This window comes from Lutjanus erythropterus, chromosome 5, assembly GCF_056507025.1.
Source record: "Lutjanus erythropterus isolate fLutEry1 chromosome 5, fLutEry1.hap2, whole genome shotgun sequence".
Taxonomy (NCBI): Eukaryota; Metazoa; Chordata; class Actinopteri; order Lutjaniformes; family Lutjanidae; genus Lutjanus; species Lutjanus erythropterus.
This window is the reverse complement of record NC_139321.1, coordinates 33834287-33906375: the sequence shown is the minus strand read 5'-3', so window position 1 is coordinate 33906375 and position 72089 is coordinate 33834287. Positions and strand designations below refer to the sequence as shown.

Here is a 72089-nt window from a genome sequence, read left to right as displayed (position 1 = left end):
CCGTCTAATAATAGAGAAAAGGCAGAAAACAGGCAACTTAACAGAGGCTTACTACTGAAGTTTGGCTGTGAATCTGTTGCTGAAAATGGCTACACCCCATTGAAGCTTGTGCTTGAATAAACATGATCAATACTGATGGAAATATGAGGAACATAAAGACAAAACATGATTCTGTCATAGAAATTATTAGTGTTTGCATGCCTGCGTGGTTATTTTATATTCCAAGAGGATTTTTAGGATGTGTGTTTCTTTAATTTGCTCTGTAATTTCAGAAATGTATCAACATAAATTAAAAAATCATCCTTGTTTCATTATTTTTCCATTCAAACTGAACTGAAAAAAAAAAACTGGGAACATTTTTGGTACATGCCTTTTCTGTCTGTTAATAGAGACAAGCTGGAAAACAGGCAATTTAACCGAGCTTTTCGACCATCCACACCCATAATCCTTCCCTACAGTAGCAGGGTTGTGACGTAGCCTAAGTGCTTTCACCACAGCCTGATAATACCTATTATTCTCAGGAACACCAACTAAACAACGTGACCCTGCTCGGTCTAATGAAGTCACTAATTTAATATGCCACTGTGCTTTGGTGGCAATAGATTCAAAATCTAATCTGGGCCAAAACTGATTAGGCCTATTAAGTGGTAATGGAGCGGGGGGCACTTAGCATGCTTGGAGGTTAAGCACCTTTATCTAAGGCGTGGCTGCTCTTTTGTTGTCCTGTTGTTAAGCTGATTGCATAGCTGCGACCATCTGTCTACTTGTGTGGTCTTCGTTTTCGGTCAGAATCTTCAAAGGTGTTCATTTGTGATGTTGATACTCACATGGTGGGTGAAGGCTTGTAAAATATCTATTAGTAGTTTATTCTACCTCTTTCTGTCTGTGGTTTTACTATTGCAGATATAACTGTTAGTATGCATATAAATGTGCATGTGTAAATAAGTGCGTATATCAGCATGGGGTTTGTATGCATAATGTATATTTATGTATATATAAAGAGGAGTGTCTAAGGTTTGACATGGCTGGTGGTTGCTTTTTAATGTCTGTTCTGTTTTAATTAGGGCTGGGGGTTGGATGGGAGGCGATGTAAATGTATGCATGTATGTGAAAGCACGTGTGTACTTTATGTTCTTCATATGGAAGAGCAGCTATTACATTGTAACAGCTAATTTGGATCCAATTAAACACGAAACATCCTTAAATCTTGCGATCAGTTTGATCTGAAATGTGAAAAAAATGGATTAGAGAAAAGCTGCATTTTTAATTTTCTGCAAAAGTTTGACAAAAACATGAAATCATGGACATTTTGTGGGTTTTGACAGTTTATTTGTTTTTGTGAGGTTCTGGTGCACAGAAAACAAAAACTGTTTCATTAATATATATATTTGCATTAATGATATTATATAATAAGTTTGTTACCTTTGTCAGTTAAGTTTTCAGAAAAACATCAAGAGCGTTTCTTTGTTTGGTATTATTTGTAATTTATGTTTACGTGTTAGTTTGGTTTCTGGTCTGTTTGCCTAAATAACAGTGTCTTGTAAGCCTGTTTGTGCTGGACACATTATTTGTGCATGTCACAATAATAAAAATCAATCAGATCAATGTAGAAGGACAAAAAATTAACATATAAACCAAAATCATATTAAAGTCTATCAAAAGTGCATAGGAAGGCTGAACATACATTTGAAACAGGTCATTTTGACAGATTTATTGGAAACACATTAAAAAGGGAATAATTTCAATGAAACAATCTGTTTAAATAGTGCAAACTCCATCTTAATCGAGTGCTCAAGCGAGCTGCATGTGCTAAAATCTCCCAAATGGCAATGCCTTTTGCTTAAATAGTAGAATAATCTTTCAGCGTCTTTTGATGTGTGACTGATCTGCCGACCAACGCAACCTGAAGGCATTCTTCTTTACCCGGAGAGCTGGCTGTGGATCCTTGCTCTCCAGCAGCTGAACAACGCTCACTGCCACGGCACGTTTTCCTCTCACTCCCAGAAGGCCTTGACACTTTTCTGGCATGTATGAAGGATGGATCACGGGGCATAAAAAAGACAATGTCCTGCATTGTTGGAAATTTATGGCCGGACAGCGAGCGCAGACCCATATGTTTAGGAGGGGGTGAGACGTCTGGGGCCTTTCTTAAAGCTCCAATCAAATACATCTCAATTAGAGCTTTTTTTTCTCTCTTCCAGTAATACCTGCTTTAATTTGATGGGCTCAAGACTGACACGGCAGACTGCAGCATGAGAGGCATTTAAAGCCTTTGACATGGTTTTTATGTTAGCTGTGAGTGGAGTTATTTCTCCTGTGAAGAACTGAAAATACTTAAAATTATACAAAATGTGGAAAATGACTGAGCACATTGCAAGCTAATGAGGAGCATTTAAAGAAAATAAAAGGTCTATTTAAGCAATTAAAAAGCCTTTTAATTAATGAATTTATGCATGAAACAAAACCAACAATCAGGATGAACATGTGAACCCAAACTACACTAATATGTGAAGCATTTTGTGAAACGGCAAACGCCTTCATTTTTTATTTTTTATTGTCATGATTACATTTTATTTTTCAGTGGATATGAGAGGCTTATGTCATCTTACCTAGACAATAGTGTTTTATATATTTGTCTTTTAGAGGAATTTGTTTGTTATTAAGAATCCAGCAGTAGATTTGCAGGGAAATCACAGGATGATGGTGGGACAGTTCACACATCTAAAGCAGGTATCAGACGCCATCTACTGGCAGCTCAAGCTGCTTCAACAAGCTGCTGCTGTCCACATTCTCATAGAGAGATGAATTTAAAATATATTGTGAGTTTCACAGGGTTTTAATATATATTTAAGGCCTAAATATTTTCATATAATTACTTTCATTTATTAAGTATGAAGTAAAAACAGGCGTATTGGAGGATAAAAATACAAACACAAGGAAATAATTAGTTTTTCCTAGATTATTAAGGTAAATGGAGAGAAAGGAAGACATGTAATGGATGAAACAATTATACGATGCGTTAGATTTAAAAATCTTCCAAAGAAAAAAGTGAGTAACAAATAATTTATATACCAGTGTTATTTGCAATGAAAATAAAAATGATGTCGTAGTTATGTGGACAAATATGTAAACACATTGATCCCAACAGTCAACACTTTACCCTAAATCATCAGAAAATGTTTATGCTGAAAGATAAATCCAAAATTACCTCAACATGAAAAAGTAAATTTGTTCAAACGAGCCAAAATCAAACAAAAACTTATACAGTTTGAATAATTCTGCTCAGGACTCAATCAGCTCCCATCCCCAGCCGCCTCTGTGGATAGTCTCATAAGATTTTGAGGCTGAAAGCACAGACACGGAGCAGCTGAGCACCATCCTGCCTGTGACTCCACCATGTGACCCTGCGGCCTGTCTATCCAGATGGCCACTTTTCTGTCTCTCTGTCTGTCTGTCTGTCTTTTCTGCCTGCATGTCTGTCTCTCTGCCTTGTCTGTCTCTCGCCGTCTCCGCCCAGCTGAGCCGGTCACCAGGCGGCACGGGAACTGTTCCTGTGACAGCCCCGGCTGCTAACCAGCACCAAAATATCCAGACCAGTTCAGTGTGTGAGGGGTTAAATCATGCGCGTGCGTGTTTATGGATGTGAGTTTGAACCTATTATAGACAGCTGACACCAATTCCAGTGTAATTTTGCACTAAAAATGCTGACGACTTTTTTTTAGTCTGCTGAAACTGTTTAAAATTTACATTTGTGGTGCCAGGAAAAATATCAAAGATTGATTATTTGTTCCTCTTTGAAACAGAGTGACTCACTGTTTAATGGTAGGAGAAACTGTGAGATATAATACTCCCTTTTGATAAAAAAGTAGACTCACTGACAGGCCGATAACTGATGCTTCACCGAGACAAATGTCAGCTGAATATCCTGCTCTACTTTAAATATATTGCTTGTATAATTCATGTTTAATGAATAAAAATGAAGCGTTTAAGGTGTTTTAATGTCGATATTAAGCTTGAACACAGGTACACAGAACCATTTGTAGGTTATTTTTACTGATGCCATTTTGCTTGACCCTGTCCTGTAAGATGATTCTCACTAGGAGGAGAGATGGCAGTCCTCAGGTGGGTGTCTTCCTCAGACCACGCCCCCCCGACATGGAGGCTCTCCGTCGAGATGCGTTTTTTTATCGTTTCTGGACTTAAGTGTAGGCCACTTAACTATCTAAGCTTTTGTAGTGATCATCCCATTTATCTGGGATTATTGCACTGAATTTACTGTTTGGTCTTCTTCCAGGCCTAAAATGTCAAGTCCAAAGTCATGTATGCAGTAGCTTTATTCGGTAAGACCTCCGCAGATCCGTCCAAAGCTGGTAGCAGTTGATCTTTGGATAGAGCATGAAATAAATAAATCCTCTTTAGCAGATCAATATTCATCCTATTTAATGCTGGATGTGAAACTGCTGGATTTGAGGTGGTAATGCTGATGTACAGCTAATCGTTGGAAAATAAGCAGCGGGGCTTTGCGATCCTCCAGCAGATAGTTTAAACAGGAAGCCGGATGAGTAAATGCCGATTGTCTAGGCAGTGAAAAACCTGGTAGTGATTACTTGTAATTTATACCTTCCAATTAATACCAAAGAACGTCTGTGTCTGTGGAGTGGGAGGGGATGGAGTGTGAAGGAGTCGTGTTGATGTTATTGAAGCAGGAAAATGAGCCGGTGACACATTTCCTGCTGCAGTTTCACAGTAATGACATTGTACACTAATGATATTAGTTGACACACGCTTGTATAAATAGAGAGAGGGGAAGTGAATTGATATAACAGAGGGATGTGAGCTTTCATTATTATTCTTATTCCTTGTGCAGTTCATTGCACAAAGGGTCACACGTTATTTTACAGCGCACTAATAAGATGTAACCAGCTGTGCTTTGTATCAAATTAGACAAAAACTAGAAATGTGTCCTGTGTATATCTGTATAATATGTTGTTTATTACACCCTTATTAGACTTTATTAGAGGATAATTAGGGACACATTACAACAGAGCATGACTGTAAACTAAAGTGTATTATTTACCACAATTAAACTGTTAGGTATATGCAACTTTGCTTTAGTTTGCAGTACCCTTCTTTTGTAATTTGTCCCAAATTACCCTCAACTCTAATAAGGGTCTAAGAATGGGAAATAATACACTTTAGTTTACAGTACAGCTCTGTTGTTATGCATCCTTGTCCTCTGAACTAAATTGTATTGTTTCCCACTGTTAAACCCTTATTAAATATTCTTTGAGGGTAATTAGAGACACATTACAACAGAACTGTACTGTAAACTAAAGTATTATTTCCCCTGTTTAGACCCTTATTAGACCTGATGGTAATTTGGGACACATTGCAACAGAAAGCTACAGTAAACTAAAGTGATATTGTGTCAAACTAACGGTCTAACAACAGGAAATAATACACTGTCATTTACAGTACGGTTCTGTTGTAATGTGTCTCTAATTACCCTCCAGTAAAGTCTAATAATGGTCTATAGGTAGGAAATATTACACTTGACTTTACTGTACAGCTTTGTTTTAATGTGTCCCTATTTACCCACTAATAAAATGTAATAACAGTAGGAAATAAAACACTTTACTGTACAGTTTTAATGTAATGCGTCACCACTCTAAGTCTAATACGTTTCTGACAGTATGAAATAATTCACTTTACTTTATAGTACAGCTCTGTTGTAATGTGTCCCTAATTACCCTGTAACAGTGGGAATTAGTACACTTTAGTTTACAGTGCAGTGGTGCTGCAGTGTGTCCCCAATTACCTTCTAATAAGGGTCTAGTAAAGTGTTCAATACTGTCTAATAAAGAACACATCATTTCTAGTTTTTGTCAAATTTAATACACTATAAGTAAGTAAAAGTACAGCTTGTTACATCTTATTAGTGTAGTGCAAAATAAAATGCGACCGTGCAAAGAGCCAGTGAGAGGACACGACCTCTGGCTGGATTGGATTCTGGCATGAAGGAGGAACAGACTCTTCCTCCATGTGTAAATTCACTCTGTGGTAACAGCACTAAAGCACCTGTGACAGAGTGTGACAGTCGAGAGCCCCGTGGACTCTCCACGACTTGTGACTGATAAGTTTGCAGTGCGCAGCATAAGGCCGGTTCCCATAGCATAAAATACATTAAAGCATCAAGAAGTTGACCAGTGTAATTTATGGCTGAACTCTCTGTTCCCTGTTGTGAGGTGCCCCGCCCACACAGGCCCTCAGCCTTCTGGCCGGTGATTTACTCCACTTGTAGCTACTATATGCATCGAAGGCTGGAGTCTGCATGCATACCGGCTCTGTACAGTCCTCTGTCTAACGTTAGCAGGACTGCAGCTTTTGCTTTGATGGATCGTCCCAAGATGTGTCCTAATTCCAGCAACAAATGAATGAGGAAATACTTTGGAAAAAATGGACATCCATGGCCAATGCTTCTTTTCATTTTTGATTTTTATTATGAAAAATTAAAACCTCTGCTGCTCGTGTGTCCTGACTTCACAGCCTTTACAGGGATAAGCAGGATTTAAACTTTCCCCTTTTAATAACAAATAGACAAAATGACTCAAGGACTTCTGAAACGTGTTTGATCTTTTTTATCGTGCCAAGAATATGTTTTCCCATAAAGCACCAAAATCTGTCGTAATATACACTGTAAAAAAGCATACAAGAATTTAGTGGAATCAACCAATGTTTTCTCATTAAAGCTGCTACAGGGAGTTTTTAACTCGCTATGAAACAGTCTCAATTTGATACAGATGTTACTATATGACATACATGAGTTAATAACCATCAGCAAGAAGACTGGCTATTTCAGAATAGCTATTCTGCTGCCACTGGGTCATGAAATTCGATGAAACCAGGCCGTGTTTACATTTTGCGCAGATTTGCACAGAGCAGATATGTTAGCTAGTTAAAAAAGAAGCAGTGGGAGATTTTTAGTTTGCTAATTTTATTTTTGATGTCCTACTTTGTGACATTACCATGGAAACACTATCACTTTAGTCCAGAGGGGCAACCAATGAAAGTTCTTGTAGTAGCTTTAATGTCACACCTTTTAAAGAAAAAAAGCTAAAGTGACTAAACAGTTTTTATTTTTTTTTATTATGCCAACAATATGTTTTCCAATAAATCACCAAATGATACACCTTTAAAATCACTGATCAATTATCAGTTTACTGGAATCAACTATCAACCATAAATATGAGTTCTTCTAATTTGAAGTAGTTCAGCCAACTCATTAAATTACAATTACATCATTAGCATATAAGCAGACTTCCCAGCATGCACTGTACAAGAGCTAAAACTATACGATGAAGGATAGTGTTAAAGTTCTTTGTCTGAAATGAAGAACTGACTCTTTTTTTATTATTGTTTATTAAGTTTATCACTGTGTGGCCAAAGAATTGTTGGTTCAACTTAATAACTTCAGGTTATTGAACATGGTTTCTCAAGTACAACTGAATTTATATCAAGTCTATTTGACCAGAAAAGTTTCTTTGTTTTCAATTTGTTTTCAGCGTTACCTCAAATTGTCTTCAAATTCAGAAAACTTAAACTTTTTAAAGTCAAAACAAATATTATTTTAATATTATTTTTATAGTGCAATACTACATCAGGTTAATAAAAGAGGTTATGGATATATTCTACTTTTTGCCTCTTTTCTACACTTGCTACACAAGTATTTTTTTTTTTTAAAGACTCAGACTTTTTCATGCTTCTTGTGTAAACCATAAAAGTTAGTCCTTCAGATAACCATAAATCATGACACTGTTATGAGCACGACTGTGACATGATGACAAAGAGACCTTAAAATATAAATATTAGGCCATTAAGCTTGTCTTTCCCAATCTGGGATTACACTGATGACCTAGCAGATACAAAATCTATTTTTCTACAGGCCCACATGTGACCCATATGGCTACAACTGACATGAATACACAAGCAGTAAATTTTGAAACTTAGACCCAAAACACCTGTGTTCCTGTGGCTGCAACCTCGCTGGATAAAAAAAAAAAGATGGCTGAGTTATTGTTGAACATGAGAACGGAAAGATCACCACTTGCAGGACTTTAAAGAGCTCTACAGTAAAATGAGCAACACTATGATGTTAATTTCTTGAATGTTCATGATCTTTAATATCTAGAAAGAAAAGGGGATGGTTTGGAAAAATGAATTCATGAGGGAAAAGAGGCAGGTCACTGAAACTGTGCTGGAAACAAGAGATCTCAGTGCAAAGGGGGGGACGCTGAGAGGGAGACCGGCTCAGTAAAGCTGCCGAGCCGGGATGTTTACCAAGGATTTTTGGCTCACGAAGCTGAAGGGCTACGAGAGAAAAGAAGAAAGGAAAAGACGAAAGAGGAAGAAGACGAGAAAAAAGATATTTGGCATTTCTGACTTTTCCTCAACAAACACCCCAGGGTCTAAGAGTCTCATTTAAATAAACAAAATCAAGGGGGTTGGATCAATTTGTGGACAATAAGCTTTGCCTCAGGGCCCCGTGCTCTGACAAGCTTCGAAAGTGGCGCCGGACTGTGTCTCGCTGAGTCAGAGATAGAAATCCCATCCTTCAACAAGTTGTTGTGAAGCAGCGTTCACAGGCTCCACTGGTGGCCTCGCCAACGACTGCAGAACTTTTGAAGTCAGTCAGAGCAGTCTCAGGCTGCAAACAGGCAAATCTCCATGTACAAAATGGCCGCTTGCCACAAAGGGTGTAGGAGCGGCAGAAAAAGCAGCGCTTGGCTGTGGGGAGCGAAGCTTGGACTGAAACCACCGCCTGGACCAGATGTAGGATTTAGGAAACTGACTGGAGCACCTGCGGGCTCCACTAGCCAGGTCTCCGTCCAATAGACCACTAAAAAGGTCACGACCCCTCTTCAGAGGCAAATGAGGGGGTTTCATCAGGTTTCCATGTGTTGTATCTTTGACAGCATTAACACAGTGAAGCCAGTGTTCTTCAGTCTTTGTAGTTACCACGTGTGACCAGCAGAGGGAGACCACAGCCCTAAGAAGCCCCACACAGGCTCAGTGTCAGGAGTTTTAAAATATTCACAAAGATTGCAAGAAATCATTATTTCTGCTCTCACTCGGCACTTATAGATTGTTAAGATGTGTCTAATATGCATTAGAATAACTGTGTCTGTTTCATAAGACAGAAATTAAATTCTGAAACGCACTTAATTCTCACTAAAGCATGTGAGCCTAAAAACAAACAAAACAACAAACAAACAAGCAAATACCTTTCTTGTTTTATACTTGGTATTAACAGAGATTGCTGAGCTAAGAGGTATGCATTTGCAAGATTAAGTCATATTTATAAGAAGGAAGAAATTCAGAGTAAATATTTATTTATGTTCAGTATAATTATCTGTAATTGTGATGACATCTGTCAGTGGAACTATATTGGTTCACAGATGTCCTGCAGTGTAATGCAAACTAAGACTGACAATTATTTTCAGGTCATAAGAAATAAGGTGACTGTGGTCAGCTGTGATGTGTCTGCTAGACCACTAGAGACTGAACTGCATCCATAAAAGAAAAGACACATTTTTCTTCTTCTTCTTCTTCTTTTACTAAAAAGAAAACATCCCAAACCAAGGTTTTAATGATTAGGCTGCTGCATTGTATTTAACACTGAAAATGTAACACCAGCGTTTAACACTAGCTAGTTTCTTTCCCTTCCACTGTAATACCAGGAATATATGGAGTACAGTGTTAGACTGCAAAAGGTAATAAAATATATCAAGAGACTATAATCAATTCCATTTGTTTATTGTAAAAATATAGTTGTCAAAACTTTTAGAAACTTGTTGATAGTTTTAGACTGAGGTCTGAGAGCTTAATTTTGTGCTTATGATCAATATCTTTAAATTCTAGCACTATAAAGTAGAAAGTAGTTCAGCGTAGGGCTGCGTGCTAAGTTGTTTTTTTGATTGATTGATTGATATATTTTTAAATATATATATAAAAAATGAAAAAAAAAAATTGTTATTTTCATTGTCAATTAATGTGTTGATTGTTTTAATGATTAATTGAGCTGTCTGGTCCAGAAAATGCCACAAAATAGTAAAAAATGTAGATCAGATTTGCCAAAGCTGAAGGTGATGTCAACAAATGATTTTTTTGTTCACAGCCTAGAGATATTCAGTTTATTGTCATAGAGGACTGAAGAACCTCCCCCCCCAAAAACTTCACATTTAAGAAGCTGGAATCAGAGAATTTTGACTTAATTTTCTTAAAACGGACAAACAAGATCAAACCAATTAATCAGTTGTCATAATAGTTGGAGATTGATTTAATTATTATTTGGCATGATGCCATAGAAGAACTTATTTTTTGGTCCACAAAAAATAAGAAGAGCAAACTTGAAAAAAAAACTTGAGGCATTCTTTGTGGACATTAACATTATTATAGGTAGTTTGAAGGCCAATACATTAACATAGTTGTTGGCAATTTATTGACATTCCTTTTTAAAGGTAAGGGTCAACTTTATTGTGACATATAGAATTATACAGTAAGGTATTAGTCGTACTGACAAAGATCATAGATCCCTAAAACCTTGGAATAACTTGTAGATCCAAACTGAGAATCAAGACTCACTGAAGGCGTTCGGAGCTACAGACACATCATTATAAATAAATTGTGATACATTCTGTGCAAAATATTAAAGCTTTAAAGCAACCAAGTTTCTGCAGAATTCCAAGTTACAAGAACTTCTAAAATACTAAATAAGGCATTTTTTCAATTAATGATGGCTCTTTGTAGAACCAGAGATCCATTTGAAGAACTATTTAAGAACCAGTGAGTACAGGGAGTAACTTCAGCAGTGGATAATATGAGTGGTTAGTATCTTACATTTTAAAAATAGCCAGTATCAATGTGAAAAAATGGTCTCATTTTGAAGTATCAATAAAATGCATATTTGCACGTACATAATCAAACCCACACACATTGACTGTGGATTCAGTCCTTTGTTCTAATAATAAATTCCTCACTTTTTTTTTCTTTCAGTAGTGATGAACTTCAGCGCTGGCCCCCTCTGCATCTTATCTCCCCTTCATTGTTCAGCCCGGGGTCACGTGGGGTCACTGACACTCTGTTTGACACACAACTCCACAACCCAGCAGCCTCCGGTCCTTATCAAGACATGGCCGACATGTCCACAATGTATGACTGTCCATAAATGGTTAGAGACCCATATCAAACGGGCCCGATGCGATGAAAAATATGACATCACTGCTGAGGCGGGAAAGAAAAGTGCGATACCACCACCGGAGCTGTCCATCTGCTGTCAGGTACGCACTAAAAACGCCGCTCCCAGCTTATCAAGGAAATGAATTAATGACAGTCTCGGCCAGCTTTGGCTTCAGTTGGAGTTGGCTGCAGGAATACATTAACAGAAATAACAGATTCAGCAGGAATGATAAACAGAAATTTTCCCAGGCTAGACAGTGTAACTCTCCACAGAGAGAACATATTATATGGAACACAGCTGACAAGATTTGTAGCATTCATGATTTTAAAGGCTTGTCCCACAAAAAATAACAAGATGTGACAATTTATTACTATTGTAAAAGAGTGGAGGAAATACATATTTAAAAGCATTATGCAAGTTTTTTGCATTAAGTTAAGTTTTAGTCTGTATTCTGCGGCCTCACTATGTTCCCAAGGAAAGATCTGAGAACCCCTGGTAGTAAAATCACAATTTACAGCTGTGGGTCAGGGAAAGTACACTTCATGCTGCACTACATTGCATTTTGAATGAAAACCACTCGAGACAACAAAACACTTTTAAAGTGGATTAATAATTCCCTTTATTTGTCCATGTTTCATCTAAATTAGGAAATTAAATTAAAGGAGAAATATGCAAACCCATAGTGTTCAAAAATGAGTGCTGCCGTCCCAATAGTGAGTTGGAGCCATAAATGGTGTATTTCATACATAGCCTATGGTGGAAGTGAGTTGTTTTCCCCTGCCTTCTCCTACCCAGGCTTGAAGTGAAGCTGTTTGTAACTGTAACTTTCAACTGTCTGTCGATGTAAAGCTAAACCAGTTGTCCTGATAACAAAATCTGCTCAGAAAATACACAGTCTGGAGTTTGAGTTCAGTGACTGCCTGCCAGACTCTACTAAGAAAATGCTCAGTTTAGCCGTTATAAACATCAGTTTCTTCTAAAGGATTAATAATGTTTTCTTACAGCTTATAAACAAACACTAGCTCAGCAAATAGTGTGCATTATTTTAACTTTAATAAACAGGGAAACAAAAAGAGATGACCAAAATGGAAATTTCAAAGGAGAACATGCTGGCTGTAGTGTTGTTGCCAGAGAAGCCTCCATTAAATGGGTATTAAAATTGTCTACATACAGTCCTTAAAGGAGCAGTGTGTAGAAACTACATTTGCACAAATGATTACTTCAGTCCAAATAGCAAGTTGGAGCCTACTTAATGTACAGTCTATGGTTGAAGCGAGTCACATCCCCCTGCCCCCTCCTCCCCAGAATCGAGGAGGCTCAGGCAGGCTGCAGGAGCACTGCAGGACCGCAAGACAAGCGCAACATCGGAAACTGACAATAACAAGTGACGACATTTCATACACTGTAAAGGCGGAAATATACTTGCTTTTAACTACGCGTTCGCATACGCACCCCTACGCTTCATGGCTGCCTCGCGTATCCTGCGTCCATTTGAAGCGATGGTTGTGCGCGTCCTCAGAAATTAATGCTATGCATACGCGAATGCAAACACATGGTTAAAAAGCAAGTATATCTCCGGCCTAGGTTGATTAGCTTTTTCTAACTGTCAGTTGTCTGCGTCTGAGTTTGAGTTTAGTGACTGCCTGCCCTCTGCCTTTCGGAAACCATTAGCATATTGCTCAATTTAACCATTCTAAAATGTAATGCTCCTGATACTGATGATTTCTTGCAACTCATAAACACACACTTCCTCATTCTGCAAACATTCGACTTTAAAATTAACTCTAATAAACATGAAATGAGCAAACAAAAACAATTATTCTAACCCAGAATGGAAATTCAAAAGGAGGACATACTGGCTGGTAGCATTGCTGTCAGCGTACTTGCCAACAGTCCTAATTTTCCCAAGACAGTTACATTTTTCATTGCCTGCTCACTATTTCCTTCCACGATCACAGCTCTCCTGTATTTCTCACAATTTACAGGGGGCAAAAAATACAATTCATGCAAGTCAAGCCAGAGAGGTGAAGTATTCTGTCATCTTTCTTGAGAATTAAATGTGAAATTAAAAGTATTTAACATAAAAATTGCTGTTGAGGTGTACATATGCACTTATTTTAATATTTTAAATCACCAAAATGGAGGAAACAAAGTCTCAACCTCAGATTTTTTGGTTTTGAAGTCCACCCTGTATTTGAGATCACAAAGTTGGCAAGTGGTTGCCGGAGAAGTGAGTATTTCAACGTAGCATATTTCCTTAATTTCTGATGACATGTAACGGTCATTTTATAATTTAGTACAGTGAATATATTACGTATTTCTCCTTTAAAAATGTATTAAATCCTGACATTTCTGCAGGGGAGGTATGACATGTTCTTCAGATTGTGTAAATGAAGGAATTGAGACTCTTAATTTCTTTGATCCGATGGCTTCCTGAAATGGCCGGCTTAAATATTGTTCTGCTGTTCTCCCTCTTCCCACAGGAGACTTTCCATCCCATCCCAGACACTGAACGAGCTAGTGTAAGCCTCACTAAGTCACTCTTAGCTCCACCGCCTCAGCTTGTGTAAGCCAATTCATGCTGAATAAGACCATGTTAATCTGGGGTTTACAACGCGACTAAGTAACTTGATTTCTCTCCTCTGTTAACCTGAAAACGCTGCGATGGCCAACTGGACTCATGGCTCGAGGGTTTTTTGTTGTTACTGTTCCCAAGACAATGTGTTCATGTTTTCATCTCAACTTCTCCTGTTGTGTCGTGTTGCTCAAAAGGAAGGATAAGGCTCTTATACGCACACACACACACACACATATACGCACACACAGAGACTGTGTCCAAAAAAGGGGGCTTCAATTCCCACAGCTCCAATTCATTTTCCTCCTCTCACTGAAAATGACAAATAAATTAACTCAGATAGGATTTTCCCTACTTTAATATCATGGACCCCACAGTAGCAGTTAATGCTGTGAAATTAACATGAAAATAAGTACCAATACCACACTATAAAAATATTCTGTTACAGGTAACAAAAATTCAAATGTCCGGAAAAGTATTATTTAAAAAAAAATGCTAATATTTAATCTATTATTTATTCATTTATTTTTCAACCTGGACCCTGTTTTCCCATGTTTTTGTATCTAAGAGGACAATTCATTTTTGGAATTACTGACCAGATTTTAGCAGAAATCACTGTTTTTGTCAATGGAGTCTGGTCGCTTTAAACAGAATGATTTAGGTTAATAATAATATTTTCAGACATTTAGAATATCAATCTGAGCCTGTGAGTAACAAAGACAAGCGTTTTCAGTGTTCACGCCATTGAGCCTCAAACACTTTAAATAAAACTCTGCGAGAAGTTTAGATGGAAAATCAACTCATAGACATGTGATATGTCACAAAATATGAAAAGGGTACTAGATACTTTTTTGTAAGAGGTTATAAACCAAAAAGGTTGGGACCACTGGTTTAAAGGACCAGTGTGTAAGATTTAGTGACATCTAGTGCTGAGCTTGTAGATTGCACAGATCTTACATCTGTCCCCCCAAGTATCAAGGCATATATACCAAAATAAAATAATTTTATTTGTGTGTTTTTTTAATGTAAATCATCATATAAAAAGTAATTGCTAAAGTTGGCAGATAAATGTAGTATAGAAGAAACAGAAGTATAAAGTAGCATGAAAATAAAATACTTACATAAAGTACAAGTACCTCTAAATGGCAGTTAATTACAGTGCTTGAGTAAAGAAGGTGAGACTGAAGTCTACATGAGAAATCACACTAATGACTGTAGTTTCTCCCTGAGGAGACAACAGGGGAGAACCAGAATGGCCTCTTTTGTGCAGCAAAGACTATTAAAAAACCTTTAAGCAGAGAAGACAAAAGAATGTTGTTGTTGACTATACAGAGCTATGCAGACACGTCAATAAAATTAATAGATATAACAGTTTAAGTCTTTAATGGGACTATTCTGTGTCAAAAAACAAGACTTGGAACTAATTTTTGAAAAAATGTCTTATAGTTTGGTCACAGTTTACGGATCGTGAATCCAAAACTGTCAACATTTGACTTAAATCTGCAGTAATAATCTGTATTTATTAGGCTCTATTTAAAGTTTCTTAAGCTTTGCAACCATGAATAATAAAAACAAATTATTAAAAGATTCACAGAAGCCACAGCCTTGGAAACAGCTCTATAAAACTATAAAGTAGGTTTTAAAATCAAGTTTAAAGCACTGTTTTGGTTGTATCCCTCCAACTTCACCATGGGATTTTTTCTTGCAAACAAACCTGGTGTGTGTTATACTTTGGCAGCCTTGACAAGGAGTTTGAGGTTGATGAAAACCTGTCATCAGGAATCCTCAGATTCAGGCTGGTTACTGCGGGAGACCGAACTTATCAGCAACTGTCTGCACGCTGTGATGTATGGCAGGACTCGTCCTGAGGAGGTAAACACACAAAAAAATGGAAACATCAAAGGATGCCGTGTTTTTGGTGAATAAAATTAAATGCTTGTCTAGTGCCATATAATGCACGCTGTGTTTTTTCATTTACTGATCCAATCATAAAGTATCTGGTTAATTTTTATTTGGGAAATCTTTCTTTGCTACTGTCATGCAACCTGTTAACCATCTATCTACAACCCCCAGGTTAGCTTTTATCTGCTAATGAGAATAACTACAAACCCCACTTTCAAAAATTAAAAACAGAATGCAATAATTTACAAAAACATTTCATCCTTTTTTCAATACAGTACAAAGACAATATATTTAACGTTCAAACTCATAAACTTTATTGTTTTTATTTTTTTTTCCAGAAATATACACTGATTCTGAATTTTATGCCTACAACACTTTTCAAAACAATGTTGTGATAAGGGCAACAACAGACATGAAAATTTGTGTAATGTTCAAAAAACACCTGTTTGGAACATCAGGATCATGACTGGGTATTAAAGGCGCATCCTCAAAAGGCTCAGTTGTTCACAAGCATGGATGGGGTGAGGTTCATAACTCTCTGCAAAACTGTGAGGGGAAATAGTCCAGAAGTTTCACAACACAGATTTGGAAGGAATATAGGAATTTAACCATCTCCAATCCATAATATCATTAAAAGACTGAGAGAATCCAGAGAGATCTCTGCTCGTTTGGGGCAAGACTGAAAATCAATATTGAATGCTCACGTCCTTTGACCTCATCGTCCAGAAATGTTGCCAACTTCTTTTAGCCTGAGCTCATCTGAGAAGTGGAAAAGTGTGCTGTGGTCTGATGAGTACACATTTCAGATTGTTTTTGTAAATCATGGACGTTGTGTCCTCCAGGCTAAAGAGGAAAAGGACCATCCAGATTGTCACCACCGGTAAAATCAAAAGCCAGCATCTGTGATGGTATGGGGGTGTATTAGTGCCCATGGCAACATGATTAAATGGCACACCTGCTTAAAGTTACATACAGATTTTGGAGCAGCATATGCTGCCATCCAGACAACATCTTTTTCAGGGACGTCCATGCTTATTCCAGCAAGACAATGCCAAGACACATTTTGTATGTGTTACAACAGCATGGGTTCCCAGTAAAAGAGTTTAGTGCCTTGTGTGGTGCTTTATGAAGCACAAAATATGACAACAGAGGCCTGGATTTTTGAGCACCTGAAGTCATATTTCAAGCAAGAATGAGAAAGAATTTTGCTTTCTGAGAGAGAGAAAAAGTGATGTAACACAGTGGTGAACATGGCCCTGTCACAACTTTTTTGGAATGTGTCGCAGGCATCAAATTCAGAATGAGTGAATATTTCCAAAAAATAATAAAGTTTATCATTGAACATTAGATATCTTGTCTATTGTACTGTACCCAACTGAATATAGTTAAACAAAAAAAATGCAAATGATTGTATTCTGTTTTTCTTTACATTTTATACAATGTGTGTATGACTAACCCCAACACTATTACATGACAATTTTTCAAAAAACTGAACTCAGGACCTTAAACAGAAGACTTTCTCTCACTGAATACATCTCCCCATTTTGACAGAGTTTCAAAACACGTCTCCTTGCTTATCAGGATTTCCAGACAAAACACAGAGGATCATCTCAGATGTCATTTTACAGCTCTTTACATATTCACACAAAAACTAAGCCACACAAAGTGTCCAACATTACTCACAGGTACCTCCAAAAATGCAGTTATCAGAGGCCCAGTGTGGAGTACAGTCAGAGAACACCCTGCCTGCTGCTCCTTATCTCTGCACTCTTCAGCGTGGGTGAGTGTTTGGTGGAGGGAGATGGGGAGAGAGATGAGTGGAGCTGCAGAGGGGGTCTCTGTTGGGTTGTGTATGGGCACTGGAGCCTCTCGTGACTGGACATTGTCAAGTGGGGTCACTCGCAGGGGCCGGCCTGCGGGCTCACCAGGAATGCAGTCGTCTTATCAGTTGTAAAGGAGCTCTAGACCCTCTGAAAGAAAAGCAAACGTCTCTATAGGAAGACAAAGACAGGTCCTACGGGACATTTTTCTTGCCCTGCTTTGCTCTGGTTGGCAGATTTAAAGCTGCGGTGCAGATACCAAATAACTCCGTCTGTCATGGAGACTGTGATTTAAGACATGCTTCCCTTTATTATCCCTTTACCTCCCTTTCTACTAATATTTTGATAGACACATAAAACATACTGATAAAGATGATTGTCCATCAAGGGAGACAGTAGCTACAGAAGCTTAAAGTCAAATTCTGCCTTTCTTCTGACCACATAAAACTGAGCTACACTCACATCTGTAATTAAAGAATTTGACTTAATATTTTTATTTATTAACTGATCATCATTTTTTTATTTCTGTGTTTACATACATTAGCAATGTAAACAAGCCTGTAAGAAAACAACTTTAGTTGTTGTTGTCTTGTGTTATTCTATGTATGAAAAGAATCAGCGATCAATGTGAATGACTGCAGGTTCCAGTCTATTTTCAGTTGAAGGGCAATGCTTTTGTTTATATTTGAATTATAGACTGAGCCTTCAAATATGTGCTGGAATCAAATAATTTTGTAAACCTGACAAATTGCTTGAATATGAGAAGATTTGCTTGCCTATTTTAATCTCAAAATGTGACCCACGCTGATTGGTTTCCACCAGTGGTTTTTGGTTTTTCCTAGGAACTTTGGTCGAGTACTTACAGCATTTCATTCAAGGCACCATTTTTACAAATCTGTAGCTGCAAACCACTTTGTGTTTCGTTGTGCTTCAAGACATCAACACGGAATTACAGAAGAAAGCATATAACAAATGGACCAATGGCATTGTTGTTGTACACAAAAATTACGTGAAAAACAGTCTTCAGTTTTTCATATGTCAATCTTCATTAGTCCTCAGAGTGTGGTGAAAACACAAACAGCAAAAGGCTGAAGGAAACTATAAGCTTCTTGAAAAGTAGTTCCTGGAACTAAAAGTTTGGTTATTTTGGGTGGAAACAGCTCTAAAGTGTCTTTTCAGGCAGCTTGAAACATTTCTACAGGAAGAATTAGAAATAAACAGAGGGTCCTCTTCCCTGCAGTCCCCGTGTTGCACCACTGTGTTTCTACAGTAGCCTGAAACTGACAGACCAAACACTGGTCCAAAATACAGCCCTTTTCCAAAACGCTTGGAAAGAGATATTGAGGCAAGGACAATCTGCAAGCTCACCAATAGATTCCACTAAATCCTGCACACTAGTCCTTTAAATCTTTAACAATTGAACCTCAATAATACAGATTTGTTCACCACTAGAAACCATTTAAATTCACATCATCATAGTGATGAGTAGAGCTGAAAATAAACATGATAAATTTAGCTTTTGTTTAGCCTGGAATTTTATCATTTTAGAGGCAAGGGCACTTTTTTGAGGGCAGGAAGGCCAAATGCCCACTCAGCAATACCATCAAGTAAATGATTTCAATTCCATAAAAATAATGAAGTTAAGTTTGAGGTCAGGATAATTTTATTTGAAACGGATGAATGAAATTGATTTGATTTGAACTAAGTCTAAACAAATAAAATAAAATAAACAAAATATGTTTGTTAAAATTAATGTTACAAACAAAAGGTTATAATACGCTTTAGGCTTGTAGACTACATTGACTCAGCTAAGTCAGTGTAGTCGTATACAAGCAATGTGTAACATTATATGCTGAGTTTCTTGCCTCATTTGTTCACTAATTTATTAAATAGACTGGTGGTTTTCCTGCAGTTCGTAAGAAGAAGAAAACAGCTAAATCAACTGGGGCAATGAGAGTGGGACATATAATTTTTTGAGGGGCGTGAGGCCAAAATGAGGAGGCACAGAGGCCATAGCCTTCATGGCCTCCATGAAATTCCTGCCCTAGTTTGGACAGTTTTGTCGGTTTGGCAAGCAATTTGATGACAACATCTTGGGCTTTAGTTATGCTACAGTCCGACATTACATTAATCAAATGATCAAACATTTAAGAAAGAAAATAACTGGCAGATTAATCAATGATGTAAATAATCCATAATTTTTTCTTTTTGCATATGAAAAAACTCAGACTAAGTGAGACTGTTATCTGAATTGATGGAAGTTTGATAATAATGTAAAAATATGTGTAATCTTGTTCTAATTTCAGCCTCTTCTTCATGCTTTTTTCATGCAGCACAGACTCCAGATAACAGCCAGAACAGTTCAACATCCACAAAGCACAAAGCAAAACTTGGAAAAAGGTCGACACAGTTGACACTGAGCTCGGGGCTATAAAGAAAAACTTTTCTATTTTCATGAAAAATTCAGCAGGATTTTCTATCAGCTGTGAAGTTGCCGAACTCAGAGTGCCTTTCTCTCCTGGGCCATATCTCATCCCATAATCCCTTGCTCTGTCTCCTCCTTGGCAAGGCTGGCCAATCAAAGACCTTAAAGAGGTGAGTGATAGCGGGTAGGATGAACCAATTACCGTGGCGACGACTGAAACCCTCCCTACAAACAGCCGAGTCACTAAGTCACAGACTTGTTGCTCAGTGGGAAGCGAGCTCCGGTGGATTAGCGCGGCAGCAAACAGGCACAAGGGCCAACACGGCGGGGGGCTGTGACCTCACGAGAGGGGGGAGCAACACCGCCATGTGAACCTCATAAAAAACAGGGGGGTAGAGGAAGCCCCCCCCAATACTGAGCTGACCAGCAGCTTTGCGTTGTAAGGATTGGCACGGTGATGCCGTTGGGTGGTCATGACCCCGTCTCCATGGCGCTGAGAGGTTGACAAACCAAAAGTAAATCCCCTGGCTCACAGAGAGCAGACTTATATATAGACTCAATCTGGTCTCTTCTTTAAAGTCATCAGCATGGAATAAAACGGGGCATGTGTGGTCATAAAGTGAAGTCTACGACAAACAAATGTGTTTTTTTTATAGCATCACTACCTGCTGCACCCACACTGGAATAACCTGATGTAGATTTGTCAGAGGAGCAGGGCAGGTGGAGCTTTGATTGTGTTGCAACAAAAAGAAGTCACCCCTTCCGGATTCCTTCCTAGTGTGTTTTAATTGGATCCTCACTGAACAAAAAAAATGTCAAACTGTGACCGAGCGAGAAAAGTAGAATGGTAAACTGATACAATATAAAAGAAAAAGTGACCCCCAGGATCACAGAATGGGGTGAGGGATTTTCTATCAAATTCAAGTGTTAGGCAAGCAGAGATGCACAGTGATATCAGTATTTTTCTCTGCATCTGTATTTGGGTACAAGGTGGAAGTGGCCATCGTTTCTACTGTCAATCGTGATAAATTAGGCAAATGTTTTATTTTGTAACCTAGTGTTCAGCATCAAAATGATTTATCACTTCTCTTCTAATTGGGGGATGTTGAAACGACTCCTGTCAGCCGTAGGTTGTATATTTAATAGGATTTCAACCTGTTTAATGTCTCGTCTCTGGCTCCACCTCGCTATTTAGACTCTTTTTTGGATGTGCAATTGTTACATATTATTCTTTTAAGGTAGATGCAACCTTTTTTAACTATATCTAGGCAATCATGGGGCTGACTTTTTCTGTGGTCAAGGTCAGGGGTGGGGACAGCTGTGTCAGACATTTACCCAGGAGACTAGGGTTTGGTTCCTGTGTGAGACTAAGACTGGAGAGACTGATATTTAATCGTGTGTTTGCGTTCAGGTATGCGTATGCATATGGGTAGCATTAATTTCTTAGGAAGTATACAACAATCACTTGAAACTGATGCAGGATAAATGAGACTGGCATGATGCATATGCAAACATGTAGTTGAAAGCATGTATATGTCCAGTCTTATAGTCAGTAGGGAAGCAGTTATTTTAACCCAAACCATGATCTGTGCCTAAACTTAACCAAGCCCTTTTGGTGACTAAACCTACCTCAGACTTTTATTTTGAAAGTGCAAAGTTAGGCAGACATTACATATTTATTACTGCTAACCTGACAGCCAGATACATTGGTCTGAAAGTCATGCAACTTTAAAAGTGAAAATTTGTGTCTATGTACACAAACCTAATAGATTCAATTTTGTTGTGATTTCTCAAACTGCTGTCAGACTTTGTTGTTGTCTTTTATACTATACTTCGGTATACTACATTTATTTAACAGCTTCTGTTTGAAGTTAATTCACATATTCAGATTAATAATACAAAAAGAAACAAAGTAACAAATAAATTAAGATCATGTATGTATCATTATATATTGAGCTACCCAGCAGAATGCAGTAGTTTACATTAGCCCCATCTTTGGCAGCTGCAAAACTAAAATAATGGTCAGACATTACTGCATCATATTATTCTCAGATTGGCCAGTCACGTTTGGTTCTTATTTTCATGCTAATAGTTCTATATTTTCACTCTAGTATTTTTTTAACTCATGACAGTATTTCTTTGATGTGGTCTTACTTATTTAACTTAATCATATCATCCCCATTTCCTAACTAAACTGTATACATGCACTATTCCACAAATCCCATGAAAAAAGCAGATATTAGAGGAAGGTCTCAAAAACATGAATTTGTGTGAGAGAAAGGGTCCCGAACCCCAGGTTGGGAACCACTGTCAAAAATAATCAGATGCAAAGAAAAAAAAAAGGCAGTGCTACAAAAGCATGTAGAGCAGACAAAACTCTGTGCAACAAAATACTAACAAATATCAAAACAGGCCAAACCTCAGGAGACGTACTTGCATTCTAGATCAGTCACCATCATTTAAAACATACAAAGTAAGATTAATACTTCACATTAAAAAATCATTTTGGAACAGTTTCCACACAAATGATTGAGCATGTGTCATACGGTCACAGTCGGATCCATCACTTCAACATTTGGTTTGTGGGAGTTTGAAGACCTGTTTTGATGGTGAAAGTTTCTCCACAGCTTTTCTGCCAGGAAACATCGGCACCAGTGACACACTTATACGGCTGTCAGTGCTTATAAATGATTATGACCTTCTTCTGTTTCTTGCCATTTTCAGGTACAAGCACACAGTTTCTCCTGTGTCTTTGGTATCTGACAGAAAAATAACTTGCTGTTTTCCTTTTCACTTGAATTCAAATTTTACTTGGTTATTTATATGCTATATGTGTGTTATCTGGCCCCTGAACTCCTCTGCCTGCTCTTGTTTATAACCCTGAATCATAATAATGTTGAAATTATGCTGTAGATATACACATATCATTTCTATGTGACTTTATATATATATATATACATACGTTATGCATTACATGCCACATGATTCTGAGCTCTCAACAAATTCCACCAGGCAACACACCTATCAGCATCACTCTAAACAAATTGCCACCGAGCTGACCTCAGGAGACAGAACATGTAAACACATGGAGAGATGTGTATATTACACACACATGCTCCCTCAGTCTAATGACCGTTACAGAGATAAATTAGTGTGAAGAATGCTTATATACAAGCTTTATAAGTTCAGATTAACATGCTAAGAATTGGACAGCTTGAACGTCTGCAAAATGGTTGCATGAAACAAAATACTCATGCTGCTTGAAGGAGAGAGTGAGGAGATTTCTTGGAACATTTCAATCAATTAACTTTTGCAGAACTTTTTTGACTGGGTTGCACCAACAAAGATTAATCTAACCAAAGATTAGTTCAGAGTTCTGTTGCACAAGTAAAAGCTAATCTTCACTTAGTAAATACAAGTTTATTGAGTTCAACCAAAATTGCATAGAGTAATCAATATGAAGATACTTTTCTTGCCTAAATGAAAGTAGGCCCAAATGAATAAGTAATTCATTCGAGTAATGTCAGGACCTAGTGAGTATGAAAGAGAGAGGAAACCCATTAACATCTGGCTGCGCTGTATTCCTTAACAGAATGTTACAGTGATTACTAGCTAGCTAAAAAGTTGAAGATTAGAAGATTAGATGGCACAGTAAGGAAAAAGAGAGACTGTCTACCAGCAACTGTCAGACTGTTTTAACAGATAAACTGGGCTGAAAAAAGAGACATATCATAAAACTCAAATGAGTTGAGTCTATGATTTAACTTAACAAGGAGCTCAATTGTTTTGTTCAATCCATCTCAGAAAAGCAACCATTTTCAAAGTTGAATCTCGAACTGAGGTTTAAAGAGAGGTTGAAATTTAATCTTTTTTAAATTTTAAACTAGTTTTAAAGTTTGGTGCAACATAAATCAGGGGTAAGTTGGTGTAACATAGCTTTTATTGCAATGAAGAAACATTACTGGCTTGGATTATAATGCACCCAGAGGGATGTTACACCAGTCAACGTTTCCTAAGGTTTTCATTCATCTATTCACTTTACTGTTGTCTCAGTGAAAACTTACATTGTGTGTTGTAACCATAGAGTGCACAGTCTATGATTGTAACATCAAGATAACATTTTATATCAGTCGTCAACAGGGCAAGTGTTTCCATACTTTCCTCTGCATAATTCTGATGCAGTTCAGTAAAAACCCTTGAGGAGCAGCCCGCTGGTTACTTTAAGTCAATGCATATTCAGGAATGTTACTCATTATTGCATATTCACACTTTTCCATACATTAAACTACAACTACCCTCCCTTTCAAAATGATTAATAGCACGAAAGTTGAGGTCCTTGGCTGGTACTGTTACAAACTGGATCCTCTTCTACTTTATAAAAACTGTATCCTGGACTGATGATTTTCCAAGGAGCTGTTATTCCGCTGAACTCCTCACAAAGCCTTAATGAAAGTGTTATGCAGGGCAACGATGACAGACATAAACGGCTGATTTAAACGTCTATCATTTAGCCCAAAGCGTGGCCCATAATTCTGAGGTGTGTTGGCACTGTGGGGCCACTGCGTCGTGCTGAGCCAGAAGCCTGAGCGATGAGCTGCAGGAGCGCCAAGGCTCGACTCCGCTGAGGCAAGCAGGGCCTCATCTGTGACTGAGTGGGTGCTAGAACGCCAAGCAGAGAAGTGACGGGTCACAGTAAAGGTTAACAAAATCAAGGCAGGGAATTTACGAGCGTCCGTGCTTCACAAGCGATGTCGCCAGCAGCGAGGGGGGAGTGTAAAAGACAAGGGTGGATGAGAGGATTATAGAGTGTGTGTGAGCATGTGTGAGGACGTATGTGTGTTTGTGTGGATTTGGTAGTGGGATCCTCACCTACTTTGCAAGCAATACATTGTGACAGAATGATGAGGGTCCTTTACTGTGAGAGTGTTCACTTCTCACACTGTTGGGCTGGTCGCGCTCTGTAAACTGACTAAAAGCAGCTGGACGTGAGACAGCGTGCAGGTTATTAGAGTCACCTGTCAATCACATCATTTCATATTTGCCGTACACAGTTTATTTACGTGCACATACACTAAATTTCCTTCTCATAATAAACATGTCAAGTCTGGAATGATTACAGTTGCAACCATGATAATAAAACGGTCAAAATCCACTGTGCTATGTTAAGGAGTGCAAACTGTAAACCTGAGAGACGTCCCATAAACTGCACAAGCAGTGATGCGTCTGGCCCAAAAGAGTCTGAGCTGATGAATAACTTCCCCCATCCTGATATAAACATTTCCTTTGCAGCAAAAAAGCAGAAATCAAGCTGCTGCAGTCATGGAAAAAAGTTTGTGAATAACCTAGTGAATTCAGTTTACTTGTTTTCATGTTATGAGAACTGAATTGCTGCTGTGTGTGCCTGAGTTTGTGCATGTGCACAGCTAATGTCGAATTACACGAGAGCCATCATCCTAATGTTTTTTGTGCACATTCATGACTGTATGCTGAAGGGTCTGGTGATTCACAATTCTTGAAAAACATTTTTGTAATGACTTTTATACCTTTATGTTTTTATGGCTGGAGGCATTGTGTTTTCAGGTCATCACATTCTTCTGAACCCAATATCTCAAGAAAATCTTGAAGGAATTTCTTCAAATTTGGCACAAAGGTCCAGTTGGACTCAAAGATGAACTGATTAGATTTTGTTAGCCAAAGGTCAAGGTCAGTGTTTCATACGCTGATTTAGACAAAATTACACACAATTATCTAAGAGGATAAAATGATGAGGTGATGACAATCTATATCCAAAAGGTGAACCTCACTGTGACATCATAATGTTCAACTCTCTATCAGTCCTCTGTCCTCCACTGTAAAAATAGTCTTTAAGTGAAGACAGCTTGTTTCTATCTGGACATTATTCCTTGGAATCATACAAAAAAAAATGCCAAAAAATACACGCAATATTTTACACTTAATATTAAATTCCAATTTCAAGTCTTCACTACATACATTATACGAGTCTGGACAGACATGGATGTAAACTGTAACTCGACTGGTTGGTGGAGACAAACAGCTGTGAGCCAGTAATTCTATTTTTTGACTACTCTGTTTTATACAGCCATTGACAGCTGACTTCTCACTCTTGTTTACCAGCCACAAGGGGCTGCAAGTGATCAACAACTGCTTCCATTTGAAATCTTGTTTCAGTTTGGGATAACATATTTGGGGGTCATGTTAATTTTTGCAAATCACCACTGATTGCAGTTGTAGTAGCATTGCAGTAGGTGCTTCACCATCTGTTGCCTGGTGGGGATCTGCACTCTACCGAGCGACCTCTTCCAGTTTTATTTAAGTGATAGTTCAAATGTCCATAAGTATGCTTAGTGAAACCCAAATGTTCAAAAAATGTTTCAAAAAAGTTTGTTTCTGGAAGGAGGTGGTGTAATATCGCTAATATCAGTTATATTTCTAAGGAGACAGGAGACATTAGCTGCCATTGCTAATCCACATCACATTTTCAAGCATACAAAGCACATTGTGTCTGATTTGACCCTCACTCCCCTGTGTGTGAGTGTGAGAGCCGTTGTGAGTCAGTCAGGTTCTGCAGCTGTTTGTTGTAGAACAGATCCTAACTGGCTTTAATGGGCCGTGAAAGTTGCCCTACAGACGACCATAGCCTTCAATTTTCAACTGTTTTCTGTTTTTTTTATTTTTTATAAGACATTGTTCAGTCCCTCCAGGAATTTGCAGTTTGCCTGATTTCACACATGATGGGATGTTTTTAGGCATTTTTTTGCAGGACCAGGTAAAGATTGCAAACAAAAAGAGTTTTTTTTGTATGATTCTTTAAAAATCAAAGGCAACTTGTTCCAGGGAGACTAAAACAGCTCTCTGTTCTGAGTGTTCTATGTAATCTTACCAAAAATGCTCAGGATTGCAAAAATTCTAATAAAAATGCCTTATTTGTAAATGACAAAGTGCATCTGGAGGAATTCAACAAAGAAGGACAATCTTTTTTTTAGCTCAACTCAAAATACATAAAAATACAAGTGCACAGAGCATTGATAGATGTCAATAACAACATCTATTTGGTATATAAAAAATATAAACATACATAAAAAATACAAACAAACAAAACATTGAGTCAATTTATTGAAATGTGGGAGACTGTTATGATTGGTGGAACTTGCAGGAAGCTGATGATTAGTCAAATTGGATTGGACGAAATTGCAAGGTTGTGCAGAATTCACAAGGATTGGTTGAAGTGGTGTTAATTGTTGTAATCACAGCATTGCAACATCCTGGAGGGACTGATTGTTGAAATTCGTTGAATCATTGCAGTTTGTTTCTTACATTAAAATTACACTTGATGGATCTGTGCATATAAAAAAATTTCACACTGTCATTATTTGACCAAAAACACTGTCTCAATTTGAACATACCGACGTGCAATAATGTGAGAACCACACACTCACACTCACACTGCACAGATAAGATTTGCCTGTGTTTTGTGGCTGTCTATGAGTGAAGCAGGGGCCCTAGATTCTGGGAGACAACGTAGCGATAGAACACTTCATCACGGTGGTTTGTGGACGGTTCTCAGCTCTCTTCCCCACTGATAGCTCCAGTTTGTCTGGAAGAGGTTATGCTTTGTGATAGTCTGGCAGAATCATGGATTTGTCTCCTCGGACCAGTTGGAACCCGTACAGTATATCAGGTTCTAGCAGCATGTGGTTTCAATTTGATCCCTCGCAAAACTGCTTTCATTTCTCTTGATCAACGTCAAACAGCACTAATGCTATTATTCTATGCATTATCAAAGTAACAACAGATGATATAAGTGGTTGACTTCCAAGTGCGTGGATAATGCCGCGTCACATCCTGGCTCCCTGACCACTTCTTCGCTGGCATCTTTCAGTCCACGCCACATGTGAACACATTCATCATTTTCACATATAATAACACAGGGCATTGAATTTCCCTTTCTTATTTTTACAAAGCTGCTCCTGAGCTTAGTGCACAGTAGGCATCAGTCTGCCCGTCCATCTCGCCAGCTGTGGTGCTGATGGCTCGTCTAATTCAAGCAATATTTTGAGTTTCCAAAAAGCTGTGGGGGAGAGTCTGCGGCTGATGGCTCCACCCTGGGCTGATCACCATCCATCTCTCCCCCTTTTCCGTCGCCCGCCGCCCCTCTGCCGAGCGCCGCCCCACTTGAGATCCATTCGGGGAGCATATTTGCCAGATGACAGCGCGCTCTGTGTACCATCCATTATGGCTAAGGCAGATACATTGTCATCGGGAGCCTCTCACGCTGGCATAAATCCATGGTCAACAGTAAGTCTAGGTCAAGTGATTTATACACAAGGGCACGTACCTACATACACTCGCCCCTCTCTTTTACAGACATATACATGGAGGCATGTTCAAACACACATCTGCCATGCAACTGCCCCAGGCAAACTATGGAAACCTGTTACTGTACTCACAAGGGCTGTAATGGGAGTCTTGTTTAAAGTAGAGAGGAATCTGGTCAAAGTCTGGCGGAGGTCACTTTTTGAGGAAATGCAGAGCCCAGGGGAGTGAGTGCTAGCAGTTCTCCTCCTCCCTACAACTCTTCACAGAGGAGGAGGAGGTGGAACAGTGTGAATCGCGCAGACACACTCACGCATTTAACACATGCATGCATGCAGTGTGGAAACGGAGAGACATGCACGGACAGAGGGGGAAGATGAAGTGCTAAGCATGTTGACTGTACTTGACCGTAATCTCTGGATGAGAATTGAGGAGATGCAGTGTGTGTCCCGGAGGCTCACTTCTAACATGTCTGTAGAGCCCCCGGTAATACTCGCGCATTACAATATTCCAGAGAGGGACATCTCACTTGAGTGGATTGGCTTGTTCTCAAGGCCACAGCGGGGTTAAATGAGCACACGACCACTGTAACACCTCGCTTGAAGAATTGATGCAACAGTCAGTCGATAAAGACCGTACGCGTGTGTCATTTCTACTAAAATAACAGCACAGAATGTGATTGCTCTTGCCTAAATGTGGAATTAAGGGGTTTTTCAAAACCGTATTTTGAGGGGGTTTTGGTTTTTACTCTTCAATAATAATGGAAAAATATATCCTAGTGATGTCAACTCCACAAAACAGAAAACCTGATGGACTCATAATGCTAATCAAAATACATGGGTTGGGTTGCAAATTCCTCCCACTAAGACTCAAAATTCTTTCACCATTTTAATCTCTGAATTCATTTGCATTTTTCAATTGGTCTTCTACTTTAAACATGCCATCTTTCATGAGTTTTTCTCAATTTTGTAAAGATCCTATTTTCATGAACTTATCATGGACAGTTCAGCCAATCTTCCTGAAAATTAGTCAGGATGATCTGTGGACTTGCTGCTCTAACGTTACGAAAGGAATTTTGATACATCAATCTGTTTCAATTTTACAAGCTGATCAATATTTTTCAAATTAGCAAATTTTCAAAAACTTGCTATAACTCATGAATGCATTGAGATATCAACCTGAAAGTCAAGACTCAGGTTCAGTAAGCGTACATTTTAAAGCACATTGGTTTTCACCATTAGGGGTTGCCACAAGTTTATATCTCATAATCAGCTACATGGAGTTGTACAAAACTTGTTTTGGGTCATGACTCAGTCATTACATGAAATCTCGTAATGATTGATTGAAGTGGGTGGGACTTATTACACTAAATCTAAATTTCCTGATATTTCAGCAAATAGCCTGTACGTCCTACAGAGCAGATTTTCTTTTTTTTTTGAAGTCTTTAAACACATTTTTTATTTAAAAGTGAATTCTTGTCTGGGACAAAGGTGTTTTGTGGCACAGAGCAAGTTTAGAAATTAAAAATAATAAAATAAACCAAAATATTTCATTTGATATACTTGATATACTTCATGAACAGAAATCCTTAAAGACTACATTTTCACCAAAAAACTGAATTAAATAGTTGATTTTTTTGGTGGGACATATTTGTCCCATTTCTCAAGAATTAGACAGCTAAATAATGCAATTTCTATCATACCAAACACACAAGTGATACGGCAGGACTACTGGCACTCTGTCAAAGTCACATCACGGCAGGGAGATGGACTGATCCTTCTGATATTGCCCACTGTCTGCTCTTTGAAAAATACAACTGACAGTTGCTTGTCTTAGCCATAGTCCTCATGGCCCCCCTGTTGTACCTCATCAGACTTCAACAATATTGACTTCTGTTGAAGAGATTAGCTGTCAAGCTTTTATTTTGTTAAGGGATCAAGGTCCTTCATGTTCTTACCTAAATATAACTTTACTCCATTGCAGGTTTGAAATTGCTGCTGCAGGTGGTATTTCATTTATGAGAGCGCTCGAGACCCAGAATGCCTCGGCTTGACCGCTGGGCTTTGGAGGGATTATCTGATGAATTTGTGTTTTACAGCAGCTGTTAGTGAGAAGTCACCAGGGGTCTAAAAGTGGATGCGAAAGCCCTCCACCAATCGTGCCATATGGTCACTTTCATTTTTCATTTGTCTGAAAACTCGGCATTACCCCATTCATTTTAAAACTTTGCATTGTCGGCTTGACGTAACCACGCATGTTGACGGTTCTGACTGAGATGGAATGGAAAAACACACGTGACACCACCGTCGCAGCGCTGCATGTGTGATGGAGTCGTATCAGACTACACCCAAAATTAAACGTCCTTAACCCTGTCTCCGAGAGCATCAAGTTAATCTTGTGCATGTCTACATTGATAAGGATCTCCTGCAAGACAACTATGCAGCACCTCTTAGGTCATTGGAGATTTTGATTTATGAGGCGGGGGGGCCACGACTGACGACCTGCTAACACCCTCTCAGATGCTTGGATCGCCATTGCCATTCATAAGAGGCCAGCGGACCAGGACTAAATGAGACTGGGCTGGAAATGTCACCTGCGTGCACAACCTTTTATGCCCCAGAGTCCTTCTCAGAACTGTAAACTCTATCTTACACGCCTCTGACCACTTCCATTGATGGCTTATGGCAGAATCCCACCAGCGACACCAGCCGTCCCCCACTTCACTGTAAATCAAACTGCTATCTAAAGCAGCAGGACTCTGGACAGCGATATATGGGAAATCCCCAGCACCGCAATATACCACGGGAGGTCAACGACACCACAAAGGTCGCAGGCTTCACTCTGCAAACTGTGTTTGGATTTTTGTTACACCGTGTGCAAGCAAAGAGGAAGCCGAGTACCAGACCCCCTTCAGCAAGAAAAGCCTTGTTGACAGAGTTTGAATAATTGAAAGCCAATCGGCTCTGTAAATGAATATTGGGTTTAACGAAGAATAAACCCGAGTATATCAGAAATCCTCCTCTGATCAGGCCTCTGAAATTGCTTAACCTGTGAATGAAGTGTGTTTAGAGCCTTTAATCCAATCAGAGATGAATGGAAGTGATAACGAGCCTGTACTACAAGAAAATAAAAGCTCATTGGCTCATTGTATTAAGCGTGTATTATATAGATATCCAAGCACTTATACATTATTATTACATGACTGTGTTAAATACTCAGTTCTGATTGGTCAATTACAGCATTCAAAGTCTGTTACTTCTGTATAGCTGACCGCTGCTTTGTAAAACAGACCGTTTCAATTAGGGCTGGGTATCATTTTAAAAATTATACCCGTACCAGTACCAGTACATTTAAAGTGATACAGGTACCAGTAGTTCTTTCAGTACCTTTCTTTTAGTTTTGGTGGCATCTCAGCACACTGGACTGCCTGTACCTCGCTCAGCTTCACCACCACAGACTGTATGTCACTAGTAGTCGTTAGCTGTAGTTGCAGTAGTGGGCCAATCACACATTGCATTAACTTGAAAGAACAACTGTGGTGATTGGCTGCAAAAAAGACCATACAGAAAGTAATTTTTCTCTAGATCTAATGCAAAAAGGATTGTATGTGTGAATTGTTAGACTAGAGAATTTTTGATACTACTTGGTACTGGGTTATTTCGGTTGTAAAGGTTTTGAGTACTGATGCCCAGCCCTTGTTGCTATGTATAACAGTCCGTTGCTATGAAAAGTAAGCAGATCATTAGTGTGAAATAAACCCAGACAGGGATTTATTTCACAATAATGTCCTGCCCCCTGTACATTATCCCTTATTTATCAGAGATTCACATTGTAAAATATATTGGAAAGTACAGATACAGATACTTATGGAATCCAAACTGAATACATTCTGAAAGACCTATCCATTGTATCTCACATAACGGTACAATTACACACTACTAAAGGAGGAAGCTGTTCAAAAAATCTGGTGGTAAAAAACCAAAATGACCTCTGGGAGTGACGTAGTGTTTTTCCTGCATGCCTCCATGATGACATTAGACAGCCAATCACTAACATTATTAGATCTTAGCACAAGCATGCTGATGAGATTCACCTCTTAGCCACTGAAATTTGGTATCAAACGACAAGACATTTTGCAGTACTCAATAGTACTGAAGCAAATTGGTCAGTGCCATAAAAGTATCATAGATTGACACCCAATTATGTCCTTTAGCAGCTCTATCTGACATAGCCAGAAAGCCTTTTTAACATGGAGTAACGCTGTGAAATGCTCACAATTTGGGTAGGTTTAGGTACAAACACTACTTGGTTAGGTTTAGGATTTGATCATGTTTGGGGTTACCATAACTACATTCAATCATATGACGTCACTAAAGCAACTTGCAAGATTAAAGTCACATAACCATAGTAATGCAACGCATTTCACTTTATATACTTTGCAACGTATATTAATGTTGTGGTTTCATATGAACGTGAACCCCAATCTCCTGGGTGAAGGTCCTGTGTTTGTTTGAGCCATCTGTCCACCCCATGTCGTCCAAATGTGCATTTTCTCCCTCTTTATGTGATGTTGACTGCCCAGGGCGTCTTCTACAGCCATGTATGGGCTTACTGTCACTTGAAAAGCCTGGTGTGTTGCTTTCAGCTGCAAACAAGTACAGTGTGCATCTGTAGTGCCTTCGGGTGATGATGAAACATCAGTATGTGACAACTTAGGAGTGTGACCGGGCTGGGGTTTTGGTTTATTGTGAAGTTTATGCTGATGGATACCACTGTCTCTGACTGACTTCAAGGCTTTTTTTCTGGCTTTGTACTCTGCTTTGGCTCACCACAGGCTGATGTATCTACAGACTGCTGCATCTGGCAAATTATCTGACACCATTGTCACTGAAAAATGGCAAAAGTGTAACATTTGAATTCCTGTTTTTCACGTTATTGAATGCACAGCTGGAATGGATAGAACAATGGAAATATTTTTAGAATAATAAAGCACCAAGGAAACACTTCACACATCTATTAAACAAGAAAGGTGCGTTGGAGAGAGAAGTTACAAAAGGACTCCTGCACACTGTCTAACTTGCAATATATAATTTATTTGCGAAGTTTCAGTACTAGACCTTCATCAGGTAAACAGTTTTTTGTTCTTGAGAAGCCATCTTAAATAGGGAGTGGTCGTTTCTCCACAACCAATCCCATTCCCATGTGCAAACAAAGAGGGACAAAATTATCATAGGGTTACTGAAACACACAACAAACAGAAACAGCAAAAGCAAAGCTCTCTGGGTGAGAATAGTCTAGAGTAACCTTCAGAATAAAAAAGAACAAAATCATATTTTTTACCTCTCAGAAATGTCATCAAACCCAAACCTGCCACATATTGAACCTGTGAGACATCATCACATTTACTTCAGAATTTGTGTTGAGATAAATAGAATTACCTTGTGACTACTGGATGTCTGCTCAAACAATTTTTCAAATCTGTAACATTATGAGATATGATTTTATCATTTGTGTCATTTACAGACCTTCACTGTGCCAGAGGCCTGTCACTTTATCTGTATCCCCGAAAAATCTTTGCAGATGTGGTTTTCAGATCACAGCAGTGACGTGTCTGCAGCAGCTGGTCTCTGTACTGTCCCTGGCTTCTGCCACATGCAAACTGCTATCTACACCACTTTCAACACACACACACACACACACACACCCTCCCCCAGGGAAGCGCTCTCTGAGTAATGAGACATAGCCGGGCCTATGTTCAACGTCCCGTCACTTAATGTGACATGAATCTCCCTTGCTATGTGTGATCGATCTATTTATTACCCTGTTTATGTAAAGCCAAGCAAAGTCTCCTGACGCGGGCTTTCTTCAGCCTGAAATATCAATGGCCATCACTCACTTTTTATTGCTTTTTCTTGTCCTTTCTGGTCTTGTGGCATTTGTTTTGTCGTGTATTGGGGAAAGGATAAAAGAAATGAAACGACACCACAGAAAATCTACAGCTTGCATATTTATTGAAATCTTATTTGCCAACAGCCAAGAATAGAAGTCTCATAATTGGAGCAAATATTCAAATCAGGTCAGTGTGATGTTGAGACATTTCTACTGAACATATTCTGCATTCTGATACAAGCCACAAGGCAAGAATATGCAAGAAGTGTGAGCAATTTATTTTCGAAAAATCTGCACTACATCGTTTTGCAGGTGACAGGCTGCTGTCATTTCTAACTTTTACATCCTAGTATTCCATGTAAATTGGTTTATGTTACTGGAACAAAGTGATCAGCTTTTCATTGTAGTTATACAGACGAATCCAAATATGGGTAACGCTTTAGATCACAGCCCACAAAGTACTGTGTAATTTCTCCAGAGTTGTAGTGTCATTTTTTCATGAATATGAAGTCAGAGACAAGTCAGGTCCACAAATTTGCAACTTAAGTCTGTCTCAAGTCAAGTCATATGACTTGAGTCACCCCCACCTCTGGGCTAAAGTTTTTTTGTTTGTTTGTTTAGGGAAAATTCAGCATTTTTCATGTGGATGATAAATGTAGTCACATGTAGAAATAAATTCCTCAGTGGTTGTTATATTGAAGCTGAGTTTTCCTGCTTACTGAGCTGTGCTGGCAGTGCCTACATGTACCAGGATGCTCTGTGCACAAGCTTCTGATGCCTGCGCTGCAGTGTGTCACCATAGCTATTACATTGTTGGCAAAAAGAAAAAGTGTTAGATGACAAAAATAAATATTCATCTAGTACAGACCCCTGGTTACCCAAAGGATGAGACTAAAAATCCAAGCTGAAATAGTCTGTAGTTCTACCTTGCACCAACTACATCCCTATGACCTCACTGTGACAAGACTGGAAACAGGAAGAATAACTTTTTACAGCAGGAAAAATCAACTTTCTGTCAGTATAGCACACACCGAGGAATTTATTGCTTCAAATAGCTGCATTTACCATCAACTCTGATTAGACGTGCATGAAAAGTGCCAAATTTAAGAAACCTTATGAGATTACGATGAACAGAATTCACCTACTTTTGATTCATGTAACTTTTAAGAAAACTCAGTTGTACCTGATTATTTTGACTCAAGTTTTTGGAGTAAAGTTTTGGCAGCAGTTAGATTTTCATTGTGTTGTAGTCTCATCATGCAGAAAAGAAACAAATTCCCTGCTTTGTCTAGCACCCATCAGAGCCAGTGCAACATGTGGCCTTTCCACCCCCAGTTCATCTTCAGAGGTGTGCTGTGTGCTTCTGTCCAAACCGCCCTCCAGACCTGCTGTGTGCAACACTCGTCTGAGCGCCAGGGGCTTTTGCTATCGTGCAGATGCCAGGCCTTGCTAAGAGGGCTTCTCAGGGCAATCCCAGTTACAAGCTGTGGTGTTAACCTGCTGGAGGACTCTTATCAGCTACATGTCATGTTCGTATTTTCCCTGCAGTTCCGCCAACTCCCTCACCGTCGTCTCAACACTCTCCTAAGCTCCGCCCATGAAGGCCACTTTTATCTGAAGCGCTAAAGTGGCAAACATATTTGTCCAGAGCTTTCCCACAGTCTCAGGAGTTGGAAAGTGAATCGAGCAGCTGCATAGTAACACAGAGCAGGAGTCAGTGTGTCCGCATGGAGCACCAGGTTTCAAGTGTGTCCATGGGGCCCTCGATGTTGATGCCCCAGTTGCTTTAAAGGGCTATGTAGGTGGTTTGTGTTATGGTTGCTATCATTATTCTTTTGATGTCATGATATGAGACAAGATGGTCATAAATTTTAATTTTATTATGTTGTGATGTTGTCTTTTCCTGGCTTTAAAGGCTGCATTGCAGTTAAACTCTAAATTTACCAGCCTGTTGCAGCTGCTCTGTTATTGGCCTTTACCCACTTAGTCATTATAGCTACATTGCTGATGATTATATAGCAAAAATCTCATTGTGTTAATATTTTCTGTAAACACCAATATGTCAAACATCATCCCTAAAATATTGTTGCAATATCAATGAATATATAATATATTGATAATAGATTACATGTAACAGGGATTATGTTATGAGATCATAAAATATAAGTAGCTATAATTACCCTAGATTGGATTTGAAAGAAATCTATCCCGCAATTTTAAATTTTAGATTGTAATGATTTTTGATATGATGCAGTACTCAATAGTATTGAAGCAAATGATATTTTTCAAACACCTCCTCTAAATTGAAACAATTTTTCTCAACTTTTTTTTTTTTACAGTGTATTCAGAGTAGGTTATTTTTTAAAAATAATAATAATAATAATCCAATGCGTTAAATGTCTAATCACAAAAATGACTGTGTAATCTGTATTCAGCAACTGGCCACATTTCAAAGTATGCTGATGCATCCCTACTTAGAGCAATAAAAAAATATAAGACAGTCATTTCATTTTTGCATGGTTGCTGTTGCCAGCTGTGCTTGTGAAAAAGTGCAGTGAAAATACTTCTGCATTGAAACATAAGTGATTTTTTTTCTTTCCTTTTTTGCTTTAACCTGGGACATTTAGATTTCCTTGACATTCCTCTAGCATTTTATAAAAGAAAATGTTTAGTTTTATTCTGTTATACACAAAAAAACTTACAAACCAGCCTCTAATGTCTGTATCATCTGTAACTCTACTGATAAAGCTTGATGGACACTGACAAAGTGGGCTTTTGACTCTTTTCCTCAACTGTCAGCTGCAAACTCAGACCCCCACCCACCACAGACACCACCGCTGAATCTGCTCATTACTGGGAACAATGAAAGAGAGGGAGAAAAAAAAAACCCCCAAGCGGGTAAAGTTTTATTGCTTGTGTTGTCATGTCCACTCACTAGTTCTTGAAACTTTGGGCTGTCTATGGTGGTGGTGGTGGGGGGAGTTGGCTTAGTTAGCCTCCCCTCGTCTTTGCCTACTGTCAGGCCTTTTATGTTCTTCGTGTGGATTTTGGGTCACTGTCAGAGAGACTGAGAGAGGGTGTGAGGGAAATTTAAATGTGGCTCTTCCCAAAGGCTGTGCAGAGAATATTGAGTGGCTGGTTGTCCTTTGGGGAAATACAGGAATAGTTCGACCCAGTCTTTGATGCTTCCGGAAAATACGTGAGTATCTATTTTTTATTCTTACTTAATAGTAAAAATTTCAATTTTTCTACAAAGTTGTTAATTGTAATTTGGTATCTAGGAATAAGCAGCAGGTTTTATTGGTTTAATGAGATATTCTGACTTAAAAATATTTAGAGTCATGAGGTGCAATTGTGTGGTTTCTCCATTTGTTGAAATTATTTTAAGCCGTTTAAATCTGCTCTTCGAGTTGGAACACCCATCTCGGCCTCATGTTGGCACCTTTTTCCCTCCTTGGGGATTAGGAGCTGTCAATGGCCCCCTCTGCTCCACACACACCCTCACACACACTGCAGTAGCTGCTCAAATCTCTAGTTCTTAGGGCACTGTGTATGATAGTGACTGGGCGAGCTTGGGGCTTGATTAGCGCAGTTAGCCCTTCTAAGGCTCTGGCTGTTTACAGTGGATTACAGGGAGGGAGGCAGGGGTTAAGTCTACCCAGGCACCATGCCTCCCCCTCCTCCCTCCCTCTCTCTGCTCCCCCCCCCCACGGGAGCCACTGCAGCAGGGCTGGCAGCTCGTCTGGGCTCCCCATCGCAAGGCCAGGCTGACAGGTAGCGGGATTTGGCAGAGCAGTTTGCATGAGAGCCAACAAGAAAAACTGAACATGGCGGATTAGTTCGGGATTATGTTGTCAGAGTTAGCCTTGACGGACAAACTGCAGAGGAATAAATTGCAATCTGTTTGAGGAGCGCGCTGCCACGCAAACAGGAGAGGCATCGGCTCGTCTCACAGCCTGTCCAAGATGACAGCGAGGGGAGAAAATCATTAATAATTTATAAACAAAGTCCACGGCCATTACTGACGTCTGCCCACTCGGGCTGGACAAGACGTCTCGTTGTCTAACCCCTCACATCAGGGGCTGGTTCATGTTAAATCTTGAAACCAAAAGTGACAGGGCATGTAGACAGATAAGAGAAGGTTATACTGGGAAGGACTCATAAAATGTGCCATCTACTCCTGTGATTTGTAGTCCTATAAACCATCTTCTTTCTGATAAGTGAGGAGCAGGCAGATGTAGCTCTCCCTGTAGCATTTTTTAAACTGTCAAGATTCAGTTGTGACTAATATTGGCACCTGTCATCTTAGAATGAGGTTGTAATAAACCCATGGAAACTGCTTAATGCTAAAGAACTTCCTCTGCAGTGAACACAAAATATAATGTCAAAAATAAAATTTTATGATAAAAAAATCTCCTCCTGCTTCTTTTTAACTGGTTAACAAATGATTCACTGTAACTTTGGCTGGGAAAATGTGAAAACAAGCTTGTTTCATCTGATTTCCAAGAGAATCCATCCCGCAGGCATTAAGAATAACTATATAATGGACAATGATGGTCTTGTTTGCTTGTAGATCATATAGTGGCATCAGTATTAAAATGAGACCAGTTACAATAATAATAATAACCAGTTAAAAACTCCACGTGGTAGGTTTAAAGTCTGTGATCTTCTTTCTGATAGGGCAGTGGTTGAGGAGCAGGCAGAGAAATTAAGATCTACCTGTGGCATTTTTTAAACTTTCAAATTCAGATTCAATTGTGACAAATATTGGCTCCTGCCATCTTAGAATGCAGTTTTAATAAAGCCCCAGAAATTGCTTAAGTAGCTTTTATGAAGCCAGGAGACTAAACAGAGTGTTTAGGTTGTGGTCCTTTAATTGCAAAAAGTACTGCAATGCATTTTTTGCAAATGTAAATGTCAAGTTCATAGCTTCTGTGTAGCGCTGGTGTTTGTATTTTCTAGTATTCTGACTTATATTATGGGTGAGGACCGAGTGCAACTGGTGAGGTGAGTGCTCAGACAACGTCAATGGTCAACTAGGGCTGTCAATAGCAGATTTTCACCAATTATCATGGCAAAAAGAATTCATGATGACAATGACACTTTTTTTTAGACTTAATTTGATAAGACAGCTCCAGATAGACAGGAAATGGGGCCACAGCCTTTGCACATGGGGCGCATGCTCTACCAGCTTAGCTACTGGTGCACCTCATTCACAACATATAAAATTTTGTACAGAAGTGTACAAAAAGTGCAGTTACACTTAATAGATAGTGAAAACTGATATATACAAGATCCATGAGAGCATACAGTAGGGTGACCAGGTGTACTGATGAATTCAGGACAGTCTTGAATTACAAACATTTTGTCCAAAAAATTAACCATTATATATCAATTTGTGAAAATATTCTGATCAAATCAGTTACGTAGGCTGTAACTCCTGCTTTTAGTTGTTAAAACATGCTGTTCTTTCTTGTGAAATATGTAAGAATATCATCCATGTGTTTTAACTTGCCTGTTACACTGATAAGGCTATCATAAAAAAAGATTGTTGATATGGTCATTTGACCAGTTTTAAACCAGATGATGCCACTGCAGGAGAAATCTGTCATAAAAAAATCTAATAAAAGATGTTTCTGAGCTCCTACAGCCTAATGACAATCTTATTTGCTGAAAAAAATGTTTAAAAGGACTGTAACACACCTGTCACCTGTGTCAGGACACTGTGCTTCACATCATCCTCAGAATCTGTAACTGACCTTCATCTTGTTATAAATGATGTTACGCTACCACTGTCAAATTATTTTATTATTCTGACATGACACGTCCACCCCCCAACTCCCTGTCCCAAATTTCACCCATTCTCATCTGATCACCTGAGCATACAGTATGCAGGTCAAATGTAGGTATCTTTTTCTAAAGCAGAACATTTTTACCAAGTGCTGCTGTATTTGTATTTATTTTATGCATTTAGCACCCTGTAGAAAAATATATATCCAGCATTTACATGGATTTTCACCTCGAGTGAGATTAACAGACATTAAATAATAACACCATCTTGCAAATGATTTCACTAATTTCCTTGCAAATAAATGCAAATATTCAACCTTGTTCATGTGCTTCAAATTTTGCCTTTTTTAATAACAGGATGTAAAATAATTTAGGACATTAAGAAGACTGGGCTCCCTGAATCAACAGAGGAAAAAAACTGATGAAATGGGTGAAAGTTTAAGGAAGTAATAGTTTTTAAATGAGAAACCTGCCCTGCATTCAGAAGAAATAATGATTAAAAAAAGTACAAATTTCCCACTGAGAGAGTAAACACACTGCTACAATTCATTTCTCTCTGTCTTCATCTCACATCAGAGTGGTTCTTTCTTGGAGAACTGAATTAGCTCGACTTGACGGCGTGCAGCAGCAGCGTTCTCATGCCGAGGACTGACTGGCATGGTAAAACGTATTAATGAGCTTTATTGCATTCTATCCTCTCCTACATCATTAGGAATGCATGTCTGTATGTTAAACATATGAATATGCATCGGCATAGAGCATTTGCTCTCAGAGTTAGCAGTGAGCCAGCGCTGTGCCTTGAATAATAATCCAGCAGAGAAATGAACTGCATTTTCTTTGCCTTCGCCTTGTAATTGAAAAAAGATAATAAGAGCACATTTTGTTTTTTAATTTGATCACGAAACTGATTCTGAATGTCTAATTGTGCTCTGACTGAGTAAATGTATAGTTGTATTTATAGAGGTGATATTTGCTTATATGATAAAAATTCTTCAGTGTTGCATGTGTAGATTAATTTGTTATAAATTTGCAAAAAATAGACTGAATAATAATAAGTTAGTGAGCAAATGCATTAGAATGGGATTTATTTCATTTTGGTCTGTTTTCCTGAACAGATTCAGTCCAGTATTCCCAGTCATACTGTCAGACTGAGGGTGATCCCGAGGTCAGCAGAGGTCACTGGATAAAGGTTAACAAATTACCATCATGGCTCTCACAGACCAGATTGATGTCGTGTGGGGGAGGGGGATGTGCATAGGGGTTAGGTCAAGATAGGTACACCCAGAGATAAGGAATTTCAGTTAACAAAAAAGTGCTTTGCAGCCAACAAAAGACAGGAAATATAGAAAAGTGGCAGAAGTGTTGGAGAGCTATATTGTTATAGCTTTTTATTATATAATTGAGATGGAAGTGATGTTCAATGTGTGCCTGTTCATTGTGTATAAGAGTGTATTGCCTCCATGCCAGAAAAAGAGAAAGAGATCAGTATCCTTTACAACGTGAAAAGATTATAGGTATCACAAGATATTTTTCATATTTTAACATATAGATATTTATACATTATGCAACTTGCAAACTTATGGCAAGAAAATGTTCTATATAACGATTTACTGTTTATCTCTTTAGAATGTGGAAAGTTTCATGTAATAATGTAATGAAATATTGTTATAACAAAAAAACTATTTATCTTGTTATAATGTGAAACATTTCTTGTTTAAGCATGATAAGTAAGGGATAAACAGGTCATTACTGTGAAATAAAGCCTGACAGGGTAATGCAGGTTTTGAATCATCCTGAAGGGGTTTATCTCACAATAATGACCTGCTCACTGTACATTATTCTGCTTATTACAAGGTTACTCATTAAAATAAATAAATAATTTTACACAAAATATTCATTTAAAAATAACTTTGTTGATTTAAAAAAAATGTATTGTTTCTCTAGAGTCTATGATCAGAACTCCATAGCAGTGGTTTTGTCTCCATAGCAACATTCTGTCATAACCAGAAACTGTGATGACAATATACTATTTATTTTGTTATAATGTTAAAAGTTTGATGTTATAACATGCTAAGTTACATTTTATAACAATATGTTATCACATTAAAATATGAAAAGTTTTGTTATAAGAATAAGTTATCATGTTATAACAAATATTTTACATTCTAACAAGATAAATAGTAATAGTAAAGTTTCCACACTGTAAGATAAATAGATAGATAAATAGTACATTATTATAACAAGACTAGTGTCTTGCTAAAATGTGTTAAGTCTGTAATATAAAAATATTTTTTTTATAATGTGCAAAACTCTTGTTACACCAAAAAACTTCATTTAACCCCCCACCCTGTTATAAAATGTACTGTATTTATCTCTTAAATAAAGAGCTCTTTGTCTCAATGAAGTAACCTGTTTAAATAAGGTTTAGATAAAAGAAAAATAGATTGATATCATATACAGATGCATCATATTTGTTTATATTAAATATATACCACTGTTTACATCTATATACATTGTGGATTACTATGTAGATTTGTATCTATGTTTCATTCAACAGTGTTTCATGTTGAGTGATCTGACATGTAAAATCAGGAAAGCCACAAGGAGAAACTGGAGAGCTGCCTAATTCTAAGAAAGAACATTTCATTGATCCACTAAAAGAGAATGTTCTTAAACTCCTATTTTCCTCAGTGTTCCAGTTTTCTTACTGTCTGTGTTCTCACTGTGCCCTCCAGTTTTGGCCTGCAGAAGACCTGCTGCTATTCATTCACCACATGCGCACAAGTCGCCAACGAAAACAGCCGGCGTGCCTCAAGAACAAAGACACTATCTGCACCCATCAGGCAGCGTGTTATAAGAACGGGTGACATGGAAGAGAGGGAGGAACCGAGGCTACTGATTTACTGACAGGACAATTAGAGGGAGCAAATCTGCTATCTGAGCTAAATATTCCAGATAGGGTGGGCATGCAGCAGGGTGGTGGACCCTCCAGGGGCTCCAAGAGGAGGGAACACTCGCCCAGTGGGGCGCCATGGGAGTGTTCGTGTTGATTGATTTAACTGCATGAAGGTGACATAGATGGGTCTGACTATTGCCCTGGTTTCTATGGAGCTGTTGCTTCTTATGATGATGCGAGAAATGACAACATAAAAAGTGACAGTCAGTGAGTTGTTTCATTCCAAAGGGAGATATCTGTTGTGAAAACTGAAAAAGGATGACAAGTTTAGATTCATAAGACCAAAAATACAAACAATCCTGAGAATCAACCCATCCATGTTTTCAGAATCCAGAAAGATAAATTCCAGAGCTGATATTACAGAAACTTCAAAACTTTAAGATCCTTTCTTAACTGTTTAGTAACTATGGTAACTAGGGTTAAGACCTGATTTAGGAGAAAAGCCATCACAGATAAACACGTTTTTATACCAACTAAAGACAGGAAAACTGTATTACACACAAATCCTTATTGCCAAAATTTTAGACAGACTCTCCTAACTTTAACTCTCTTAACTCTAACATTAAGCTGTCTTTACTTTCATTTTTCTAGTAGCAGTTATCCTACAGCTAAAAGTAGTGTTCGGTAGCAGTAGCTAATGGTAGAGCTCGCTAACAGTAGCTGAGGGTAGTGCTAGCTAGCAGTTGTTAACGATAGTGTTTGCTAATAGTAGTGTTATTTAACATTAGCTAACGGTAGTATTAGCTAACTTGTTTGCTCTCTATGGCTGCTCTTTTACTGTTTTTTACTCAATTGATATGGATACAGCAGAGACGGTCTCTGTTGTCTTAGCCCACTATCTTTGTTTTATCTTTCAAATAAGCATTGTAAATTTCTCAAAAGGAACATTTTTGTATTTCTATAGATATTACCAACACCTTTAATCAAAATCTGGACATTTTAAACTTTTTAAACTCTCTTAACTTCAGAATAACTGTTAAGCTGCCTTAACTTTCACTTTTCCACTAATAGGAGCAGCTAACTTACTAATTAGCTAACCAATGGTAGCTAATGGTCATGTTCACTAACAGTAGTTAATGGTAGTGTTAGCTAAGTGTACCTAACTTGTTTAATGTCTATGGCTTCTCTTCCATTGTTTTTACAGCAGAGACTGTGTCTGCTATATAAGCCCATGTTAGTTAACTCAGCAAAATGAGAAAAGTAGTACTGGTTGCTAGGTAATAGACATAAAAGTTGATAACTGATATATCGAATATTTAGGATTTTCATAACCTGAAATTAGATAAAATGAAGTAAAATATGATCGGATTCATAATTCCAAATTGAGAAAAATCCTATCTTAGACTCTTCCTATCTAATTTAAGAGAGGAAGTTTCTGTACTAAGGCCCCAGAAACCAAAATAGTTTTCCAGGATAGACATAAAACATTTTGGAAGGAGACTAAAACCCCAGGAGCAAGATGAACATAATATTCCATGCTCATCCTCTCAGTCCCCATCACAAATAAATAAATCAGCTATGTCCGTACACGCAACTTTTGACCTGTGGTGACTTCACTCACTGGAAATTACAGTTTCCCTTTGATTTCCAGACGGTATTATCTTTGCTCTCCAGTGGAGGGAAGGTAAACAGTAGCAGTGGAGAGTCGTATGTCTCTTTAAATAAACTGCATTGTCTGATGATGTTTTAATGGGCAAACCTCGATCCCCTGGGCAGTGACCCTTCTGAGTGTGCCTCGGCTATGTACTCTGCACAGGGTGCTGAGATGTAATTGCTATGTACATACCAGGCTATTCTCTGGTTTCTACACTGCAAAAAATAACCAACTGAATGGCTCTTTTAATGTTGTAATGTATATGCATTTTAAATCATTTCTTCCCAGCAAATCATGGTGTGAAATGTTTAGTTTTCCTCTTTTTATTCATTCCAGTAATTTTCATGAAGCAGATTTAGATCTTAACTCATTGCAGATCTTGACATAAGGCAAATTACTTTTTGTTTGTAGTGGTGTCTAACATGCTAAAATTATTTTTGTTAAGAGATTGTCCTTCTTGTTTGTTTTGACTTGAAATTAATTTTTTTTTTTGGTTAAATATTTGGGTGTATGCAGTAAAAATAGTCTGTTTAATCAGGTCAATTCCAACGGCCATGCAGGCAGTTGACCAGCTGGGAAGCTGTCGTTTTTAAGCGTTAGTAGTCCCATCTGGGATTTAAGCAGTCCTCTATGTTACTCCCTATCTAATCCCTATAAACAGATATCTGCATATGAAAGCAGAATCTGTAGACAAGGGACAAGATTTTAGTATTGGAAGCGTTCTGCTTTCCATTTGTAGTGCGAGTAATAATGACCAACCATGTGTGAGCGGGTTTTGGTTGCAGGCAGGTAAACAGTCCATGTGTGGAGGAAAGGAGCCAGAATGCATTGGAACTCCTTTGCTGTTTATTAGCTTTTTTAAATATTTATTAACATTTACATGCAGACATGTGTTAATAGAGATTAGCCCCCAACTCCTACAACTCATTCTTGTGTCTAAAGTTATTAAACAATGTTCAGCTCGCAAAAGTTCAAGTTCAAGTTATGTTGATATACACTGGATACACAGAAAGCATTGACTGTTGTCTCCAGAGGCTATATCATCATCATACGATAGCCAATCGTATGAATCTGAGTTCTGAGGTAACTGGGCTACTTGCTGCTGCAGTTTCATCATTTACCATCACCACAACTGAATACATGACAGAGGCCTCGTTCAAGCGGCAATGAAATGCGACCCAAATCTGATCTTTTTGCCTACATGCGACCCAGGTCTGATTTTTTCATGACCGTGTGAACAAGTCACTTGAAATCTGATTTTTTAAAATCCGACCTGGGTGGCTATCAGAGGTGGTACTATATTAGATAGGTGTCTAACGCCCCCGCCATCTGAACAGTCAAGTCGCATTTAATGCGACTTTTACGTCACTCTAGAGCGACTGACTGACAATCGTCACAATTGTGCGCCAGTTCCTTGGCGGTAACTACAGAATACACATGGATTTCGAACAGAGTGATGTAAGGGGGTGCATTTCAAGGCAGGGGTGCAACACTCGCACAACACTGTAAACAGTGTGCTGCGTGTGACGTCCTGACGTCTTTGTTATTGTTCTTCTGCACAGGGCCGTGGACTGTTCACACGGGAATCAATGTAGGTCATATATAGGTCACATTTAAAAAGAAATCTGATCTGTCTAAAAAATTGGAATTGAGCATTAAGACCTGCCATGTGAACTAAGCCAGAGAGACAGAGACAGAGAGACAACTAATACTAGCAAGACCCCCTCCTAGGTACAGTGCAAGACATGCACAGGAATTAAGAGGGAGCTGCCAAATAAACTTAGACTTAAAATTAACAACCTTAAAATGCCCCCTTCCCACGTGTAACCCTTTGTCTAGACTGCAAACGTCACCTCAGCATCACGCTCACTTGACAATAGCGTTCACACCACACTGAAGCATCTATATAGGTCCATATTGTCCGTGCGTTTCAAAGTGTCAGCAACAAATGAGCAGCCAAATCTTCTGTGCAATATGCAGTTTTCATTTGATGTTTGTGAATATCCTTGATCTGTTTTCCATCAACACGATGTGTGTGTGTGTGTGTGCGCGCGTATGTGCATACACACGCACAGTAGGTGTGCAAAAGAGAGGAGGGGAAAAAAAAGAGTGCTAGTGGCTGCGTTCAGAGCAGATAGGTATTGACGATCAGAGCAGATGGATTAAAGTTTAGCAGTAAAGTTGTCAACTGGCTGTAAATGTACAGTTTACCCACGAAAACACTGCAGAAAAAGTCCAAGAAGTGTCTTGTTTACCAGCTGCTGGGTAAAGTGAAGGGAGAGTCTGTGGGATTAAACTGGAGGAAAGTGAGCTGATCTTAGGCTGTGGAGGACACTCTGCTCCGCCTGGGTTACAAAATGTGGATAAAATACGCTTTCATTGCATTTTTACTGGGCACCAGCCTTGTGATCAGGTCACATTTACGTCAATCAGACAGAGCTGGGACACAAGACACACGGAGCTGGTGCACAGCTGCATGGATATAAATGAAAGCATTTCCGTTGCGTGAGACATGCGAGTGAAAAACATGTTTGACTCACTTGCAGTCAACAAAATATTCATAAATATTTTTTCTTTTGTGTATAATCCCCTGGAAAAAAACATAGATGTTTCTGGTTCCTTTGAATTGGCCATTCGTATCAACAGAGGACACAGGTCTTCTTTCATGTTGCACTCCCACAGAACCGACAAAACAAACACTGGCTCTAAATAGAGCTTGGAGAATTTTGGGGAGTTTCTCGGCTTGGAAGGGGAGGGTGAGGTGAGGTGTTCGCAGTCTTCAAGCTTACTACTAGACTCCACTAAATCCTACACACTAGTCCTTGAACAGCATGATGGATCCTCTCAAATGTTGAATGTTGTAAAGTGACAGATGTCTTAAATAACCAACACTGTTGAGGGGGGAACAAAAAAACTTCTTGTGGATGCACTCCAGTCAGTTAGAAAATGATAACGTGTGTCCCAAAGCTTTAAGTCTTAGTTGTTCTTTCTACAAATATGTGCAAAACTGTTTTATCATGTCTTGAAAAAAGGAACTAATGCACAATAGCTGCAGTACTATCATTAATATTAGTTAGGAGAATTCAAATTTACTTGTTGAAGCAGATATTTTTTGCAGTGGATGTCTGCCTATAATGGTTTTCCCACCTTATTCCCACACGGGGGTTCATTTTCAGTCAAAACAGACAGGGTCTCCCCAAAACAGACAACACAGTGATTTTCACCAGAGACCCCCATACCCCGAGCTTGAGTGATGTGAACAAAGACATGAGGGGACCACAAAGAGGACAAGAAACTTCAGGAGGAAAAAAAAAAGAACAGAGGATGTTATCAGATGGAAGGAATGAGCAGGAGTGAAAAAAAAAAGAGACAAAGTAACTCGACTCAATATGTGCACGCCTCCCCCGTTTTCCTTTTCTCGCTGAAACTAATGAATTTTTGCGGGAAGAGGAAATGCTTTGGGAATAGGTAAAAATTTCATCAAACACCGGATGTGTGCACTTGATTAGTAATTCAGACCAAAGCTAACTTTGGTAAGACAATATTACAAGAGGGCTCAAGGAAATAGCTAATGAGCAGCTAAGCTAACTTTATCTTGCTCCAGAGCATACAGTCATCTGATTTTCTAGGCACCGAATCCTAATTGGATTGTGGAGAAGTGAAGAGGACAAAGAACATTTATCTTTCGCAATTATCAGGAATTCATATCTTGGGCAAATTTGCTAGCTTGCATTACAATTTGATTGAATTAACTATTGATGAGCAGTAGAAACCAATATCATTTCAATCTTCCGACCCTTAACAGTCAATAGATTATTCTGATTTTGGATAAAGCTTTAAGAATCTTTCTACCATCCTTTTAGTCATCTTTAATTTCCCAGTCTCTCCCTTTTCTCTCTCAACACCTGTCTTCCATTAGGCTGTGGCGACCAGCTATTGCACCACGCACAGGAAGCAATGCAGTGACGTGTTCGACAGGCTCGAATCACTCACGAGCCGACTGTGAGGGCGCGGCCTGATGAAGATGTAAAGTAATATCCCAGCAGCACATGAGGTCAATCATCTCCCTTTTATTTTTTTTACAGGCAACATGAAAAGAGGTTCGAGTGCCGGTCACGAGACGGGGCTGGGTCCCCTTTGTCTCCAGGGTTCATCAGTTCAGATAATGTAACAGGGTGAGGTGGCTGCTGCAGGACATTTCTGAGATACTGATGTTGCATGCATGCATTGATACTTGCATTCAACTTTCAGGAGTGAGACATATATACTCACTGCCATGTGAAATCTCACCTTTTCCTCAAGTCAGCTTTTCAGGAGTTAAAACCTTGAATTAAGATAGACTATCACACATTTTGAAATAGTTTTCATCACTGACATTTTTTTACTGATGAAAACAAGATGATAACTAAATAATCTGTTGACACATTTTACCACAAATAAAAATGAGATAAAAATGTTAGGGAGGGGTGAGCTGGGGAGAGATCCGATCCAATTAGATGCATGTGATTGGATAGGCCTACTGATCAGCTCAGGAAGTCAGCTTGCACGCAATCATAGACTATTCCCCAATCTATGACCTAACAACACCCAACCTACAGTGGCGCGAGGCAGTTCAGGCAATGTGAGCTTGTCTTTCATAGTGTAATAGAAATGATTAATCATATATATATATATATATATATTTAATTTTCTGCTGTAGAAATGTTTGATGAACATATATAGAATGCTGCAGGGATGACGTATTTTTGTAGGCCAACCCAGAAGAACCTTTAATGTCTGCAACAACCTCTGTAATCTCATTTAGCCACTTGTTAGCAACCACCTTTTTTTAGACTCATAAAAGCTTCAATATTCACGAGTTACAGATGTATTTTACGTCATAGACAAAAATGTGAAAAAATCTTAAATGTGTTAACCGCAGACCTTATTTCAGGAAAAAAAAACACACAAAAACCCCACTGATTATGAGATGTGAGAACTGGAAGTTCTAATATACTTTACTCATTTCTGCAGCGCTTTATATCCAGCACTGTCTGTGTTCTTCTTCTGCTAAATCCTACTGTCTAAACCACTGGCAATAAAAGTATAGCTTACACATAGGAACATTAGTTGTTACTGCCCTCTTGTGGCCAGGAGTATTAATAACTCCTATCAGTGATAATAGGTACAATAATAGATAAAAATTTGACAGTTGCCTCTAAAATAATGAAGCTAAAACAGCCATTTAACAGTTACTTACTTTTCCCCAAGAAACTAATTACTTTTATTTGCTATACTTGATAAAGTAAATCAATAACTTAAATAACTAATAACTATATTTACTAAATTTCAGTAAGTTGCCCAATACTTTGTATAATCTCCTCAATGTTAGACATATGACGGTGGAAAAGGAGGGGAAATGTAGTCTATGTAATCTTAATGTGGATAATGGGTTATTTAGATGTTTCCCTTTGCAGTATACAGTATAATCAGTTTTGGAAATTTTAGAGAAATCCTTAAATAATGCATTACACTTTAACTAGACCCTTCAGACTTTAGTCAACTCAATCTACTGCATATTTAGTCAACTAAAACTAAAACAGTTAAGATGACTAAAATATGACTGAAGCTAAATGTCATTTTAGTAAAAAGACTATGGATAAACTCAAAATTTGCTGTATAAATTAATGCTATGTTAAATCTTGCAATCTGAGATTTGTATCACTATTTCTTATTATATGCAATAAATGTTTTAAAATGCCACTACAGTGTGAGAAAATTGATTTTCTTCCAGCTGTTTTTGTTTCTCTCACAGGTGAAGTTCAATGGTCACACTGATGTTTTGTCTACTCCCTCAGAGTAGAAAACAACAGTATAAATTGAGATAATTTTTGTCTGTTTTGACGTTGTCCACAGGTTATAGGGTGCCAATTAACCCCAGATGGATGGAGTCGCCCACACGAGAGGTGACGTGAGGTGATTCGCCATCACTTTGGTATTAGTCCCATAATGCAAGCTGACGGTGGGGATTTCAGAAGCATGGGAGGGGAAGTGGGGGGTCTAGAGGGTTCGTGTTCAGGCCTCTTCTGTGAATCATGCAGCCTAGCGTGCGATCGGCACACTGCCCTCCTCTTGACTCCCTTTATAAGCTCTGTTACAATAACACACTTGCTTTTCACTCCGGCCCTAACCCCGAACCTCCCCCGTACAAAACTCCCCCCACCCACCACCACCGACTCTCCACTTCTCTGAAAAACACAGGAAGAAAAAAGAAAACAGGCCTGCACCTACAGTTTTCTGTAAGATAAAAGCTGGAGGGTATTTATTTCGGCCGCTGGCTCCCCTCAAAACTCCATTACTGTTGTTAGCATAACTGTGATGACAAAGATAATCTTTGTTATTATTATTATTATTATTATTCCCCACTTTAATTAATTTCTCCCCGGGGCTCAAAGCGGTAATAAGGAGCAGACGTCGACTGTTTCACTCTACTTCCTCAACACTGAAGTCCCAACCAAGTGCAAGTCAAGGTTAACAGTGCCATCTACAGTAGAGAGAAAACTAGTCCAGCATGTGCTTTGATGAGATTGATTATACGAGAGTTACAGACATGAACATATCTGAGGTGTCAGACATCTTACACTGATGGGTTTTACTTCTTGTTTTTTTTTTATTAGATGGATTCAAGAAAATTGGTCCTTTAAGGCAAATGCACTGAGGTATCACTATAACAAATATGTACTCACACCAATCATGTTTTTGTTAAATGATACAACCCTTCTTAACATACTCATGTTAAATTTTGAAGGGACTTGATTATTGTTCAAAAGTCCTTTAGGTTTAGTGAGAAAACTTGACAGCTTGTCTGCCAATAAAATATGCAAAAAGTATGTTTTTATGTTAAACCCTGAAAACTGGATAAGAACTCAGAAAATATTCTACAATATAGATGCTGAAAATAAACAATTAAAATAAACAGAGGTGGGAAGTAATTATGAAAAAATACTGTACTGAGTATTTATTTTTCTGACAACTTTTTTACTTTTACTCCCTACATTTTAGCACAAATATTTGTACTTTCTACTCCGAACATTTTCAAAAGTCTTGTTACTTTAGTTTTAATGCATTGGAGGGGAATTATTGATTATTTTGATTTTGCAGAATTGTGCACCGCCTTTGCAACGTCAAGACTGATTTCACCCTTAATGGATTCCTTGATGTACCTGTTTATATCACACACGACAGACACAACTCTGACGAAACTACATAAAGACGCAACACGACAAAAACAACGTAACAAGACGAAAATTATGTAAAACGTGTAGTAAGACAAAACAATGGAAAAGTTGTAATGAGACAAAAAAGTTGTAACAAAACAAAAATGTCAGAAAAGGACAAGTTGAAACAGACAGAGAGGAGATTCAACCATGGAGAAAAGTTCACGTTCAGTTAGCTTTGCACAGAAACAGCCCGTAGAAATGTCCTTCAGAGGACGACTTTTTCCTTTTATGCTTGTAGTTTTTAAATTTTACATGAGTAAAGAAGTTGAATTAGTACTTCTACTTTTACCAGAGTCTTTATCTGTACTTTTACTTAATTAATGTGTGTACTGCTGCCACTTCTGAAAGTAAATAATGATTTAGAATTTGACATCTTTTGCACTGACAACAACAAATTGTTGGTGATTCAATGTTGAAAGACAAGCATGTAACTGAAAATCTTTCACAGTAAGTGAACTCAGTGGAGTCATGTCCATATTTCTCACACATTTCCTGTGTGAGTGGGCACACAAGTATGTAGCCTTCATTGACGTTGCACGGCTCCACCTTCCCATTCCCACCCCTAGTCTGTGAGAGGACCTCCAGAACTATGTAAAGGTTTTTCTCAAATGGTCTTCAGTGTACACTAGTTGCTGGTTTATAGTGGATGGATGGATATATCTTAGCTGATGGCTCGGTAGATCTTTAGATTGTAATTTCTCAATCTTCTCCCTACAGTCACACGCAATAAGATCTCGCTTCACTGTTATCACAGATGAATCATCGTTCATGTCCAATATTGAATAAAAATGTATAATCTTGCAGGAATTCTGCATAAAATGTGCTTAGGAAAGATTCCCGTTTAACTCGACAGCACAGCACCAGTTTTGCTAACAGCTTAAGCAAACATGGCACAGTGCTAAAAATACACTTATCAAGAAAAACAAAGATTATGTTGTGGATTCTTACTTTGAAATGTGATCAGTGACAACCTGGCTTTATTAAAATATGATGTTTACAATAAGTGGTCAATTTATACTCTATATTTACTCAAATCCCTTTTCTCTTCAAATTTCAACCATGCCCACATGATAATGTTACCCATGATAATGTTACAAAAATAAAAGGGTTCAACAACAGGTAGTGTTGTGACAAGATTTACAGATCGAAAAAATCTTTATTGGCAATTCTTAAATGTCCCACTTTTGCTGATGTACACATGAAATGCTATTTATATTATATTTTCTGTATTATTATTATTTTTTTTTTCAACTGGAGACATCTTGGTGGGTCAAATTGAACCTTATGGTGGGCAAACCCATAGTGAGATGTGAATCTGATTTGTTGTTATTTAAGTGCTTGAAAATTAAATTACTACAGTTATTAATTTTTGAAAAACATTTATTTGTTTCTAAAACTGAAAGATTAAATTTATTTAAAGACAAAAACCAAATTATGTCAACAAAACATTATTAGTTGGTAAAATAATTGCCAACCTAACTTAATTACATTGCAAACATTGTGATAAAACTAAACAGAAAATGTATTTTCTGTCACAAGTACAGTAACAGAATTGATGCTGTTTGATAAACAATCTTGGTTCACCTATTAAAGGCATTACTTTTAATCTCCTATTTGTGACAGCAGTTTCAAAGCAAAAGTTTTGTATTACAGGACCAAATTTGAACCGAAGAAATTACAGATTACTCCAGTGGAGTTCACCAGTGCCAAAAATGTCATTTTTTATGCCAAAAATATCAACACTTAAGTGGGCACATTTTCTCTATGTTTTTATTTTTACAGTGTATATTATATTTATATCGTTTGAAAAGAAGTATAATTTTGTACTCCACAGGTCTGGCACTAGAGTTACTCCAGCGTGGTCTGTGTAAGGAGCCTTTGTCTGTTTGAAAGATCGCAAAGTAAATTCCCGAAAATCTGAAACCGAGGCACTCTTGAGCATAAAATATTCTACAAGTCTCTATTTTTAATTGCACTGTCCAAAATATCACAAATTGTACAAATAAACCCACTCTCACCTCATTTTCTGAATATGATTCTTATGATAATATCTCTGTTGATAAATAATTGTTTATCCATTTAAGCAGGAATAAGGCTCAGTGAGTGACATGAACTAATTCACAGCTGACTAATTTAGCACATCAATGTCAGACACTAAACACAGGGATTCAGAGATTTAACCATTTGCCTTGACGAGGGAAAGAAAGGGGAAAAAAAAGGCTAAAGAGGGACCATTACTGTTTATCCTCAGCCTTATCACTACTGGCGATGGGCTTGTAAATATTATCCTATTCTCCTTAATCCACTGCACAACGCCGTGCTCACCCACTTACCGGAAGCTCCGACATTTACCTCGGGATTTGCCGGGGCTTGGGCTTGAGTGGCTGCGAGTGGGAAAGTGCTAATCTACAAGGCAGATTCAGGATTAGTCTGGTGAGCCAGGTGACCCGAGGGCCTGAGATCTTATTGGCCGGAGGAGACGCGGGCCTGTGGTCCTTGGCGGGGGGTGACTGACGAGAGGAAACTAGGAAGGCAGGGGTGGGGGTGTTCACCCCAACTCTGCTTTCTCATTGTTTCTCCTGGTCTTTTTCTCTCTTTTTCTCCCCCTTTTCTCTCTTCCACACTCTCTCTGAAGGAGCCCTGATGAGAATTCCACTAATCAGCTGAGGATTAACAGGGACTCAGACAACACTACATCTAATTCCCCCTTCACCGCCACTGGGGCAACAAGAGGCCCCACGCAGCACTACAGCACTGCACCAGCACTGCGCCAGCACTATGCATTTCTATTTCTGTAAAACTTTATAACTACCATCAAAAATAAATGGTAAACTGATAGTTCAACATTAGTCAGTTGTTATTTTTTTAAATAAACATTAAATTAATGTTCATATATGCTTTACAAAATATTTATTAAACAATTGTACTTTATGGCCATCCAATAGTGTTTATAGTTGCCCGACAAAGGATTTACTATTTATGAAGTATGATAAACATCAGTTGGATCTTTACATTAACTACCCAGATAATGTTTATGACTCTAGCATAATTTGGATTGAAATAAGTAACAGGTACATAACATAACCTGACTGATAGGTAACCAAACTGGTACAAAACCTAATGCAACATAACAGGTATGTAACATAACCTATTGAGTACTTAACCTGACAGAGGTATGTAACCTAATATAACAGGTACGTAATGTGGTTGGTACGTAACATAGCCTGACTGGTACGTAACCTAACGTAACATAATGGGTACTTAGTGGTATGTCGCATAATGGGGATGAAACAAAACAAAAAAAAAGTATGTAAATTATTATGATAATTTATAAAAGCCACCAAAATAATGTCCATAGATAGTTTATTAACTAATTATTAATTATTAACAAAGTGTTACAAATATATGGTCTATCTGTCTACATAATGATTTGTTAAAGGTTTATACAACATTTGGTAATCATTAACAAATACTTAATATTGATGGTTAACAGTGATATAACTGTTAACTAAAGTTTAATTACCAATCTACCATTTATCTATCTACCGTATTAATTTACCATTTATTAATGATAATATTCTGAAGTGTTGCCACTATTTCTATTAGACTCAGATGTGAGGTAGATATTCACTTGTTGATTTACTGAGTCAGATTTTCTTGTTAAGTGGCTCAATTTGATTAACCATGCTAAGAAACTATGTTTTTATATTAATGTGTTTTGCTAAGTGTGCTGTGAGGTAAATGTAATTGCTGACTGGATTATAGTCCGTGGCAACGTTTCCTCCAATGACCCGCCTGTTTCAGTCTCAGTCAAAAGACATAGGAATGAGGTCAGAGTTTGCAGCCTTGGTTTTTAGTGTTCTTTGGTTGATTTTGACCTTGTTAATTAAGTAAAAATGTCCCATCTCTTGCTTTACATCACTGTTGACTTTTTAAATATTGACCAAGATGGCAACCTTTCCCTAACCTCAACAAAGCACTGAGAGTGTCTAAACATAACCATCTGTTTGTTGGCTTGTGTCATTGTGTGACTTCTGTGAGTTAGAACTATCCTTTGAAAACACAGTCACACAATAACAGAAACAAACCTACCAGCAGTGGTAGACCAGCAGGTGAAATCGCTCATTTCACCCATGGAGGTTGGTTGGTTTGGTGACAGTGATATCTGGCTTATATAACAGCAGTTTCCTGTCATAAAGGGCTGTCAAATGGAGTGAAAATATTGTAAATATAGTGCACACTAAAGCTGATTTTTTAAAATATGTTTTGTTGCTGACATAGCCTCTGTCCCAGTACTCCTCTGACAGTCTGTGTTGTTGCCAGACAGCAGTGGCTATATTTATTTATTTATTTTTTAAATCAAAATTATTGCTAGAAGCATTTCAGTAATCCTTGAATATTGGTAGGGACATATCCCCACTGTCCCATCCAATTCTACATCCCTGCCCCTGACATTGTTTAGACTAAACAATTAATTCATCAAAAACATCTATAATGAAAATAATTATTAATTGGAGCTCTCTAAGACTTTGACTGTGTAGTTCCTGAATGTGTGCAGATGTTCTTTTGAGCAGGATTATGCTGAAATATGTAAAACAAAAACATCTGACAAAGAAAAATGTAAAAGTAAGTGAACTTTGGCTAAAATATCCAAATAGGCTTAAAATGAGCTGTTCAGAGACGGCAAAGCTTAATGTTTTGGCGTAAGCCGGCATGACTGCTCCTGTAATCCTGTATGCTTGGATAAGAACACGATGGTCAGCTCGTGTTTTTTTCAAAGTGACACTGGCATCAGGAACTCATTCATTTTAATGTCGAGGCTCATTCACTTGCCAGGTCATGCCGGGCCACCCACAAAGCAAAAACTACTTTTAAGAAAATCTGAACATCAAGAGTGTGCAGTTTCACAGCTTGTGAGGTGGGATATGTGATATTTTAAAGTCAGTATTTCAGCATCTGCTTAATATTAATACCTCAAACTGTGCATTATGCCCGATGCACAATTCATGATAATATATTTGAGGCATTAAGGGGAAGTGGGTTGCATTTTCAGTCTGGTTAAGTACATTTTGGCAGCGGTCCCGTGCTATCTCAGAGACAGGTTGGCTTCCCAGCCTCCCACAGTTTTGCAGTAATGAAGGAGCTGTCTTACCCAAACAAACAGGCTCTCTGGAGATGTACCTCAACTACCTCCTTAATCCAGGAAGTCTCTCTTATCTCCCCACAAATGGCCCGTACTGAGGCGCAGCGCGCCGCAGTGTCATTCATCAGTTAAACCCCCAGAGCGATGAGCAGGTACGATTGCTTCATGTTGGGAAAGTGAAAAGTGACAGCACACACACACACACACACACACGCACATGGTGGCAGAGAGCAGCTCTCTCAGCTCAGTTTTGTCGATCAGACATCAAACTATGTGTCACAGTGTTGAATCCACGCAGAATGATGGCCTTTATTTTTCATTGGCAGATATCAATACTTCTATTACTCAAGTCCCCCTGGTGTGTCGCTGCTGTTTTGTTGGTCACTGAGGATTTTAAGCTTATTCTACTTTGGCATTTGTCATAAATCTTTCAAGACAAGAGCCTGTTCAATACAGTAAAAAAAAAAAATCCATATTTGGATTATATTTCTGAAAATCAGCCAAACTCAGTTCTGCCTCAAAACAATATTTTTCTGCATATTTCAGCTTCTATTTATGATTTATCTGAACCCCTGTGTTGCATGTTTTAAATAGTACTTGATAAAGTAATATAAGGGCGTCCTGAGTGATTTTTCTAACAACATTAATGTCTTGGCTCCTTTTTATTATTGTTTGTCATGCTTTAATGATACAAGATGAATAACTTTTTCGTTTTACTCATATATTCTATTTTTTTTGTTAAATAAACCAGTAAAATAAAATTAAATATTTGTTTTGACCAAAAGCAGTTTTTCACTTATTAATTATTTGAGTTAATAGCTATTAGAATCACTTAAAAACTTAAGAGCCCATGTTCCAAATTATTTCCTAATTTACCTTTATGTCTTTTAAAGACTCAATTAAAAGTTGAAGATAAATTAAGAACAAAAGTTTTTTATCAAATATTTTAAAACAACATTTGTTCTGACCGGTAATTCTCCCTCTTTGCCCACATTTTATTTATTGTGTCCTTTGCAGGTATCATATTATGACCATGTCAGGTCATATTATGATACACCGGCATTTTTATTCTGCTATTTGTATAGTTTCTGTTTATCTGTATCCATCTCTACTTTTAAACAAAATACTGTTAAATTTTATTCAGTGAGTTGGTTGCTTTACTTGCCTGGACAACAGATTTCTTGTCGCAAAGCAGTAACAGTTTACAAATCAAAAACTGGTGTCTGATGGAAATGTAAGTAATGTCCAAAGGGATGGCAGTGCCTGAAGGTGTTGACAAGAAGAAAATGGAGGTAAAAACCTTGGCGAGGGAGTGAGGACTGGCAGCGGAGAAAAGTAATTTGTGGAGGAGTTGTGACACTTGGCGCCACTCATTAGACAACTTCATAGAGAGCTAAAAGCTTTGCTTCTCCCACTGAACACACTCCCACACAGAGCTGACTGGAGCCTGTCAGGCACAGCGCTGTCGAATGAAAACCAGGAATCTGTGAAAGAAAGGTCGTCAAAAATGGAACAACAATGAAAAATGAAAAAAAAATATTCATATTGCGTGCATGCACAGTGATTAAAAATAAATATTTTGATCATTGTGCTACAGGGTTTAAGGACTTAAAAAGAGCAAGACGCAGAGTTAACAAATTACAACTTAATAACAAACACATACACACACAAACACACACTAATGGCAAACTTTTCTTTTTCTTTCTTTTCACAAATTACAGTTTAGTTTAGTTTTTCAATTGCTACAGAAGTTGCCCATTAATGTTGCCCCACTAGACAAATTATGTACTTGTGAATTCTAATTTAAATATTTTTGGTATTACATAATGTGAGAATACTACAACTACGACTACTTTTACTACTTACTCTACTACTACTGATAATTCTATTAATTTTAATACTAATAATTGCTTAAAATTGAGTACTTTCACTTTCAAAATACAAAACTGTCAAGGAACAAAACAACAACAACAATAATATACTTATAATATAATAATAACAACACTATAATATAATAATAATGATTATCAGTTAAATGATATGTTTGCAAAGAAAAATGTTTAGTTACACAGTTGTAGTTCTGTATTCAATACTTCAGTGTCTAATTATAAAATAGATAAGAAAGAAGTAAATTAAAATAACTGACTGACTAGGCTATGTTAACCTTTTTTTTCATTCAACTTTTTCTACCAGTATTCTTTTTTTTTTTTTTTTTTAATTTCACCTCTTCATCAAATATGATCATTCTTCTACTACCAGCCTACATTACATTATTTTATTTCTTTAATTTATGTTGATGATCCAAAATTTTACTTTATTTTTCTGCTACACTTCTTTTGTGTGATTTCAAAGGTTTATTGTTTTCATTATACTTATACTATATAGGCAACATAGTTTAATATTAGTATGTACTATACTACATAAATAGAGGAAGACAAGGGTTTACAAGCAATAATAAAAAAATAATTGGTACAGTGGTTCAGTCTTGGTTCAGTTTTATATATGAATGCCAAACTAAAGCAGTCAGTTAAAGTTCTTCTGTCATTAGTATCTTAATAAAACACCTTTTTTTCTGTGAGTTCAGCTCTGACTGAATTGTTCTCTCTCATCCTGCGTTAATATGCTTGTGTGTTAAATAGCCGAGCAGTTTCCCATTACTATCAGTTACTCTGAGGCCGGTTTTGAGCCAGTCGCTAAGAGCTTTTATCCAACAGTGTTGATCGTTAATACTGATCTGTACATTTTTTCCAACTAAAGCTCTTATAAAGAGCTAAGACCATAAGACTGTGTTTGCGAGTTTAGTGACTACGCCAACAAGGCAACAAGGAGCTGGAGAGAATTGGAAACCGAGTGCGCAGCCGGTTCAGAAAGCTGAAAACAGCTGTGTTTTTACAACCACTGAAACACAACGCTAGAAAGGATTTTTTTTTTTCCATCGGCTACCCATACTGCACCTGCCATTTCCATCACAGCCATGTGGCCACAAAGGGAGCAGTATATCTGTCAACAGGATCAAGTGCTCAATAGACCCCGCGAGCCACTCAATCCTTCAAGACACCCTCTCCACTGGCCTCAACAAAGCCCCAAAACCCCTCAACCAGGCCATCTCAGCCCAATTGATTCAGGATATCCAACTATTTTCTGTAAGGAAGACACTTCCTTCACCTGTCCAAACTGTCCAAACTACCAGGGGAGCAGCATGTTACCGACACAGAAGCCATTTAGGGACTGTTCTTGAAACTTTGGCATGTAGGTCTGTTTTTGACATTTATTTTAGAAAACATCCTGCTGCACTGAGCTATTTTGCAAGAAATGTGCAAGTTGATGCATCACTGTCCCAGTCTGAGTCTGAGTAAATGTCAAACTCAACATCACCTGTCTTGACAACAGTATTTACAAGCATCATTTCACGGAGGAGGGACACGCCGAATAAAAACTCACTGCCCCTCATAAAGAAACTTGTCATCGTGGCTCAGATCTAAACTCAACGTGAGCATTAAATAGCCCGGTTCTCATGTGACCTACAGGTCCGACATGAGTGTTAGTGTCGGGTAGTCGCCCTCAGAGGTAAAAAACCCAAAAGAAGAGGGAAGGAAACTGACTGGCTTGCCCCGCTGGGGATTAAGGAGGGGTCACAGTGGATCAGCTGGGTCTTCCTCTCCCACAGAGGAGCGAAAACAAATATTAATCACCTCTAGCACTTCACACACAAAGGGCCCCGAGACGCGAGGGCAGGAGGGCTGGCGGAGAAGACGACACAGGCCTCAATAACTAATGAAAACCCCCCGCTGGGGCCGTGTAGTGGTGGGACCGACACTCTCAGGACACCTCTGTGTGTGAATGTGTTTCCTCAAATTCAGTTGCACTAGTTGCGGGTGATGTTGAGTGGACACATGGGGTCTCTTTTGATTAATATAGTGTTGATAATTCTGCATTAAAGGTGTAATTTGGATTATTAGGTACTTACTGATAGTCTGTGTATTAGCTACAGTAGATGCTGGTTGGAAGCTAAGCAATGTACTGCTGTGGACAGGGTCAGCAACAAAAGGTATTTTAGCCACTTAACCTAAAAAAGGTTCACCTAAAAAATCAGTGTGATTTTAAATGTGCAGTATATTTTCACTGCTTTACTTTGCTACTTTCTTGTCTTTTCCCACAGGAAACTGCCATTATTCAAACCAACCAAACTCCAAAGGCAAAAACAGTCATTTTACCCCTCAGGACACTGGAACTGCTGGTCTTCTGCTGTCTCTTTCTGTTTTATTTTGTTTTATCTGTTGGTGTTACTGTTTGACTTCAGTGAAACCGAAAGATCCTTTCCAAACACCAAAGCCACACAGTAACAAACTAACTCACAGATCAAGGCAGTGGTAGACCAGCAACTCCTGTGTTCTGTAAGGTAAAATTACTGGTTTTGCTCATGGAGTTCGGTTGATTTGCGGAGAGCAATATTTGTAAGAAAAGGCTATCTGACAGAAAAGTAAAGCAGTGAAAATACCCTGAATATAGCATGTAATTAAACTGATAGTGATTTTTTTAGGTGGGCCTTAAGTGGCTAAATACCTTCTGTTGCTGACCCTGTCCACAGCAGTCCATTGCTTAGTTTTCATGCTGGTGCCCCTCTTTTCTCCAAAGTGAGGGTGTGTTGACTGCAATCTACTGTAGATAATACACTGACTATAGATAAACACTTCATGCACCCCCCACATCAAATAATCTGAACTATCCCTTTAAGTGCCTGTTTACATATATGATGTATGTATAAGTGTCCTGTATGTGCGAAAGAGAGTGAAAATGAATGTGTGTGTGTGTAACAGTGGAGGTAACTGGAATGTGTGTTTGTTTATTCTCTTCCTACTTGGCAACATGCTTCGTCCACACTCCTCCTCCCCCCACACCTCCTCCCCCCCATCCTTCGTCCATGAGGCATCTCACGAGTGGCAACGACGAACCCCACCTGGCATACTGGTGACGGCGCCATCTGGTCGCGGCCAAGGCTCGCCATCGGGCCCGCAGTCAGTACCCACACTGCCAGTGTGGTGTTGTTTAATGAGCGCATATGAGCAAACATTTGACTGCCAGGTGGCGTTGCCGCCACGCCATGCCGACCAGGCAGGGTTCTGCCATTGCTGTTCAAACCCGGGGGCATCAAAGGGGGGCCTTGGATTTCCAAAGTAACTAAGCCATAATCCACCCCCTTATTGGTCCCATTCATATTGAAATACATGATCAGAGGAGCTGAGGAGGCCCTAATCTTGCCAATGAGCGGTCCGGCACAGCTGCAGGGATAAAGTCAGAGTATGAGACCACCAGTATATTAGAAAAACTCAGGCCTTGCTGATTGGATTAGGGGAGACGAGGGAGAGGGGGGCGTTGGGGAGGGATGGCTCAGGGGTGAGGAAATGTCATCTTCCAGCGTTGTGTGTGGCGCGGTGATCTCGGCGTCGGCGTCCGAGGATCAGGAGGTGGGGCAGACACACTTTGTCCCGGGGTTCGGTGACCCGCAAAAGAGAAATTGGAGGGGGTGAGGCGAAGAATGGCGACAACAAAATGGAAAGCAAAGGCAGAGGCTGAGTGTGTGGAGCCGGGCCGTGATAGCACCTCCCCGCCGCCCAGCGTGAGCTCGTCTTGTATTAAGTTGTAGCATGGCAGTTTTGAGGAGGGAAAGAAAGAGAGAGAAAGAGAGGACTAAACCGGGCATTAGCTGTCGACTTAAAGGTTTGTGCTGGTTCCTCTGGTAGGAAGAGCCGCCCCGTTTAAGTGTGATTGAGCGTGGCTTAGATGGGGATCAATGGTTATCCTCTCGACTGTTTTGTTTTGAGGTTTCTTTTCTGTATTTACTGTGAGGAAAAGAAGAAGCCATTTTGTTTCACAAAGCAGGAGCCAAATATTTCCATAGTTGTATGTCTGGCACTGGCAATGTGATTTATTCATTTAAACCAGCAAATACGTCTCAAACACAAACTTCACCATTTATTACTCGAGCACAACTGATTCGTACTCCAGTTTCATCCTTAACAAAGACTGTAAAAGCATTCATGAAATACTGTAAAATCCGACTGGATCATCCCCTGGTGCTATTTTGGGTCTGAGTGTGAAAAGAAAATATCTTATCAAATACAAACCCCACATTACTGATGTGTTGTTTAATTCAAGTTTGTACCATGATATACACTATATATATGTTACTTTTTAACAGGGTGTATTAAGAATAGATCCTGACTGTCACTGGATTTTTTCGGGGCCGATACTGTTTCCAATATTGGAAATTTAATTCTGCTATCAGGATATTGGCTGATATTCTTTATTTATATATCACATCCAAAATGAAATTAGAGCACTGCAGCAGTAAATTTACACTGATATTTGTAACAATTATAAATAACTAATAAATCAATGAAAACAATCTGCATTATAAGATGACAGACCATTATAGCTGTGCTGGCTTAATATTTTAGAATCTTGTCATATCATATCAGATTTACACATGAATATGGTAATGCTATTATATTTTTTAACTAATTCAGTCTTACTCAAATAAACTTTTTCATAATGTAGTAAATAAAAATGTTTGTGAGGAGGAGACTTTTTCAAGGAGATTTCTTTTTATAACATTTGCTGATTATTTCTGTGACCTCTCTGCCCTTTGCAATTATACCAGACAAATTTCTTTTGCACCTTTACAAAAATATGGTAAAATTAAAAAACTAAAAAAACTAAATCAAACAATTCCAGAACTTTTAACATGTATTATGTGTGCTTTATGGATGCACTTGAATAAAAAAATATGTCATTTGGAAATGCACAAATAATGTAATGGAAAAAGGAATTTCTTCCGTCCAAAGTTGCTCATTAGTATTTGGAAAAATCACGAAGATTACCTCGTTGTCAAAAAAGGTCCCATCTATCTTCAACAGTCAGTGATTTAGTTCCTTCAGCTGAAGGAATTTTTGTGTATACATTTATATTTTTTCTTCAGAGTTTCTATTTCCAATGCAAAACTCATCAATTATTATTATAAAACATTTTCTTCATGTTCTGATTTTTCTATAACCCCCAGTTAGAGTGCAGGTGGTGGTGAGCAGACACTTCATAAATTTTAGTTTAGCTAAAAATATAAAGAAAGAAAGAGAGATGAAAAGTACAGTATAAGGATGTTAGAATATATTTCCATTATTAATTAAATGCCAATAGTAAATCATGTTATGCTTTTGTCGGCACAACAGATACAGAGATGAATACCAATAATGATGTCTCTGTGCAAAGATAAATAATTAAAACACACTTTTACATATTTAATTTCCTTATACAGCAACATTGTATTTTGTGCATGGAGATTAAGCAACATATATTTTTTTCCTACGTCATATGCAAAATATTGTGTAAAAATAAAATATAGTATCCAAGTATTTGATCCAGTATTAAGTCAAAACAAAGAGAAATCATTTTAAAATAGTATTGTTGGTATCATACATCATTAAGGCCATTTTATTCTCTGGGTATTTATATAGTGTGTTGTGATTAGTGGTTCTGCCTCCATTTCTCCTCCAGACTCTTCAGACTCTACAGTGGAGCAGCAGCACAGAGCCACACAGCCTCCGCTGAGCTGCCGATGGATTTTTGGCTCTTGGTACACCTGCCCAAGATGTTTACTCTGGATTGACACTTAGCCTGCTGTTAGGATTGAGTTATAGAGACAGACGTGAGTCTATTTCACATTCCCTCATCTTAACAGCCTGTTCACATCTGAGCTGATGATTTAAAATTAGTGGACAGAATGATAATTTTGCCCAATATAATACAATATAATGCAAAATGTTAATAACATCAGTGGTCATTTATTTCATTTTCAGGTATTATAAACCAAAGTACTATAAATTATAGCAATTTGTTTTACTCAGGCCATTAAAATGATTTAATATGGACATATTATTATGTATGTACACGTATATGCCTCAACAGACAGATATGCACAAACATGCACGCACATCAAACACGCACACACACACATACACACACACACACACAGGTGGGACGTCTCATCTCAGTCAGTCTCTTAGTTTGTAGACAGCAGACTTTCATGGAATCCATCTGCAAATTCATCCACCCGCACTAGAAAACCTTCACCACTTCTGCATTTGACTGTGAGCGTGGTATGCCAAGCACATTTCTCTGTAACGTGTTAAAGATAAACTTTGGATCTGGGAAAACAACATTTTAATCTGACAGACCCACCACAAATAGAAGCTTTTATTCCAGTGGAATCAAGGTACATTGTATCTTTAGGATTTAGCTGTAGAGGCTCATTCTGAAACCGTCTCTTCCAAAGTTTGAAGTCCCATTCCCCAAATTTGGATTCCCACTGAGTACAACGCAAATGAATGACCTGATTTTTGAGTGTAGTGTAGTCTGACTTTGTTGTCCCAAAAACAATTTGCTTTTTTTTCAAATTCAGTATATACATCCTTGTAAAAATTGTGCAGAAAAGTACATTCATTTCCTGTGTAATAATAATGGTGATGGGTTACACTGATGAAATATCACGATTTTCCTGTACTGTTTCTTAAATTCTTACATATTTTATTATACATTTTAAAGTAGTTCATCTGGCAATACTTAATGTCTTAGTCACATCCTACTTTAGTAATTTAGTGCTTGTCCTATTGACAGAATTGCGAGAAAGAAGTAGAGGCAGTTATATATATTTTTTTACAAATACTAAAACAATTATAAGATAAGGATTTTTCTTAAGGCACAGATCCAAAAAAAAAGAAAAGGAAAAGAAGCCCTGGACTTCTTTTTTGCCAGAGGATAAATTCACATCCAGACCCTTAAAAACACCAAAGTCACACAAACAAACAAATTGACCAAGGTAGAAATAGACCAGCAACTAAAATTACTTTTTCTTTTTTTTTTTTTTAAATGGAGTCTGGTGGTGTTAAAGAGAACAATATATCAGCAGTTTCAAAAAGGACTTCACTCTAACAAAAAGGTGTGGAGGGATTCTTTCCATAGTGTTGTTAGATGCTTAAAATCACAAAGCCTTTATTACATGGCTTTGTTAAATACTGAATTCTGATTGGTCAGTCACAGCATTCTAAGGTCTGTTATTTCTGTGTAGCAGACCGTTGCTATGAAGACCAGGCCGTTGCTATGGGCGCAGTTCTGATCATAGAATTATGTCGGAGCATAAAATCATTTTTAAACCCATAAAATCATTTTAAAATTAATATTTCATGTTAAATTATTGACTTTTTTGTAAGTAACCAAGTATTACGCAGGATAATGTACAGTAAGCAGGTCACTGTTGCAAAATAACCCCTGACTGGGTGATGCAGGTCTTGATTCATCTTCACTGTACATTATCATCCCTTCCATAAATAGGGCCCAGGTTTAAATATATCAGAATTACCTTCAACAAAAACGTCAGCATGTATTAGTGGCATTCAAAATGTACAGAATATGGTTGATACATACCTGCAGGATCCATCGTGTCATTTAATCTGTGCAAGTGTGTTATAAGGGTCACTCAAGTCCAAAACAAATGCCAGCTTTGGTCCCTGTGGGGCAAAAGAGCTAGCTCAATAATGCTGTTGTCCCTCAGAGGGATCTACAGTTGATTAAGTACCCTGTTGAGAGAGTAGAGCAGTCGCCACACAAATATTAAAATGTCCAGAGCAAGAATGGTGGGTCAAGTGCAAGAGCTCATTATCAGCTGTGAAGAGTATTACATGTACAATTTGAACAATGTACGTTTTCCAGGAGCATTTTAAAATGTGCACATTAGTGGACTTACCCACAAGCCCTGCAGTGGTCCAAAGTGTCTGCTGCTTGTGAGAGCTGAAATTTTCTACTTGGAAAATGTAGTGTGAAGTAGCTATTTGTGTTTTAGCTACACATTTGTTTGCTCCCTGTCAGCACTATAGCAACATTACTTTTGCCTATAACCTAAGTGTTTTTTCGTCTTTAACTCTTTCCCTGCCAGAGATTTTTGAATGAAGTTGCCAGCCGATGCCAGACTTTTTGACAAAATTCACTGATTTTTCAACACCCACAGAATATTCAGTTCTATTATTATGTTAATATGGAATATATCAAAAGAAAGAACAGATCTTCTAGTTTCAGACACAAAAAATATATATTTTGTTCTGGCTTCGTTCATTCTTTTTATGAACACTTGAATGTTACTTTGTTGCATCACAAAAGCCACTTTTCAGACAAAAACAGAGAGACATTTTTAAGCAGAGTATCATCTTCACTTTTTACTTTTTTTTTTTTTTTTATCTCATATTATGTGTGACATTACTGTCACCAGTGTGGTTAACATTAGATGTATGTGTGTGCCGCCCCCTGCCAGAAACACACTGTCTGAGAGGCCCGGGGCCGGAGTGCTGTCTGCCCCGGCTGTGGCACGGGTCCCAGGAGCTGCAGTGAGAGCAGCCTTGCTGTGTCCCAGCTGCTGCTGTGGAGGTCCAAAGGCTGCAGCGCAAGCAGCCCCGCTCTGTGCCCGGGCTTTGTGCCCGAATCGTGGTGTTCTATGACCGGCTGCGGCGTGAATCCTAGGGGCTGCAGCCTGAGCAGCCCCATTCTGTGCCTGGGCTCTGTGGCCAGGTCATGATGCTCTCTGCTCCGTAGATCTGCAGCTGAGCACCAACGTTTTCATGCTAAATTACACCATCTTCTTCTTGTGCTGTTCAATTCCAGTGGTTCCCTTCTTCCTTAAACATTTTTCTGTCAGATGATGCATCACAGCGTCCCCTACTACCTTGCAGTGATAACAGCAATTGATATCTCGTCAGTGGCGGGGAGTTACCTCACTCGTCACCGTTAGCTTGGTACATATTCTTAATAGTGTTCATGTTGTATATAGTATTTTTGAGCATTTTGATAATCACCTTAGTGTTTTAAATAGCCATTTGCAATGTTAGCTGGCTAGCATCATTATCTTTGTTCAAACTTGACATAAACAAAATCAGACCCACCCAAAAATATCTTGGCTCATTTTACCACTGTTCCAACAATAGCAAGTTACTCAGTGTAAGATATAACTTTTTTTTAACTTATTACTCCTTTAAGAAGAAAATCTATTACTATATTACTTTTGCACCTTGTTGGCTGCCTTGCTGTGGCCCAAAGTTGAACAGCTGATCCAGTTAACTGTTAACACCCAGAAAGCTTTAGCTGTAGCTCTCCAGGTGTCGGCTGTGGCGGGATCCACATCGACCTCTCTGAGCGTGGCCTTCAAATTAGGTTCCATCGCCAAGAACTCTCTGTTGAGGAGCCAAACAAAGTCAAAACAATGACACTGTGGAGAGTATACCTCTCTCCATCATCGTCCATCATTCTTTTAGTTTTTTGGCTAGCAGCAGATATGACCTGCCCAGATCTGCTGCACGTACACGCCATCATAAGATCGCTGGGGTCAAAAATGAACTTAGTCAAACTGTTACTTGGATAAGTAACTGAAATATAATTATTTTTGTTTATTTTTGGTGAGTTTTATTTTGATAAATTATGTTTGAATGGTGACACTAGCTAGCTAACATTGCTAAAAGTTATCTAAGACGTAGTGATTATCAGAATGCTCAACCAAAAGTGTGCATAATATTAATAATATGTACCAAGCCAGGTAACTAACTTGAGGATCAAAAATCATTAAGTTAGTAAGCAAAGGTAACATTACCACAGCGTTAAGAGGAAATGAACAAATGTGCAGCTTGTAAAACAGATAGACGTCACACTACATTTTTTACATTTTTTGAGCAGAGACAGTAAATTTGCCATGAACTGTTGTTCAGGGTCAGGAAAAACATTTTATGCTTTTTGAGCCAAATGCCAAATTTCTGCATTTGATCTTAATTCACAAATTGTTCATGCATGAGCATTAAAGTTTATTCTTATTTAAAATGAATTCTTTTTAAATGTTGCTATGTGATTTACTTATTTTTCAAAGACAGTGGTGAGAGAAGTGTTACACATACGATGAAATGGTTGTGTTTTCGCTCCACAGACGCCCCAGATATAGCGTAGGTCTGATGATCAAATGATCCTTAAATATGATCGAGCATGAAAAAATAATTCACTGGTAGTTTTCCAAAGGCCTCTTTTGGCATGGCTTTGGCTGATGACAGAGCATCTGACAGGCATACTGATTCACATTGCTTGCAGTGTGAAGAATATATTGATAGCCATTAATATTTTCCAGAGTTTACTTAATTACAGCCACATATATTTCTCTTCTCAGCATTGCAGGGGGTTTTGGAAGGTGCCCTCCTTCTACTATTCAAGCTCACAGCCCATGCCAGTATGTCAGACTGCAAATCTCCAGCCCCGGTGCGCCCTGGGAGTTGGGTGACAGTTTGTGTCAGCTGTGTCTTCTACCTGTCGTCAAGGAGCAGCAGCTATCCTTCTTCTTCTTTCCTCTACCACTGCATCAGGGGAGAAGGCTCATCTTGTATCAGAAGGCTTCTCACTGGGTGACATTCCTCCAGAATGCTGAGGAGCCCCACAGCTATTTATCTCTATCTCTGCACCTTTTGGAACTGGCAACATCCCATTTCGTTAGTGATCCCTCAATCAACAGCTGAGTGTCTGGCTATCTGGCTGTTAGCTGTGACAGTTGTATATTCTTACACGCTGAAATAGCAGCGTGTGAGTGAGTAGGTGAGTGAGTGAGTGTTGAATTTGTCAGGGTACCACCATGTTTAGTCGGTGCTGAGGCCTTCAAGGGCACGAAATGGCAAGCAGGAGTGTGATAACATAAATGTCACGTAACTCCAAGCAGCCATGAGATCTCTAAGGAGTAGATGTATTCAGTAATGTTTACCGGGACAAATGGTGGCAAATGATGGTATCTGCCACAGTAATTAGGCCCAAATCAGCTTGGCAGCAACAGACCTTTGACTTGTTAAGTAGTTAAATAACCTGCTGTCTGTTTCATCAGAGACCTGTCATTGGTCGGCCTTGCTTTTAGGAAACTGTGCATATGACAAGCTTATCTTACCTAATCAACTTAAAGGGACAGTTCATTCCCAAATCAAAAATAATTATTTAAAGTCTTACCTGAAGTGTTATATATCCATCCTGATTGTTTTGGTCTGAATTCTTTCAGCTCCAGTGGCTTCCAGTTGAGGGCAGAGCGTGCCATATATAACTTAATATGGTCCATAAGTAGATGGAGAGCCCCAGTTACCGTGACAGCTACTTTCAGAAGCTGGAAGAAGTTCATAATGAGAATACCAGTGCTAGGCTAGCTAAAGTGTACTTTCATAAATTTACAACCATGATGGGAAAGGTCTTGTTTATTTACACTGGAGCTACAGAGTGGAACGAAATGCCTCTTGTAATCAAGGAGGTGCAGAACCCACAAGCCTTTATGAAAAAGGCACAAAAAGAAACTATAACTGGGTTTGGAAAATACACATATACACACATATGATTCTGCTATAGGGGAAAAAGTGCTCTCACTTGTTTGCATTTCTTTAAACCAATCACAAACGTCTTTGGTGGTTCTAGGCCCAGCTAAGCTGGACTTAAAGTGATAGTTCACCCAAAAGTGAAAATTCACTCAGTATCTACTCAGCCCTGTACTGATGTGAGGATGGGTGAAGACACAAAACGCTCCCGGAGTTTCAGTGGAAAACAGCATTGCAGAAAATCCAGTACAATTGAAGTGAATGGTGACCAGTTTTAAAATGTAAAAAAAGAACACAAAAAACACAAAATGTCTCCATACTACTTGTGTGGTGTGATCCAAGTGTGCGTAAGCTGCAACATTAAAATGTGACCCAAAAAGATGCCATTTACACCATGTTTTTAGCCTAAATGTCAACTGTGGCCTCTCAGATCGGAGCCACGTGTACCTGCTCCAGGCGTGTGCAATACACACACTACAGAGCAAGAGCAACGGAAACCTGGCGTTTTTTTTTTTTTTGTGATCAAATGTTTATTAGAATTTGAAAGACAACAAGCATCGTCATACAACAGCACATAATAAAGTAATCAATGTATATAATCATGTGCATGTCCAGATATACATACGCACCGACATGCTGAAAATAATAATAAAATTAAGATATAAAAAACAAAATTAAGTAAATAAAGTAAAGAAATAAAGAAATAACTGAGAATAAACGGCTAATAATGTAAAAAGCAAAATACATACACATAAAACATAAAAAGACAAACGCAACAGGAAAAGTGCCATTGATATATAACCTGGAAAGTACTCTCAAATGGTTAGATGCCATCTACGATTTGCAGCACACAGTAAAAACCCAAACAGGGAACATAAACCAAAGAAAACAGGACCAGAGGGGGGGGGTCTGTGGCTGTGTCCAGCTCACACCAAGATGCCTTTGAGAGCCTCCACTGTTCGAGCCCAGTACAAAGACACTTCCTCTTTTGCACCGTGGATGCGTGCTGTGGATAATTCCAAGAGCGCAACATCTATGAAGTTGAGCAGCCACTGACGCCGAGTCAGTGTATGTGTCGGTTTCCACCTGGTTGCGATCATCTTTTTAGCTGCAGTTAGGCCAGCCAGAAACGCGCTTTGAGGATTTTGTGAGTTTCAGTTGAGAGAGATCATTTAAAATAAAAAGAGATGGGGACAGGGAGATAGGAATGGACAGTAGCAATGACAGTTCACTCTGCACCATTTTCCAAAAATTTGCAACCCCTGGGGAATCCCAAATCATGTGGAAAAAAGTGCCCAATGTGCCTGTAGTACATAATGTACAGTTTGGATTATCTTTTAATTTCATGCTATACGGTTTACGAGGAGTCATGTATGTTCTGTGAATAAAATTTAGATGAATTTGTTGGTGGTTAGGGTTTCTGGATGACTGTTTAACTGTATCCCAGACTGCATCCCAGTTGAAGTCGGGGTCAAGGTCAGGAATATCTGCCCGCCAAGCTGCATTAACTGGCAGAGTAACATATGATTTTTCTAGGAAATGACGATACAATTTGGATACAATTGTACCGGTTTCCCGGGCCTGACGTAAGAGTTTGATCAAAGAGTGTTCCTCTAGTGGACCTTGCCAAGGTACACCATATGTTTTCATGGCTGTTCTCAGCTGCAGGTAGAAATAAAAAGTGGAATGTTGCAGGTTGAACCGGAGTGTGAGCTCTTCAAAGGAGTATAGGCCCCTGTCCCCAAAAATGT

At 38.5% G+C, this 72089-nt stretch overlaps 1 long non-coding RNA gene across 1 annotated transcript; it reads left to right on the top strand.

Annotated features, from left to right (window-relative positions):
* The first annotated feature begins 37246 nt into the window (after positions 1-37246).
* LOC146327201 (uncharacterized) lies at positions 37247-54549 on the top strand. Its single transcript, XR_014770583.1, has 4 exons — positions 37247-37380; positions 48607-48696; positions 50417-50476; positions 54416-54549. It is a non-coding gene; the product is annotated as an uncharacterized LOC146327201 (long non-coding RNA).
* The last annotated feature ends 17540 nt before the right edge of the window (positions 54550-72089 follow it).